The sequence below is a fragment of the Protopterus annectens genome, chromosome 10.part0 (assembly GCF_019279795.1).
Source record: "Protopterus annectens isolate FY-2018-M chromosome 10.part0, PAN1.0, whole genome shotgun sequence".
NCBI lineage: Eukaryota > Metazoa > Chordata > Ceratodontiformes > Protopteridae > Protopterus > Protopterus annectens.
In genome coordinates this window covers 163099470-163171558 of record NC_056744.1, presented here as the reverse complement: position 1 = coordinate 163171558, position 72089 = coordinate 163099470, and positions in this window count along the sequence as shown.

The window sequence follows — 72089 nt, the reverse complement described above, 5'->3', positions numbered from 1 at the left end:
AACGGGTGATATTTGTTGAAGTTCACACTCATCCACAAATGTGGTGGGCTGCAGAGGCCAACATATGGAATGCTCACACTGGGCATGCTCACACACTTTGATAAATGAGACATATGTCAGACAACATGCCATGGGAAGGCTGAACTGGGCATGCTCACACACTTAGGCCAAATCTCAGTTTAGCAGTTGGACACACATATCTGGTATTTTATGTGTTATTCCAGGAACCAACCACATTACAGCAGTCTGCCCAGTGCACACAGTTAAATGACTACAGAGACATACGTGATATAGTGGATCCCTCCCATATGCAAACATCTTCCACAGATGCACAAGTTGTTCATACAAACAGGGAATGCTATGGCAATAAAGATGTGCAAACAGTCTATCAGCAACAAATAATGTGCATTTGACAATTAAACATATGGGTGTAGAGGTCAACACTAGGCTGTTTGCCCTAGGGAATGACAGCTTAGCCAGAGTGTGCTTGGTGTCTGCCTCCCCACAGGATGCACATTCCCTTTCTAAACACCGATGATGTCAGCACCCTATAAGTACAGCAGGAGAAAAGAAACTTCCCAGTAATGTGAATAGCGCACTCTGCTAATGCGTCCGTCTCAAGTGTCATAACATAGTTAGGTAGAAGCTTGAATCCTGCAAATGCGCTGTGTGTGTGTGTGTGTGTGTGTGTGAGGAAAATGTCCCTTTTGGCAACTAGGAAAACACACTGCAGGATGCACATTCCCTTTCTAAACACCGATGATGTCAGCACCCTATAAGTACAGCAGGAGAAAAAAAACTTCCCAGTAATGCAATAAGCTCTGCTAATGCCCGTCTCAAGTGTCATAACATAGTTAGATAGGGGTTTGAATCCTGCGAATGGCAAGTGTGTGTGTTTGTCTGAGGGGGTTAGTGTGTGTGAGGGAAATGTCCCTTTTGGCAACTAGGAGAACAGACTACAGGATGCACATTCCCCTTTCTAAACACTGATGATGTCAGCACTCTATAAGTATAGCAGGAGAAAGGAAAATTCCCAGTAATGCGAATAGCGCGCTCTGCTAATGCGTCCATCTCAAGTGTCATAACATAGTTAGGTAGGGGTTTGAATCCTGCGAATGGCAAGTGTGTGTGTTTGTCTGAGGGGGTTAGTGTGTGAGAGAAATGTCCCTTTGGCAACTAGGAGAACAGACTACAGGATGCACATTCCCTTTCTAAACACTGATGATGTCAGCACTCTATAAGTATAGCAGGAGAAGAAACCTCCCAGTAATGCGAATAGCGCTCTGCTAATGCGTCCGTCTCAAGTGTCATAACATAGTTAGGTAGGGGTTTGAATCCTGCAAATGGCAAGTGTGTGTGTTTGTCTGAGGGGTTAGTGTGTGTGAGGGAAATGTCCCTTTTGGCAACTAGGAGAACAGACTACAGGATGCACATTCCCCTTTCTAAACACTGATGATGTCAGCACTCTATAAGTATAGCAGGAGAAAAACCTCCCAGTAATGCGAATAGTGCTCTGCTAATGCATGTCTCAAGTGTCATAACATAGTTAGGTAGGGGTTTGAATCCTGCAATGGCAAGTGTGTGTGTTTGTCTGAGGGGGTAAGTGTGTGAGAGGAAATGTCCCTTTGGCAACTAGGAGAACAGACTACAGGATGCACATTCCCCTTTCTAAACACTGATGATGTCAGCACTCTATAAGTATAGCAGGAGAAGAGCAACCTCCCAGTAATGTGAATAGTGCGCTCTGCTAATGCGTCCATCTCAAGTGCTATAACATAGTTAGGTAGGGGTTTGAATCTTGCGAATGGCAAGTGTGTGTGTTTGTCTGTGGAGGGTTAGTGTGTGTGAGGGAGATGTCCCTTTGGGCAACTAGGAGAACAGACTACAGGATGCACATTCCCCTTTCTAAACACTGATGATGTCAGCACCCTATAAGTACAGCAAGAGAAGGGAAACCTCCCACTAATGCGAATAGCATACTCTGCTAATGTGTCTGTCTCGAGTGTCATAAAATAGTCAGATAGGGGGTTGAATCATGCAATTGGCAAGTGTGTGTTTTTGGCTGAGGGGGGTTAGTGTGTGTGAGGACAATGTCCCTTTTGGCAACTAGGTGAACAGACTACAGGATGCACATTCCCCTTTCTAAACACTGTTCAGCTGAAGGCCATGGCTCTGGCACAAGTTGTCTGTTTCTATGATGCCCCTTTGGAAGATGCTTGTGTCGGCTGGAGAGTCGATTATGGTGGCCAGTTTGCAGTCATCTGCATATTTGGTCAGCCACAGTCCGTCCGTGTTGGCCTGTACCTCCAATAAATATATACCAAACAAGAGAGGTCCCAGGACTGAGCCTTGTGGGACACAACTCGTAACTGGTTTGGAGTCTGGCATGGCTCCAGCAATGCTAACCATGTGGGTTCTGTCCTTGAGCCACTGTGCAATCCATCTAGTGACATAGGGGCTTATATTTAAGCTGGTGAGCTTCTCTAGAATGCCCAAGTGGGGTATTGTTGTGAAGGCTTTTGCAAGGTCCAGGTAGGCTGTGTGAACCACCTTCCCTCGTCAATGGCCTTGGTGACTGTTTCAAAGAAATCAACCGGGTTAAACCTGGTAGTGCTGGTGTGCTCTCAGTAGCCCTGAACCAGGCATCTGTTACTGCACAGATATCGATGTTCTCCATGCCAAGGAGTGTTTTGGGTGCATGCATCTGGAGGTTTAGACTTCTGGCGTTGGGTAGCATTGCTCTTAGTTTCTTATCCCTTGTGATACCTATGAAGGTGGGTTTGTCATTTGAGCCCTGCCTAACATAGGCACTATGGGGTAGCAAGAGCCTTTGCCAATATCTGAAAGCCCAGGGGTGACAGGTGCAGGCCGTCCCTAGCAAAGCAGGTAGTTCAACAGAAGATGAATATGTGAAGGTGTAGTGCCTGTGATTAGTTAGCAGTAGCATATATGACTGCTCACGTGGACACATGCCAGGTAAGTCATATGCACTGTGTCACAGGCAATGTACATGTGAACAGGACAAACAGTGACATCCTGTCAAGTGGGACATGGACATACATATAGTAGGCTATGCAGATGGCACTAGGAGTCCACAGAAGCTCTATAACTATGCATTGCAGGTGTGATCAGTATTCCAGGGTAATTGCAAGCAAACATGCATGCAAACAAAGCTACAGTAAACAGGGCTGCATGTAGTCCATTGTACAACAAACAAGCTGTACCAGTTCCAGTAGGTAACACTGCAAATATGCAGGCACTATGCACATGTACATGGAAATACATGGGTCAGATGGCTAGGGTCCAGTCTCAGTGCACACAAGTGTACAGACCATGTACTGTCAGGATGTACAATAACTGGATAGAAACCCATGTGCTCATACCTGCAGTAATACACATGTCAAATAACAGACACTGAGCCTTCACTCAGTGGTTCCATACTTAGTAGGATGTATGCTCCTGGCCTGCCACCACAGTATCCCTGACATATATGGGGACTCTCCCTCCTGTGACAGTTAGTTATGTGTGTTGGGGCTGTCTAGCATGGTATGAGATGTGAGCATGCAGTGCTAGGGTGCTCCTGTGTGTCCTGTACCAGTCGTAGTACTGCACACATATCAACATCCTCAAACATCTGCATTGCAGAGTCTAGTGTGGGCAACATGCCACTTGCAATTTACATGTCCATCATTGTGTATTACTACATTCATTACCCTATCCCCTGTGCTACCTATGTATGTAGCCTTCTGTTGACATCATTACCACCAGTATGCCAACATGTGCAGATGATACACTATGGTACTTACCATGGGTGTAGACAACAGGACATGACAATCACACACTTACTGCATCAGGCATGCTGTGATATACCCACAATTAATTCAGCACACAGTACTGTTAACAACATGATACTATTACTACACATCTATGTGGTCACCCTGTGCATCAGCAACATGTTAACCTGTACCTGCACAGTTGTTACAGATTGCAGGAGGTGGCACAGTTTCATCATATGCACAGGGTGTGAACTTGGTATGCCTGAGTCAGCCACCGATACCACCAATTGACATGTATGTGTATGTGTGTTGGTGAGGGACAGCAGTAGAAGGTGGGGCAATGTTGATGCAGTGTGTGCGTGTATGCGGTAGCCCTAGGTGTTGTCAATTCGCATGTGTGTATGGATGCACACAGTTCCACCTCATGGCTGCCATATACTGGTGTTTGTGGACAGCCACAGACTGTACCTGCCAGGTCATACAGATCAGTGTCTCTGGCCACGGACACGGTACCTGTGCCTTGCAGGGTGCTACAGACCATATCCAGTACCAACCCAGACTGGGTACTGTCATCAGAAGCAGGTGTTCATTGACTGGACACAGATCCCTGTCGGGCCTGGCCAGAGCCACGTGCACGTGGTCTCCTGGGGCGGTCTGATGACAGCACAGACCCAGCATTGCTGGGGCTGCTGCTGGCACTACGGGGCGGCCGCGGCCCTGTTGTCATCTGCGACGACTGCTAGCTGCTGCTGTTGCTAGCATACGGCCACGTCGACGCCTCAACCGCCCACCATCGCCTGGCTCATGGACATGTAGTTGTGGAACCGGTCTAATATGTCCCCACAACGTCTGTCTATGACATCGGTGAAATCACGGATGGCAGCCGCAATGTCACGCATACTGTCAGTCATGGCTGTGCGACATGCTGTCAGCTCCCTCAGACCCTGTCTGGTGTACCGTTCCATACGTGACTGTGCCTGCATGACAGCCCGAAACATAGCTGAGGTTGTAAGACCTCTGTGGGCACGTCTGACAGGGGCAGTACGCCCACGGATGCTCCCACGAGAACCCCTGGACATCTGTCTGTGTGGTACCATCTCTGGGCCATGCCCATGGCTGCTGTGTGGGGAGGCATGTGCCACAGATACCACATTACCCTGGTCAATGCCCACTGTATGCTGTCCATCACCTAGGGACATTGGTGACAAAGGGTGTATTGGCAGGATAACTGTGCGCATTGATGGGGTCGACAGCTGTGTACTGTCAATCGGCTGACCAATGGCGGACCCTGGCATACTTTCCTGTGCCATTACACAGATGTCATCATTATCAGTACCCACGGCACCTGACTCAGGTTCCCTGCTACATGACACCAGAGCAGCAACAGAACCTGTGGGAGGGAAACAGGAAACACAGTTTACAATGTCTACACATTACCAGCGATGCACACATGCACAGGTGCACAAATGCACACATGCACATGCACACATGCACACATGCACAGGTGCACACATGCACACATGCACAGGTGCACACATGCACACATGCACAGGTGCACACATGCACACATGCACAGGTGCACACATGCACACATGCACAGGTGCACACATGTACAGGTGCACACATGCACACATGCACACATGCACACGTGCACACATGCACACATGCACACATGCACAGGTGCACACATGCACACATGCACACATGCACACATGCACAGGTGCACACATGCACACATGCACACATGCACACATGCACAGGTGCACAGGTGCACACATGCACACATGCACACATGCACACACATGCACACACATGCACAGGTGCACACATGCACACATGCACACATGCACAGGTGCACACATGCACACATGCACACATGCACACATGCACACATGCACACAGTTTCACACAATTGTACAGTACTCAGTATGCGTGATATCAACACACAGACACAGACACACCTACATGCATACAAAGAGCACTACTAAGTGAGCCAAATAGTACTATTACTATCAACACTATTACAGGAATTGTTAATACACACTCACCAGCATGGATAGGCTGCATTGCTGTTATACCAGAGGGTCCTGCAGACGTGAAGAAACTAATGTCAGTGGGCACAACTGTGCCATTGTTACTGAGTATGATACAGGTCAGTAGTACAACAGTCGCCTTTCACAGGTCAGCTGCTAATATTGAGGATATCACACTTGCACATTAAATACTATGGTGACAGCTACAAACCAAGGACACACCTCACACATGCATTAACTACCAGTGTACACAACAGTCAACTATACATATGGCATATTACCTGCACGTTCACTGTCTTGCTGCTGTGTGGCTCCAGCCTCCATCATAATGCATGTCTGCTGCTGTTGTTGTTGCTGGCGGACTGGAGCCACTACACTCATGAGTAGTCCCTCCAGTCTGGTGAGTGGGGGATGTGTAGCCACCCCACCACCTGTGGCGACCTGTTGCCTGTGGATATCCGATGCACGCTGATGGACATGTCTGATTAAATCACTGCAGTGATGTCGTACCTGCTCATATGTCCTATTATGCGTGCCTATGTTATTTACCCGATGGGCAAGGTCTTGCCACAGTGCAGCCCTCTCCTGCTGATTCTGGCTGGTGCGGAAAAGAGTATTGCATAATCCCGCACCAGGCTCTGGTGTATCTCCTCATCCTCAGCTGTGGAGTAGGTGGGATTCCGCGGGTGGGCCATGTACCTGAGAAAGAAAATAACCTGGTATCAGCAATATATGTCAGCAGAATTTGGCACACATACTACACATGCTACTCGACTGTTATGATACAACATATCTCACATATGTAGCATCTGTCTGTCTATTGGTGGATACACATGTAGATGGCCAGGTATCAGTGCTCAGCCAGCAACTGTGCAACAGTACCTGGCAGACTCCATACGACATACTACCAAACCCCAGCAGTCAGAACACTGATTCAGGTCAAGAGCACCTCCTCACTCTGGGGTTTTGTATCTAGGTACTGTATGGCCTACATCATCAACTACTGTGAGCTGACCACACACTGATTGCCCTGGATATACATATCCCACCTCCACCACCAGCACAAACGACTATAGTGCATAACATTACAGATACAAACTTTACACTTTGTAACAGTGACATGGTATCCTTTCAGCCCACTGGGCCAGTGGCAGATACAACCCACAATGCTGACCCCTACACAATTGCTTTCTACAGACATCTCCGAGAATGCATGGATCATGCAATCCCATATATGACCAAGACACTCTCCACAAAGGGACAGCATCCTGTCTGGTGGACCCCAGCCATAGACAGATTGTATTACAGAAGATGGAAGCTACTGCAAGACAGAGCATAATTCCATAAAGGGAGGGCATGTCTGAGCAGCACTAGTAAGGATCTATTTTCCATCATACAAAATACATGGGCAACTTTGAGAGGGAAATCAAGAGGGACACTACAGATAACCAGAAGGCCTTCTTCAGTTATGTTAGCAACCTGGTCAGGATCCATCCTCTATGCCCATAGGTAGTACACAACAACAAATATTTCACTGACACCACAGATATCGACAACATTGTGGCAGACAGGTTCAGTGCAGGTGTCACCCGCCCTCTCCCCAAAATAAGGCATAGTTATCCCAGCTGACTGTAACCTCCCTGTCATCACAGATGTCCAGGTGAGAGCCACCCTCAGGACAGCAGAATACACAACATGGATGGGACCTGATGGTATCCCCAGTTGCATGCTACATAAACTCTGACAGGAGCTAAACACACATATAGAAGTGCTATGTAACACTAGCCTGACTACAGGATATGTACCTGTACACTGGCGCACAGCAGCAGTGGTTCCACTCCACGAAGGAGGCACCTCAACATACCAATACAATACAACACAATACATTACATTACAATACAATACTATACAATATGCTATTGCCCCTGGGACTACAGCAGCATACTGTTCTGCTACCCTGACCATTGTGACACATGTGGTGTGATGGTACCTGCTGCTGTCACACAGTTACACAGGGTGACTCATATGGCATATTACCTATCTGACTAACATTCAGCAGGGGTATGTGTGACATGTACTCATGGGGAGTCTTGCTTCTTAACACTGTGTGGTTTATTGCAGGGTATGTCTTATCTGTGGGTAGGAACTCTTACCTCCACATGTGCACTCTATTGCAGTGGCACGGACGACACACAGCAGACATTTAGGTTGTGGATGGTGTGAGGTGTTACTATGGTTGTTGGACATCTGTCATGGGTGTGACTTACATATGTAAATCCGGGAGTGGTAACCTCTATGTGGGTAGCATATGTGTACTCTGTGGTGTTGTCAGTCACTGTGCATTGGTAATGTGTTTGAGTGCATTGTCACAGTGTTGTACATGTCACTGTGTCCTTCTCCATATCTGTAGCTGTCATGTGAGGTCCATACCATGGCATCCATTATGTGGTGTGGAGGGTACACCGACCTACATGTCCATAGCTGACACACCATGTCCGCTGACACATACCATGTGCAGGTATTCCAGGGATAGTGTGCCACTGTGAATATCATTGGGGCCACTATTGTACACATTTATGACCCTGTTCACCCCTGACACATGCAGTGGTGGGCAGCCAATCACATATCTGGTGGTTACTGGTGTAGGTGATCTGGAATGTGGTATGGTACTCGGTTTTGACACTGGTGTTCACTCCATGCCTTTGTCACCAGGCACCTGTTGCAATACATCTGTACACATGTGCCTCACTCAGAATTTATATACATCTCTCTCTCTCTCTATATATATATATATATATATATATATATATATATATATATATGTATATAGATATATATATATATATATATATATATATATATATATATATATATATATATATATATATGTCCGTATACATATACACATATATATATTGATGTACATATATTGCTATAGATGTGGAGGGGGGACACAGAGGGGGTGTGAGTGACAGAGGGGTGGGACAGGCTGTGTTGCAGGTCGTCATATACAGTCATACCTGTAGGTAGTCAGATCAGTCTGTCTATGTATATGTATCTACATATATCTATATCTGTATGTGTGCATTACATAGATATGTTTGTACAATATTCTATCTACATCTGTCTATGTATTCCTACATCTCTCTCTCTATGTATGTATACATATATGCATATCATATATATATATATATATATATATATATATATATATATATATATATATATATATATATACACACATACATATGTTGACATACATACGTATCCATATGTTAGACAGGTATATCAACATATTTGTCTACCATACTGTATACACACACTAACATACTGCTAAACATACATAACTGTGAAACCTACTTTGTACATGGCACTACAACCTACAATCAAACAACATTGATATGTGCACATAGATGCTCTCACATACAAATGTATGTACAGCCTTCACTGATAGTTGCTGTATGTCCCCTGCCCTTTACACATCTTCATATACATATGGATACAGACCAATGACACATATGGAGGGTTCACAGTATGTAGACCTTTATAGTATTACTTTACATTACCTGTGTTTGTCACAGCTGCTTGTGTTGCCATCTGGTTCTCTGTCCTGCTGCTCCACTTCCCAGTTGTCAGCTTTCAGGTAGCTGTTGCTGAACAATTTGTTTCTGTCTGCTTAATTGCAGTTTTCTCTGTCTCTGTCTCTGTCTCTCTCTCTCTCTCTCTCTCTGTCTGTCTCTCACGTCCTTCTCAGGGTGCAATGAAAGTATTGCATGTGTGGACATGGAGTACAGCATACTTTTGTAGGTATCTGCATATGCCCATGTGATGGCCTCTGCACCAATTGTTAGCCAGCATTTGCTAATTGCATGCAGCCAGTTGTGTACTGATTGCAGTTCTCACTGTGATTTCAGAACAGTGCTATAGAAGGTATGTGAGATAGGCGTAGCCCTTTCAGATTTTAAGGGCAGGGACCATGCTGTTATGCTGTGGACAATGTTCTGTGAGTGTAAAGGTTGGTATCTCTCTCATATTTCCAGGTGTGTTGTAGATTAACATTCCTCCATTCATTTCTCCAGTTTCCTGTACTAACTGTGTATGTACACTGACACCTACAACTACTACTACTGTTAATGTGTGTGTGTGTGTGTGTGTGTGTGTGTGTGTGTGTGTGTGTGCTTTCCTTTCACTTTTGCTTGCACTTTGTTGCTAAGGCTTCAATAGTTGCCCTTTACAGTCACTACTTGTATGCCTGCTAGGTGTCTTGACTGTAGTGTGCTGCTGTAGCTTTCCTATTTTCCATGTACATTCACACCTTGGAATGCTTGCTATATCTGCTAGGGTGTTACAGCATGCAGTGTGGTCTGGCCATGGTGTGGGCCTTGACATCTATTAGGGTATTTGAGTATGCTGCTGAGCAGGCCCCAGAGACTTTCAGGTTCATCTGTTATGTGCCTCATGGAATGGTACATATCAGTGGGGTACACCCATTAAAATGTCTGGTATGCTGCAGTTGTGACTGTGGGTTAGCATGAGCATATGTATTACTACACTTTTTCTGCCATGCAAGTGGTGAATACTTTCAGGACTCCATAGTTACCATTGCATGTGTTACACCTTTCTGCCTACTGTTTGTACATTTCACATGGGGTCTGTGGGGCATCCCTGTAAGTCATTCACTGTTGCTATGTCTAGGCTCTTAACTATTCAAATATGGTGGTGTCAGACCCATCATGTGTACAGATATTTGCAGGTTGTCCACATTTCTGCCTCATATTTTGGTCAATATCTCATGCACACCTTTTTCTGGCAAGTCACTCTGGGCTCAAGTCAGAATATGGTGACAAACATTCAAGTTTCAGACTGCATACCCTTCCAAACATCCCACAAAGTGCAGACCCTGTTACTCTCTGAACTGTCTGCGTTTGTTGTAACATTATTTGTAATGTGTCCCTGGTTTTGGGCCTTTGCTCCACATATTTTATTACTTGGTCCAGATGTGTTCCTGTAAGAGGTTGTGGGGTATGGGCAGTGCTTATCCTGCTGTGAGTATGTGTGTGTCTTGCAAGGTGCTATAGTGACATTATTACCTACTAGCTTCCAACTAGCATGGCTGTTTCTGTTCACACACTACTATTATGGAAATCCACTAGTTTTGATAGTAATTCTAAATGGCATGCTTTGTGTACTACACATCTATATTCCCTTTACATTCATTCCTACTATTACATGATATATTTATTTTAGCACAATGTTCTTGTATAAGAGTCATGGCTTAGTGGTAAGTCATGCAGACTACTGTTTCCAAGGTCCTGGGTTCGGGACTCACAGTGGGATTTTATTTTGCTTTTGAGCTGAGTACAGGACCTGTCAATCAAAGTGACTAAGGCACTTTTAAGCAGTTGTAACCGGGTTAGCGCTGGTTTGCGCGGAGCTCACGCATGCGCACTGGCGGTTAGCTCCGCGCACAAAAGCGCACACCTGATTACAACCACTTAAACGTGCTTACTCTTGCGCACACCCGCTATTTTCTTTGAAAGAAAAGAAAATGGGGAGACAGGAAAGTGGTGAAAAAGGGGTCACAAAGAGGGTAAGACAGTAGGGAAACAAGCTTGGGATGTGCAGGAGGGATGTAGGTAAGGCCCATAGCTGCCCATTTCTTCATCAGCAACAGCTGTGCATATGTATGTAATTTGGTGTGACATTTGAAACCTTCCACCCCTGAGAGAGGTGTCAGGACAACAATAATACTTGTTGTACAGCCAATTGTAATTGATAGGTTCCATGTCCAGTAGACATGTGTGCGGAATGGGCAGCTATGTATGGGGCGTAATTTTTGTGGGTACAGAGTGCCCTTTTTTTTTTTTTTTTTTCAGGTGAGAGTGGTATGTCAGGTGAAGGAAGTCGGTACAGCTGGGGAGGTAGGTTGGGTAGGTAAACAGACAAGACAAACAAGACGCATACAGGTGGTGTATGACACGTGTGGGGGTTACACAATTGACGGGATGGAGGTATGGATATCCAGAGCCCATGAGCCCACAGATGGCAACAGTGGAACTGATATCCCCACCCATAGGCAGTTGCCACTGTTCCTTCACTGCCCAGGATGGGGCTGTGCTGGGGGCTGTGTAGGCAGGGCAACAGGCATGCCCGTTAGTTGCGCCACCCATGCCTCGAGCTGGCGTAGGGGCTCGAGAACAGAGTCCCGAATCTCCCTACGCACCACAGTCCGGACGCTACGGAGGGTGAGTGGTGGTCCTCCTCCGGCCACACTTGCAGAGGGGGGGCGAGCCCCATCCCCTGCAGCGCTTCCACCCGCAGGTGGCACAGGGCCACCGGAGGAGGGTCCGGACTCGGCACTAGTGCCAGGTGCACTCGCCAGCTGAGGTGGGAGAGGTGGGTCCGCTGGAACCCGCCTTCCCTGTCGTACTATGTTTTGCATTATGTCATGACAGTTTGGGTTAGTGACATATAATACCATTCACAATTAGTTGTAACAGCATGCATTAGTATTCCCATTAACCAAACACCCAGATATTCACACCATTGAACAGCGTGCATAACACATGCATAATTTGAACAGAAATACACAGTCCAACAACATGCAGGGTTAATTGATGGCAACAGGCCATCAGGTGTGGATGTATGAACAGGGCAGATGCATCAACAGACATGCAAATATATATGACCCAACAGGACAAACGTCCAGGGGTGTTAATTGTGATTGCACATACCATTTTCACGTGGAATGGGTTATATGTGGTTATAGGGTGGGGTGAAGAAAGTAATATTAACAACTTCGAATAACAATACATATGCTGTACATTTCTAATAGCTACAGTTATATACACACTACTGTTCTAACTACAGTTTCCTATATGATAACTATTTCAACTTGGTGATAGGACTGTTAATGCAACATCAATATACATTTTATGGTTCTTCATACACATTCATATCTAGCTTTGTTCAGCTACATCAGGGCTACATTTGCTTTATATAGCTGTAGACAAGTGTGGATGTTTGGTATATCAGACAAACATCCTATCTGCATATTGCAGACTGAGAGCAACATATCCTGATTTTGGGATACACATTCCAGATGCAGCAACACTTTGAACAGATTTTGCTGTTTGGTTTTGAATCTCACATGCATTTCATTCTGTCTTGACTGCAGTATACTTTATTCAGGGTTATTACTACTGTATTGCTGGATTCATGGCACTTTCTCACACTCTCTCACTTGCTTTCATTTTACTATTCAGGATGGTACTTCTAGGCTTTATTGACATGTTTTAACAGTAGTTATTACAATCCTTTCCAGCAGTCTCACTTCTGTCATGTTTCAGTATTTCCACAGGGATATATTTCACACATGTGATTTCATCATCTTCTGCAGCTATACTTTTCAGCCTGCTGCAGGTTGTGTACTATTTTCTTACAGGCAGGGCATTTTATTTCAGAATATATGTCGGACAGTTTCATGTTTAGGTTAAACTTACAGGCTGAAAACTCTTGTAATCAAGCAATACTTGCATACACTTTCACACTGTTACTTGCAGATTTTATTCCTTACTGACTACACTGCACTCTTTTGCTGACTGTCATACTTTTATATTTCTTTACAGTTACTGGTAGTGGATTACTGACCTGCCTGGTGGCGCAACCGCACCAGCCTATTGCCATAGGCTCTGCGGTTCGCAGAACGGACACCTGCAGCTGTAATATAAATGAAGTAATATTGGAATACACATCTCCATAATATCAGCTAGTTTAATTTCTTACATACATAATTAAATGTTACTTACTCAGTAGTGGGCCGTTGGGTGTTTGCCGGGCCTGCTGGATCCAAAGATTCAGTTGGTGCTGCTTGCCTCTTCAGGTCCGCATGGTGGTGACGGACCTGCTCACCAGTCCTTGGAATCCCTGTGGCACTGGTGAGATCATGAGCCAACCGGTCCCACGCCTCAGCCCTGTATGCTCCCCAGAGGACCTGGCCCTGCATGAGTTGGGCCTCATGATTATGGACTAGGAGCCAGACCATGTACCTGGACTCCTCAACACCCCACCTCTGTGCTCGAAAGCGACTACCCTCTCCTACTCCTGTCATTCTGCCTGCAGGTCAGTTCTACAATCGTTTATGCTGTGTATTCCCGCCTATGGGGCTTATATAGTCCGTTTTCCCACACATATCTGTGATTGGCCATTTTGGAATTGTATCAACTTCAGTAAACCTGCATTGTCATGCTCTAGTTTGTATTCATTCCTATATATTAGCTATTATTGCATTTACAGGTACTGCTGTCATGGCTTAGTGGTTCTGTACCTTGACTATGGTGTATAGTATCCTGGGTTCGAACCTGGCCACTGCTTTTTATTTTTCATGACTGTCTAGACATGCTGAGGGGTGTGTCTGTGTAAAGGCAGTTTTGATACGGCTTGCTCAACGTTGCCCGTCGGTTAGCCCGTTTGCCCAGTGCGCAGCTCCACGCAAACAGGGTATGCTGCTTTAAGCCTCATTTGGCCATAGGCACGCATATTACGCTTAGCTCAGTTTGGGGCACATAGATTTAGCATGTTAAACCACTGCTCAGCTACGGGCACTCATTTTGCACCAGTTAAACCACTGCTCATCTACGGGCACATGTACTCACTCTGTTAAACTGTAGCTCAGCTATGGGCATATCTGGCATTTTTTCTTCTTTTGTTACCTCACATGTCTTCAATATAAATGGGCTATTTCATTACATTTTACATAACTTGTGGTTTTATGTGTACATATTTGTCAGGGACTTGTTTCCTGCTTATTTTGAAAAAAAAAAATTGGTGTTGTGGGGGCTCGAACCATGAATGCCTGCTCTGCAGCCAACATCTCTACCACTACGCTATTGCTTCCTGGCTTATTTTGCATATTTAGTTCTTATATGCTTTCCCACTGACTGCTAACTGTAGCTGCGCTACGGGCACGCCCGCGCAAACGAGCGCACTCATGGTTAAACATCTTTACAATTTAAAAAAAAATAACATGTTCATTTATATATATTTTATGTTCATAGTCTGTGGGGGCATGTGTTGTGTTGTGTTTATTCACATTTCCGTGGACTCTGTTGTGGGTGTTTACTTTGGGCACTTTTACACTTCTGGGGCGTGTCCGCTTGCAGGGCTCAGCCTACGGACACGCCCCCTACTGTCTTACACGGACCGTGTTAGACTTAGGTGTGATTCAGCATGCTCTCATGAATATGCAAAGCATGCTGACATCACTCCATTTAACTGCAGCCTCCGTGTAAGAGTTATAACTCTTACACGGAGGCTTCGTGAATCCTGGGGTATGTCTTTTATCAATTCCCCTTGTCGCTCAGTCATATTGTTAAGTTTGCTTTCTCTAAATAAGTCACCATGTATTAAATTTCTTCCGTTATAGATATGCCATGTTGGTTAAGTCTTCAAAATCTCATCTTCTAATATGAGCCTAATGAGCATTATTGGACTATTATAAAGTAATTCCAAAATTTAAAAATCCACAAGTCTGGCAAAAGACTCCATAGACAAGAGTTCTTAGATCAAAGTCATTCCCTTTTTTCTCAAAAATGTTTTTATTCATTTTATAAAACAATAATTTAACAATGTAAAAACAGCAATAGAACAAAATAAACTATAGCCAGTGTCCATAACAAAAACATTAGTATGTATGGGAAATATATTTAGTATTTTTCTAAAAGCTTAAACAATTTTTTACAAGCTATTAAATGGTGGGTTGTGTTATTTGTTCTCATTTTATATTAGCAATCTCAGTTTTGCAAGTGCTCTTAGCTAGATGAACAAATTCAATTTTAAAAACAGGAGTAGAATGAGATTTTCAATTTTCCTTCATATGGAAAAAATTGACCACAGTAAAAATATTTGTTGTTTAGGAAGGACATCTGGAACAGTAACACTGAAAAAAATAATAGAATCAGAAATTATACAGCTGTCATTCCATAAAGCTTTACAAAGATATCTAAAATCTACCCAAATGGAGAGATTACTTTACAATCCAGTCAACATCAAGACGTCCACATCTCCAACATTTTACTTCATCATTCTTATATATTATATCTGCTGGGGTGCCTTCTGTGTGGAGTCTGCATGTCCTCCCTGTGGTCACATGGGTTTCCTCCGGGTGCTCCGGTTTCCTCCCACATCCCAAAGACATGCTGTAGGTGGATCGGCCACTCTAAATTGGTCATAGGTGTGTGCGTGTGCCTTCTGTGGAAGGTTGGGCACCGGGCTGGCAACGCAACACTGTAAAACTCTACTGCCAATCATGAGCAGACAGGTGATCCACTGTGGCGACCCCTAACCGTGAAAAAGTCTAAAGAATAAGAATAAGAAGAAGATTCTTATATATTATATCTATTTAGTGAGGTGTTAGAAAACATCTGTGCAAGAATTTCCATATATATATTTGCTGATACAGGGAAGATGTGGATTCTTTCACACACTCTAAACAAAGTTTTTTATCCTTTGTTGAGAATTCTACTCTATATACTTCAGTAGAATAATTCCAAAAAGAAATATCCATTTTACCAAAATAATTTCTGAGGATTTTGTACATTATAGGTATGTAAGCAGTGTTCTTAAGTGTGCCATTAATAATGGTTGAGATGAAATCTAAGTTTCTGGTGTGTTCTTACTTTATGCCTCTAGTGATGGTACGAGCCTGGTATGTATGAATTCCTTACAGGTCTGGATGTCTAGACAATTACAATTCTGTAAACTATATCTAGCAATCAGGTAGTTTGCAGAATGTATTTTATTAAGTGAAAGAAACTGATTTCAATACAATAAATCACCCCTCTTAAACTCTAGCTTTTTCTGAATATCAATAGATATCAAGCACTCATTTGTGAAAGCAATTGGGAAAATTATTAATATGTTTTTGATCATTTGAGTAGAAAACATAAGCCTTTTGAACAATAAAAGAATCTGGTTTATAAGTGGTGTAAGAACAATTTTCAGTTTCTCACTTTGAATATATATTTTCAAGATCCTTATAAAGATGTTTCTGTATATTTGAAAATATGGTTCGAGCAATGTTTTATTGTTATTCAATAGTAACATTTCATGTATTAACTTCCAATACAATTTGCAAGAAGTATTATTCCAAAGTAACACTGCATTGATAAAAACAGAATTTAAGTAAACGTCAATATTTGGAAATCATATACCCCCATCCTCCCAGCTTGATGTGCACCAAAGTAGTGAAATTCTTGGGTTTTTTTTCAGGGTACCAGAGAAACTTGAGTAGAATATTATTTAATTTCTTTTTAATTTTTATGGGTAGGTAGTTTAAATAGTAGAGCATGTTTAGAATTGCAGGCGTGTCATATGTGTGTATCCAGAAGATTTGCAGCATAAAAACAAGTATGCATCCAAAGTACAGTATTATGCTAATAATACCATCACAGAGAAACATGCTATGAATAGCTCCTAGCCAGCTGACAACACCTACTAATCCCCCCTTCAAGGATGTACACATCACATAACATAACTGCAACTGTCCCCTATGAACATACTTCTTAACCACTTTTTACAAAAAATTTGGATGAAGCCAAAAATAATGGGGGGGACGACAAAGTCCCAAAATAGGGACAAATTTGATATATTGCTGTTATAAACTTGGAAGGTTACCAATGCAGCACACAAAAGTACCAAGTAGAGGTAGTCAAACCCAAAGCATGAAACACAATCCAAAGTGGAAGGACCAGCAGTTTATTTAGTAAATAATTGCAAATATTCACAAGGCATTTTCATCCACAAGACTTCTTCAGATGTAATAAAGAAAAGAAAAACTAGCAGTAGCATCCTTTATATCCCCCACAAGTCTCGTTAATTGTTTAATATTATGATAAATTGTCAATTGGAAACACCCAGATTTATGGAAATACTCCACTTTTGTAACCTTTATAGGTCTCTTTGCAAGCATGCCAATAGAAATGCAAATAAACAAATGAGCAAATTCACAACTAACAAATCTGTTTTAAAAACATTTTAAAAAACATGTATAATTATGTGTACAGCATTAGGTAAAATTAAATGAATAAAAGTTTAAAAGTAGATAAAAAAAAAGTAAAATGATAGAAGCCGGAAAAAATGCAAAACACATAAGTATTGTGGTGACCAGTTAAAATCTCAATGTTAAATAAAAGATAAATGAGCCCTATCTCAACATAACATGTATATATATATATATATATATATATATATATATATATATATATATATATACTTATAAGTATGCCTAAAATGTTTAAGTACAAAGGTATTTATGAGTATATATAAAGAAAGTATATTCAAGGGACCTGAAAAATGAATTTAGAAGAAATGTAAAAAAGTATGTATAAAGTGTGTAGTGCATCATGTAAACAGAGAAGTGTTCCCGAAATAAAATGGGACTCCTTATAATTTAGCTGCCCTCATTTTCAAGATGGGGGCAACAGAGATGTGTTCATTCAAACCAGGAGGCCTATTTGCTTCCAGTAGTAACTGCCAAAATACTTCTCTAACCTCTATTCTCCCAGGGACCCGCCCCTAACATCTTGGTGTACCATCTGTATTACAAAAATGCCCCATTTGGCCTTTGGACATGCAAGTGTATGTTTATAGATGGCGTTATTGCCGTCATGTGTTCTGATGGCATTCAGATGTTTGTAAATTCTTTTTTTCAATTTACGTTTAGTTTTTCCAATGTAGAACGCAGCACATTCTTTGCATAAGGCTAAATAAATCAAACCTTCACTATTACAATTGGAAAAACTACTACTTTTGACCAGATAGTCCCTCTCCATTACGTACACTGAATCCTGCTTCAGGATGTAAGAGCATTGGGCACAACGTCCACACTTGTATGTTCCTGGTTTTCTTCCATACAACAACTTGTGGTCTTTCTCCAATAACTCCTTAAGGTTTTCTTCCTTTTTTGTTTGTAAATTTTAATGGGTTCTTAAATAGTACCTCCAGTTCAGAATAACAACTAAACCTGTCCCAGTGTTGTGCAATGATGTTTCTAACCTTTGGTGTGTTCTGATTGTAAAACATAACATAATTACCCCCAAAAGGTTCCTTTCTTATCTAAATCTGAACAGCTTGGATTTTCATCGTTAGCACTATCCTTGTTGGCTAGCAAACTAACTTGCCCCATGTGCCCTTCCAACTTATCACGTTCCAAAGTGTCACTTCCCAAAATGGGGGTGAATTTAGAATTTCTACCAGCTCTTACCTCAGCCATAACATCCTCTATTAAATCCCTAGGGTATTTCCTAGCTAGGAACATATCCATCACTTTCTGGATTTCATGTTCATAGTCCACATCCCTAGAGGTCATCCTGCAACTACGAACAAATTGCCCCTTAACAATACTTCTTTTTTTGTGTATAGGGATGTGAACTAGTAAAATACAAACAGGAGTTGGAAAAAGGGTCTTTCCTGTAAACATTGGAGGTGAATTCTTGTGCAATACAATCCTTTCTGATGGTAAAATCTAAAGAATTAATCTCTTGATTTGAAATGTGATGGGTAAATCTTAAAAAATCTGTCGTCTGATTCAAATATTGAACAAATTCCATCACTTTTGTTTCACTACCCTTCCAAAAAATAAAAATATTGTCAAGGTAGCGCTTATAAAAAATCCAGTATTGTGCGTACTCTGATTGAAAGACAAATTGTTGTTCCCAAACCATAAGGACAATGTTGGCATAGGCAGGGGCACAACATACCCCCATAGCTACACCTTGTATCTGTTGGAAGAATTCACCTTCAAAGAATACAAAATGCTGTTCCAGAACCAGATCCGTAAGTTCCGTGTACAACAGGAAGGTGTTCTGGTCTAAATTCTTATCTTGGTTAATAGCTTCTTGAAACCATTCTGTACCTATGCTATGCAGAATGACATTGAATAAATCCTGTATGTCCAAAGTAGCAAAAATAAGCATATCTGAATACATTTTCATATCAATGCTCTTTAAGAAGTCCCAAGAATCCTTAAGTATCCTGTTGGCATTTACCGAAATATTTTTTAACTTAAGATCCAAGTACTTTGCCAAGGGGTACGTTTTTGATCCATTGGCAGCAGCAATGGGTCTCATGGGGGGATCCTCAACATTTTTGTGAACCTTAGGGATCCCAAATATGGCAGGTATTCTGGGCTTCTCCACACTAAGGTATCTGTGGGTTTCTCCACACTAAGGTATCTGTGGGTTTCATGATCAATTACTTGGTCATCTAACGTCTCTTTTAATACAAAATCAATTTTTCGATAGGCCAAGTTTATTTCATTCCTAGGTACTCTGATGTATCTTGATGTGTCATTTCACATATTTAAAATTTTGCTGGAATATACAATACTGTCCATAAGAACCACGCCTCCCCCCTTGTTTGGTTGCATTATCCTAAAGTATCTATTTTCCTGTAAGGATTTAATAATATCAAATTCCTCCTTACTTAAATTACATTTTCCATTCCACCCCATTGGGGTGTTACTTCTAATCTGCCTTTCTACCTGTAACTCAAAATTATTTAGCTGGGGGTGCATGGGTAGATTGAATATGCTGGGTCTCCTAACATCCAAACCCATGTTACCATTGTGCTGTCCTTGAAATAAAATTTCTAAGTTTTTCTTTCTTAAAAATGTCTTCAGGTCTATCAATGTGTCTACTATACTTGCCCTGTTTGAGGGAATGAACTTGAGACCTTTGGAAAATAAAGAAAAATGTTCCTTAGTGACTTCTTCTCCACTATAATTGTAGATGTTAAAATCATGAAGCCTATGACATGGTCCTTCCACTACAATATTCTCCGTAATTTCAATGTGTTCCTGTCCCCATTCACTGCTTACCTCCATTATTGTCTCCTGCTGTTTGGGGGACCCCTCTGAAAATATTTTTGTCCAAAGGCCAAATGGGGCATTTTTGTAATAGAGATGGTTCACCAAGATGTTAGGGGCGGGTCCCTGGGAGAATAAAGGTTAGAGAAGTATTTTGACAGTTACTACTGGAAGCAAATAGGCCTCCTGGTTTGAACGAACACATCTCTATTGCCCCCATCTTGAAAATGAGGACAGCTAAATTATAAAGAGTCCCATTTTATTTCGGGAACACTTCTCTGTTTACATGATGCACTACACACTTTATACATACTTTTTTACATTTCTTCTAAATTCATTTTTCAGGTCCCTTGAATATACTTTCTTTATATATACTCATAAATACCTTTGTACTTAAACATTTTAGGCATACTTATAAGTATATATATATATATATATATATATATATATATATATATATATATATATATATATATATATATATATATATATATATATATATATATATATATATATATATATATATATATATATATATGTTATGTTGAGATAGGGCTCATTTATTTTTTTTTAAGCTGGTCACCACAATACTTAAGTGTTTTACATTTTTGCAGGCTTCTTTCATTTTACTTTTTTTAATCTACTTTTAAACTTTTATTCATTTAATTTTACCTAATGTTGTACACATAAGTATACATGCTTTTTAGAATGTTTTTAAAACAGATTTGTTAGTTATGAATTTTCTCATTTGCATTTCTATTGGCATGCTTGCAAAGAGACCTGTAAAGGTTACAGAAAGTGGAGTATTTCCAGAAATCTGGGTGTTTCCAATTGTCAATTTATCATAATATTAAACAATTAAAGTGACTTGTGGGGGATATAAAGGATGCTACAGCTAGTTTTTTATTTTCTTTGTTGCATCTGAAGAAGTCTTGTGGACGAAAATGCCTTGTGAATATTTGCGTTTATGTACTAAATAAACTGCTGGTGCTTCCTCTTCAGATTGTGTTTCATGCTTTGGGTTTGACTACCTCTACTTGGTACCTTTGTGTGCTGCATTGGTTTCTTTGTCATTTTGGGTACCTGGCCTCTTGTGTTTTTTACGGAAACTTGGAAGTTTGTTAGAATAACAGGCTTTGAATTAGCATGGATTTTCTGAAGAATATCAAGTCTGAAACTGAAATGTTTGTCATTATTTAACAACTTTGTTGTCCTGGTGATTTCCCAGAAAACCACAAATTTTATGAGGAACAGAGAAAAAAGTATAAGGCAAAAATCTGGACATTCTGCGAAAATCTGTGCATTTGAGAGCTATGCCTATGACTATACTTCGAGACATACTTTATGATTATCCATTTCATGCAGAATGCCCCTGCTGTTTTCAGAATGCATAAAACTGAAGGTGGCCATCAGCACTGTAGAGATGTTAGCCCATCACAAGCAAAAGTATTGCAGTGACCTTACATGGATATTCAAAGTCCAGATCCTTCCTCAAGTGTATGTCATGATACATTCAATACATTGCAAGACAAAAACTGAGTGAATATGAAGTTACTGCATTGCACTGATGCTTCAATGAATGAGGGGCTATCATTTCCTCAGTTTTAGGTACTACATATTTGTAGACAAGCTGCATATATTTTATTAATCTATTTAATTGTTTGTACCTGTTAAATTGTACTCAGAGCTCTGACATGTCCATGACACCTGTAGTTGTGGTGAGGAATAATGGGTCATTAGCAGTCATATATTGACATTCTCTGCAACTGAGCCTTTACTAGACAATAGTACACAGTATTACCAGTCAGATGTAATATATTGATATATCTTGGCTGCTCGATCCCGAAGCCACATGTATGCTGGCTCCCTACAACATTTGGATAGGCATTCTGCACACGAGTATTAGTCATAAGACACCATGTACACATAATGATATTCATTTGCCTTGCATGTAATGTAATCTTATTATATAATACAGATAAACCATTAGCAGCAGCATGCAGATCCAGAGATGAGCAGCCATCTTCTGCACTGTGTAGCTGATTTTAGCTACATTGACTACAAACACACTCTGTGTTTTGTTTACAGCTTCATGCATAATCTACATTTTGGAGTACTTTCCAGATTGGAGTAGTTTTTTTTCTTTCTCAGTGGAACATCTATGCAATGCTTCCTTCTCTGACATCCTGAAAAGTGTTCCGCAATAAATTACCTAAAACAGACCTGCTGGCAGTCCTTGCTAGTATAATATGCTGCCTGCAGATGTGAACAGAAATAACAGTGTACTTTATCAGTATAATTTAGAAAAGGGAAGTCTTTATTAGTGTACATTTCTTATTTAACATGCTGTTAACTATCAAGCAGGTTATAATTTTTCCATTTTATACATATTTCTGCCTATCTGTAAACCTAATGGCACCCACTATTCAATTAGTAATGAATGTAGAATAAACTGAAAATGCTGGAAGGGATTGTGTGTTCCACTAAATTACGTTTACTGAAAGTTAGTTACATATAAAAAAAATCCTTTATCTTACTTGTGCATCCATGATATTTTGTTGTTTTTTTCCACCAAATTTGGTTTATCTTTATTATAGCTTCTCTATGAATCGATTCTTTCATTTTCTGTTAGCTTCTTGTATTTCTGTCAGTACTGTGGCATTCTTTCGAATCCTGAGGAACTGTCCCTTAGGAACAATCTTTGTAATAACAAGGGATGAAAACTGGCACTTTTTAAGGACATATTTTTTCAACTGTCTTTGATACATTTTTCTACACACATTTTTATATCTCTCTATAAACATTCTAAATAAGTATTTTCAAGCAGTTGAAACTGTTATCTTGGTTTAGATTTATTTTGAAGAGTTCAAGGCAGCTCCTAAGCTTGCTAAGAGAATCTGTATGACAATGCTAAGCAATAATTATCATTTCTATGTATTTATACACTACAAAAAACACAAACAAAAAGAAAACAATTCTTAATCACACTTCTACTCCAATAAGAGCAAATACAGATTGAAATAACTTTGAGTATAACAACATTCATGGCTGTGCCTTTGAACTGTGAATAACAGCTTCAATTAAACCAATATAATAAATGTTCTTTCTATAAGACAAATAATAATTCCATTTGTTATATGCATGCTGTATATATGTGATGTTATATATTCACTTATTTTTATAACTTTAATTTTAATTTAATTGTTAAGGCATGTTTGAGTGCTGTTATTATTACTGCATACAGAGCTTTTATGCTATAGTTGAGGCCTAGCATGGACTATTTTTAGCAATTTGCTTAAAACACGTCATGCTACAGTACCAGGATGTTACCTATTCAAACTCTGACTGCATTCCTCTGAGGTGCAGAGTATGAGAAATATATATAATTTTCAGTAAACAGCTAACCAACTTAATTCCTACTTTACAGTGTCAGGTATCAGGTAGAGAAAAGCTCCACTTTTTTAATCATAGTACACTTTATTAAGTAATGAAATAAATAAAATCATTGATAAATAATAATTTATTATTTATTTATTGACATTTAATTACTAGGAAAATTTGACTGGGTAGGAGACCATTTTCAGTGGAGGCCCAGTGAGAAGAGCTGCAAAGTATTACTAAACATTTTAAGAATAATAATTTTAAAATCTTCAGAAATAATAAAAAAAAATGACAGTTTAAATAATTAAACCAAAGCAGACATAATATGAAAACATTGGTTAAGAATACATACGAGTTATATGAAGATGATTTAATATTTGGATACATTTTATCCATTTTATAAAAGAATTAAAGGTAAGTTACTATAATACAAACAAGAAATGCAATACGAAACGAGAGAAAAGTGGGTTTATGGTATATTTAGAAAGCCAGGGGCGACATATTAATAGAAGTAAGTAAGTGAGTGAAAAAAGGAGAGTGAGGAGGTGTAATGCATGACTAGATACTTACTCACATTTATGGATATAGTTTATCACAGGTTCATAGGTTCATACTAGGCTATCTGCCCTAGGGCATTTATAAGCCTAGCCAGAATGTGTTTGGCTTTTGCCACCCATTTTAAATTTATTTTGCTATGCCCTTTTTCGAGGTTAGTATACTGTGCCTCTGTCTAACAGTGACACAGAAGTGATACCCAGGGTAAACCTACGATCTCCCATCCACTCATCAAGATTCCTCTTGAAGAGAGTCAATGAGGGACTCTGCCTAACCTGGACTGGGATTTTATTCCAGAGTGAAGGGAGCCTCTGGGTTATGAATCTGTCCCTCCAGCATGTCCTATTTATTTCAGTGCTGAGGTTCAAGTCTCTCGAGCGCATAGCTCGATGGGATTTGGATTTTCTGAGGTGCAGCATGTCCATTAATTCTGGGTTGGACATGGCTTTATACGTCAGGCACAGATCGCCTCTGAACAGGCAGTATGCCACTGAGTAGAGCTGGAGTTTCTTTAACCGGGCAGCATATGGCATCTGTTTGAGCCCTTTGATCCTCTTGGTGAGGTACTTTCCAGTTGCTGCAGGTGTCTGGTAAGGTACATCCCAAAAGGGCATTGTACTCAATTATGGGCCTGATGAGGGATGAATAAAGAGGCACGATGACCTCCCCTGATCTAGATGTGAATCCCTTCATGATTAGGTGGGCTATATAAAATGTTTTTCTAACCACTTTGGCCACGTGGTTGTCAAATGAGAGATTGCTATCAACTTGGGTCCCCAGGTCCCTAATTACTTCTTCTGTACTTAATGGATTACCACCTATGTGGTAATTTGTGGGCACTTTGTTTTTGCCAAAGGGGATGACTATACACTTTTTGGCATTTAGCTTGAGGCCATGGCTCTGGCACCAGTTGTCTGTTGTATCCTGTTGTTGAGCAAGAACAGAGCCAGCTTTTGACTAGGAAGCCATTCCGCAATAGTTTAGAAGGATGGGAGGGAGGGTACTGACCTAATGGTTACAGGTAAGGAGTTCCAGGTCTTAGCAACATGGTACGAGTACAGACAATGCCCAGCTGATTTGACAGACCTGTGGGCAGACAGGAGTTTTTGCTACTGTAAAGATTAATCCGTTAATAAACAATACAATGCAGCTGTTAATCCCAAACAGACAGTGAAAGATTCTGGATGCAAACATATTTTATTGAGGCATATTAGTACTGGAATCTTACAACATATTGAAGGATTCAGCTGAATCCACAGATGCAATTCCTTTTATATCTTAAATTTAGAAAAAAGAAATATTACTTCATACAAAGTTCAAAGCTTTCTCACCTTCGGATTTCACATAAACGTACTTCTAAGGATGTAGGGAGTAACCAGATAAAAGTTATACATACAGGAGTGCTTTGCTTTTGACAGGTTAATGTGTTCCTTTTCAGCAGACCTAACTTTCTCTCAAGGCTAAATGATTACAAGAAACATTTGCCATCCAGTTACTAAGCAATAATGAATTCTAACAATGTAAAGCTGTTCTTTTTAGCTATTATGTGAAATACATATATGAAACTGTTGCAGTACTTTAAGCTAGCTGTGTATAAATATCAGTACCACACACTATTAAAATACTCCAAGAGTGATTCCACCACAGGAAATCCAGCTTGGCATGATTCCAACCTTTCAATTTATAACTTAATTGGCACATTATTGAAACCCAAATATCTGGTACTACTTTCTAACACTGAAAAACTAAGGTAATAAGCATAACAGTTACATTTCCTATCCATTCCGTAAGAATAAGTAAACTTCCTAACCTATTTTCCCAAATACCAATAAATAAAACTTAAGTCACAGTGATGAGGTAATGTCAGCTAAGCCATGGCCATTATAGTGTTATTTGCCTCAAACCAAACAGGTTTTACCCTCGAATATTCCCAAAATCAGTGAAAATATTCCTCTTTCTCTAAGACAGCACACTAACTCTATGCATCCCTAGGTTTCCCCCTACAGGAAAGCACCACTTTAAGATTTGTAATTGACTTTAATACACTAATTTAGCCAAATATGCCTTACCAAATACCTGTAGACCTTTTATGCGCTATAATTTATTACTGTGTCCATGGGATAATTCGGCATGTTGCTCCATTCACCAGACAGTTCTGTTGTGGCCTTATGGGTAAAACAGCTGGTCATATCCCACTTGATGTGCTTATGCCTTCATTCCACACACACACACACACACACACACACACACACACACACACACACACACACACACACACACACACACACACACACACACACACACACACACACACACACACACACACACACACACACACACACACACACACACACACACACACACACACACACACACACACACACACACACTTGTATTTTCATATTTTTTATGTTTTCTCCCTCTGTCCTTTTCTATATAGCTAATTACTTTCTTTACAAAGGTATTCTTACTTTATTTGCAAAGCCCTTTTCTCTCAGATCTCTTCTCATGTATTTACTCCATCTATAGCAAAGCTCTAGAACCCACATAGCTCACTTAATCTGCATATTATTATCTTAGCTACCTGATTTCAATTTGCAATTAGTCTAAATTTTGACATATTCATGCCATGTCTTTGTTTTCTATCATTTTCCTGCTCTCTCTTCTATGTGAATGACATCTTCTTCTTTCGGCTGCTCCTGTTAGGGGTCGCCACAGCGGATCATCTGTTTCCATTTCTTCCTGTTCTCTGCATCTTGCTGTGTCATACCAACCACCTACATGTCCTCTCTCACCACATCCATAAACCTTATCTTAGGCCTTCCTCTTTTCCTCTTACCTGGCAACTTCATCCTTAGCATCTTTTTGTTAACATACACTGCATCCCTCCTCAGCACATGTCCAAAATAACGTAATCTTGCCTCTCTGGCTTTGTCTCCAAACCTTCCAGCCTGGGATGACCCTCTAATATACTTATTCCTAATCCTCTCCACCCTTTTCATACCCAGTACAAATCTTAATATCTTTAATTCTGCCACTTCCAGCTCTGACTCCTGCCTTTTTGTCAGTGCCACTGTCTCCAACCCATATAACATAGCTGGTCTCACTACCCTCTTGTAGACCTTCCCTTTCACTCTTACTGATACTCATCTGTCACAAATCACTCCTGACACTGTTCTCCACCCACTCCATCCTGCCTGTACTCTCTTCTTTACCTCTCTTCCACACTCACCATTACTCTGAACTACTGATCCCAAGTATTTAAACTCATCCACCTTCGCCACCTCTACTCCCTGCATCTTCACCATTCCTCTAGCCTCCCTCTCATTCACACACATATATTCTGTCTTAGTCCTGCTGACCTTCATTCCTTTTCTCTCTAGAGCATATCTCCACCTCTACAGGGTCTCTTCCACCTGTTCCCTACTCTCACTACAGATCACAATGTCATCTGCAAACATAATAGTCCACGGGGACTCCTGTCTGATCTCGTCTGTCAACCTGTCCACCCAACCCTGTCAACCCAGCCACTGTGGATACACAAACCAGTGGATTTCTTTGTGCTGGATCCAAGCCCAGATAAATGGGGTGAGTTGCATCAGGAAGGGCATCCAGCATAAAATTTTGCCAAATCATACATGCAGACAACACACTCTTGTCCTGTTGCCATTGCAAATGAATTTGGGAACATCTTTTGTTCATCAAAATATATAAGGGCAGTTGCATCAAATCTCTATTCATATTGCTCAGCCCAAACCATTTTATATGGAATATATCTCTGTCATCTACTTTCATGTGTTCATATTAAACTCACTTGTTAATAGTCTTTCTGAAATGACCCCATTGCATGGCTGAGCTGTTCATATCAGGAGCTGTCCTTTCTTTCTCAGTGACTACAGTACCTTTGCTATTACATTCTTGATGTGTTTCTACAAACAGCTCTTTTCTTCCTTCCTGTTAACGTGACAAATTCCAGGCCCTAATAGAATACGACTGCCTTTCTCTGTAACTACTGTTCAGGTTCCTTAAAATCTCTCCTACTCAGACGGCTAGAATGTATCATAGTACTTGCTTAACGTGGTACATAAAGTGACTGCGGGATACTTTGTGATAAATGACATGGATTCAGACCTGGCATTTGTACCACAACTGATCTGCTTTCTCTTGAAACCTCATATGCATCCTGTTCATTGGCTTTTGAAATGGGCAGCCTCTGTCCAAGAATCTTATTCAGCCTGCAGCTGCTGCTGGGATTCCTAGTTCTAAGAATCCATCAGTTCATTGGCATCTATACTGACCACAACATCTAAAGGTATTCATCTTTCTTTTTCTTTTCTGGTATGCCACCTAGACCTGTATTAACCTGTCTGCTGTTTGCAATTTAATTGCTTCTCTTACTTGTACTTTTTCTGCCTTGAAGTCATGTTTTGTGCTGAATTAGCACTATTTATCTCAGATCAATCTACAAGAAGTAGGATCCACTGTTTTGATGAATTTGTCACACACCTTCAACTACTTTCATCAAAAACTAGTTAGAATGAACTATTTTTAAAGACATGTATGCTGACATCTGTGTCATCTGTGTCAAATGTGAAGGAGCCCAACAGCAAGGATGTTTATGAATTTAAATGGAGGGTCACTACATTAAACTATCCCTTAACTTAAGTAGCTTGACCTTGTGAAGAAGTCTGTCCTTACTTTTGTAAAACATACCAAATACCTTAGCATTGTCACAAAGTTTATCCCTACCTTTTCAGAACATACTGATTTAGCTTACGTACCTTAGACATGTAACAATGTTTGTCCTCACTGTTGCTCAATATACTGATCACATTCAAGATAAACTTCTTGTCCATTTTAAAAGTGCATACATGGTATCCCACTTCCTACCAAAGTTTACTGGATGTGCACTTCCAGAGAGGCCTGTACACTATATGTGCTGCCCACATGCTTACTACTATTTATCTGAATGACTGTCATCTTCCTTCCCTAACAAATGCTGGATCCAGTTGATGAATCAAATGCAATTACTATGAAAGTCAGTTTGGTGGTGGAATTAAGCTGAAACAGCTTTCACCAACACTAGAGTTCTTCCTTTTTCCACTGTTGTAACACATCAGAGTAGGCATACATAATTTCAGGGATGTGAGTGTTTCCAATTATAGGGGTACATGGAGGCTTGTTTGTTGCAAAAAGTTATTTACAATGTTTGGCAAAAGTTGTTTCAGCATAATTTTTTGCCGAACTGAGTTTCTGTGTAATTGTGTTCAGTTGATCGACATGAAATCACAAGTACAGTGCATATATACTTTGTTCTTCTGTTCATCACAAATCCAGATCTACTGTGCCACACATTGGTTATCTGATAATGTTGTTTAATTTCTTCTCTCCTCCTCTTCTTTTATATTCTTTTTTTTTTCTTCCAGCCTGCTGACCAATGATTGTTTTCTCTGTGTACCTATTTGTTTCCTGCTTCAGAATATAGAGTATGTAGGAGGTGAGAGATTGCAGACAGGTGATGTCAGCCATATAGCCAGTAGGGAAGGTTACTATATCCCATAACACCCTGTGAAACTGATGGAAATAGCCCCATTACAGACTTCCAAAACATGGACACAACTGTGATTAACTAAGCCCAATTACCACATTGTCAACAAGAGAGTCCACTGTGACATATAGCTTCTTATAGAGGTCAGAAGAGCAACTAGCTTGGCTGCCTAGCTCCCATAATTTTGGGTTACCTAGGATCAGTCACTAACTCCCACCTTCTCTGGCCAGGTCCTCCAGTCCCAGGGCTGCTAATCAGTCCTAGGTCTTATGGGTCAGAATCAGAGATTCCTTCTTCTGCATCATAAAACAAAACCTTTTACTATTTCATATATAACATAACCTTCCTTCATTATAAAGGTTGTCTACTTTGAACTCTCTCTTTTCTTTTTTCCAGCCTTCTAGAACACTATTGGTTGTTCTTTAATCTTCCTATCAGCTTAAAAATTATAGTAAATGGTAGCATGTATTTCTCTACCATTCACTCCAAACAATGGAATGAGCTAGCCTATGACTTCCATTCTCCTCCGCCAAACTAAGAAACACCGTTAAAATGTTGAATATAAAGGTGATTCAGGGACAATACTTTACTTTTCTGTAAGCAGCATAGTAACCTCTGGTACACTTCATTTTGTTTACTATGTTATAATAAAAGGTTCATCACACTACATTATGGGACCTGCAGTAAAGTATTTAAACAGTTCTTTTACATAAATTATTTTACCCATTGATGTCTACTCATTAGTTGTGTTAAATGTAACACTGCTACAATGTAGCTGTCATTTTTGTAATTTATTTTCATTAGAAATACTAAATTATATATGTGTTCCTGGATTTGAGTGTCACAGTGGCACAGCAGTCGGTGTTGTCACCTCACATCAAAAGGGTCTCCCATCTGATTATTGGCTAGCATGCCTTCTGTGTGGAATCTGCATGTCCTATCTTTGTTTGCGTGGGTTTCCTCCAAATGTTCCAGTTTCCTCCCACATTCCAAAGACATGCAGTAAGTGGTTTGGACACTCTAAATTGGTCATAAGACTAAGTGTGCGTGAAAGTGTGTGGCATGTAGGAACTACTGAGGCAGGGCTAGCCATCTGGTGGAGTAAATCTTGGCTCTAGATGATTGTCACTGTTGAAACTGATACCCTGTCCCAATGTGAAAAAATGTGAAAAGGGGTTCTGGATGGATATATTTTCTTGGATTTAAAAATGCAGAATGTTTATGCATTACGTTAGATGTATAGAATTTATAATTGTTTTCTTATAATAACATGGATTTGTTCACTGTACTATGGAATTGCTTACTGTTGCCATACTCACTCCCTGGGATTCATTAACAATCGTATAGGCTTCACCCTAAGCCTATGCGATTTAAGTGTGTTAGTGCAATGAGTAATAGCGCTGTTGAAGTATGCATGTTGCTCATCATGCCTACACATTTCCAAGCACTTTTTCATGGCACCAATAGTATTTGCAGCCATGGAAAGGTGCTTGCAAGCACAAGTGCAGAATGCAAACAAAACAGCTTGCCTGCAGACAAACCTAATATATGAGCACATATTGTAGCCCAGAAATATTAAGGGCAAGTACAGTGAAATAATTCTGAAAGAGGATAAGCGAAATGGTGGAATTGTATACAAATAGCATTAGTTGTACTGCAGAAGTAATTCAGAAGGAAGAGGAAATGGGGAAGTATACTCATATAATGCAGGTAAATGTGCTGGAATGTCAAAGAAACATATGAATCCTGACATTTTGATGTAATGATAATTTATATCAGTGAAAATACATGACTAATGCACATAAATAAAAATGGACAGTCTAATAAAAGATGTGAAAGCGATATAAAGCTACAGTGTAACAAAGGTGAGTTAATGTGAAATATATGTTAATAAAATGTTTAGTTGACATAACAGTTAACAGGGACAGAGATAAGTTATGGGGTGAATGCATGAATATCAGTTATTGCATGGGGTATGTATATACAGGAAATCTGTGTATGCAAGCTGGTCCTGTATTTTCCACCTTAGTATGTATGCACAAGAGCAAATGAACCTTACAGCCATCACATTGTGCACATCAGAAATGGACTTGCTTTTACAAATAAATGTTATTGGCACCCGTATGGAATGGCTTTATCAACTATAAACATGTAATCGACAAGAAAGTGTTGTTTAGTTATGCAAATGCTAAATGGTAATATAATAACAGTTAACATAAATAAGTCACAAATGACACACAGATTGGATAATGTCATGATTTCTTGTTTTCCATTAGTAATTTGCACACATGTCAGACATCATTATACTATGTATGCTGACATGGAATTACAGGGAACAGTAACATAACAGAAATCCAACAGCACTAACACACAAGAAAGTGTCATAACAGAGGACCACTCACACTTTCTGATGGTCTGGCAGCATGCCATACAGTAAGAAACATTTTATGGAAGCCCTCATCTGCTGTTAAGCTGTACAGTGTGAGGAAAACAATTGGAGTGATAAAGAAATATTTGGATGAAGACATGCAATACAGAGCATAATTATTTTGGAAATAGATAATACCTGTGAGCAATGAATGGCATAATATACATTCGCATCATGTCATTTTCAAACCCATGCCAAGGCAGATAATAGAGAGAGATGCAAACCAGCCATAGACACCACAGAAATATGCATATTGGTTGTGTCATGAAGAATACCCTTGAAGGGTTTACAGCACTTTCTTATCATGAGGTGTATGGATGCCCCAGCTTATACGACAATAGCATGAAAAAGGTGGCCCTCTGACTGTGACATAACTATTGTCTGTGCCTCTCCTGTCTGACACAGTTGTCTATGATACTACACACTCTACAGACTACTCTATTGACTGCATGTGCCACAGGAGATAGCAATGGAGTCTGTCACAAATAACAGAAATTAATGTGTGCCATAAGAAAAGAGTTATGAATATAAAAAGGAGCTACACATGTTACCCTCCACACAACAGTGAGCAGTACAAATATCAATACTTTTCCATCATATAGTACACACACTGTCCCAGAACTGAACCACCGCATACAATACAAGCCAGTACTCAATTGCGCATGACACAAGAGCACTAATAGCATGGCATGGCATCAGTAACCATTTCACTGTCATGCAGTCACAACTGTGATTGTATATAATTGTTTAACAGAAACATGGATACAAATAACTAGATACAATGGTGTTTGTGTAACATCAGTGCATTCATATAATATTGCCCTTTTCAAGACTTGAGCAGCAAGCTATGTATCTCTACCGACTAATGACATGTGGATGAATGACAAGCATCACAGTGGAAGTCTTATCCCAAGTGTGACACTTCACCAGTGCTAACTTATTACATCATATATATGTGTCATAGACAATCTCTTTAAGATAAAAGGGATGGTGGAGGCCTCTCTCACTGTAAATGGACACCTTATAACTGTGATGGATGCCATTCATGCATTACAGTATATTCCCACACAACATTAACAGTCACTGACTGTGGATGTTGAACACCTGAAAATTGGACTACAGAAAATCCATGATATTGTACAGAATGAATATGCCACAGTAGAATTTCACTACAATTGTGAGATATGTCTGCATCTCAAGGCATTCCATCATGTTACTACAGCAAGGGATATGTATGCCTGCAATTGCTTCACTAAGGCAACAACATACAGAATGCCATCTCATTCCCTTGTGCCAGAGGAGAACACTTACTACATATGTTATATAAGGAAACTGTAATTACATGTCATCACTATTTTGAATAAAAGCAATGTTATATGAGAAATTATCATAGCTTTTTGAAAGAGGAATCAATATCAATATGTGCACCCAGTAGATGTGCCTGACAACAGTGATAGAGACATGTACAGTCTGTACAATAAGACTGATGCAATGTAGTCTGAGATGTAATGGATGGATTTCAAATAAATACCCAAGATCACAAGCTAAACATCATTGTTGAATCACAAGTGCCACAAGACCATGTTGAGGTACAAATGAGACAGTGCATGGTTGAATGAATGACATCACCAGTGTTTAGTAGCTGGATGATTATCCTAAGAAGTGGTCAAAGGGCAGAAAAATACTGTACAGCTACACATCATATATGTATTTGAAGAGTTGTATACACAGTATGGAGGTGAAAGACACACTCACAGATAGCCTCAATCATCTATGTAGTTATACAATATACAAAGCATAGTATCAAAGTCACACACCATAGAAAAAGTCACACTACAACTGTAAGATGCTGCAGTTATTGTGACATTATGTAATTATCCCTGGGGATGCTAGTATGTGCAAATGTAACACTGTGCCACTTCAAATACATATCATAAGTACAGATGTACATAAAGGTGGTTGTGAGGTAGCTAACTGTATATGACAGTAATCATAATCATGCTATTTAAGCAAGCATGGACTTGAACTACCTACATATTTAGTTAAACAATCTATGCAGCACATTATCAGCTGCTAGCAACACAGGAGAATCATGAGTACAAGTGAGGCATACAGCAAATATGAAGGGGCTGTTAATGTTACCACTGGAAATGTGTGTAAACCACAGGCACAGACACACACACACACACACACACTTATAGAAGTTGATCACTGCTGTATTTGAACCTCCTACCCAATTATTTACACATTCTAGAGTATAGTGTAAGAAATGCAAGCACCTCAGGAGAATTCTGATTTTTAAAGTGCGAGAGTGCACTTTAGAAAGAATGGCCACATTAATATGTTGCACAGAAGATGTAGTTTTGAAAGGTGGGATAAGTGGATGGTGGAGCCATCTAGCCATTTAAAATGTTTTTCCAGAGTAGAGTTGACTGAGCACAGCTGTGCTAGAAGACATGCTTACCTGACTCTATACACCCCTCTGCACACTCACACACACACACACACACACACACACACACACACACACACACACACATGATTCCCACATTGAGTTTTGTACCTCCTACCCATCTAGTTATACAATGTATAGAGCACAGTATTAGTTGTAAGTACCACAGGAGAAGTCTAATGCTTAGGGGGAGGGAGTGCAGTTTTAAGAGGAAGATCTCAACACTGTGTTGCAGACAGGATGTTTCTGTTAAAAGTGGGATAAAGGAACTGTGTCTAAAGTGAAATAATATACCCTCTGGGAAGTGGATACATAATAAAGCATTACACACAAACACACAAGTTTCCCAAATTGAGCATTGAACCGCCTATCGATTTACACAGTCTATATAGTACAATACAGGTCACAAGGACCACAGGAGATGTTTGACTCTTAAGGGGAAAGAATGCATGTTTGACATGATGCCCTCATCTGTGTGTTGCAGAGTGGATGTTTCTGTTAAAAGTTGGATAAGGGAGTTTTGTGTAAAGTTAAATGAGCTCATCTGAGAGGAAGTAGACACATTACAAAGTGTTGCACACACAAGTGTGACCAAGTATGTTATTGCAGGTGGAAACATGGTTTATGGAAACAGTTTTGAATCAAAGACATTTATTTGATGACACAGCATTGGTGTTAATAGCTGGACAGTTGGTGACAGGAATAAACAGTATAGACAAAACAGCACATTAGTGTGTATTTCATTTGCACATATATGAGCTGTGTTACTGTTTTATTTATCAGCATAATTATTCAGGCAAGATCTGGGCTTCTCAACAGGGAGCAGGCAGATTAATATAGCAACAAAATCGAGTGTGCTAAGGAAAGGTGCAGTCAGCATTACAGCCACAGGAGTCACATGAAACATTCTATAACTTTTGCAACCATCTGGATTCAAACCTTTAGAGCAATATATGAAAAACATAAATATCTGTGTATTGTCAAAGCACACCACATAGGACATCAGATTGTAAAAAATGAGAATGTATGTACTCATCTTTAATACCCTTTTGAAAACTGTAATCTGTACATACAAGTCTTCAGCTTGTTGAAAACTATATTAAACTGACTAAACATAGCTAACCACAGTGGTGCAAAGTACACTAGAGTAATGTGGCCAAAGACAAACAGACCACAAAATATTGCCCTAAGCTGTGTACCTCCATTTAACTATAGTTGCATGTGGTGCCCAGTGCCAGACACTGCACAAATGCAGAGGTGGAAGAATAATGAGGCAGGGACAAATAGCTTTTAAAAGAAGAAGAATGGTGAATCAAAACAATATGTAACCAACAGGTGCACATAAAATGTAGCCAACAGATACACATAAAATCGTGTAACAAAAACAGTGATTAACACTTAGCTAATGACTTGATTAGAACCCTTGAAATTAGTCAGAAATCTGTCTATGCACATGAGCATTACCTCATCATGCCACAAAGGAATCATTACATCACACCATTTAAATATCACAATTGAAGGACAGAGACAACTCACTGAAGCAGCTGGGGTGAACAGAGAGAGAGAGAGAGAGAGAGACAGAGAAAAATACCAGCAATATGTTTTGTGGTACATGTAGGAATATCTGTATGGTGTGTTACTCTTACTTATTAAATCATCTTTCATCTGTCATGCTCTGTACAATAAAATGCTTGCTATAGGGAGAAATAAAGTGTAGGAGAAGGCAGGTTTGTACTAAGCTAACTGCCCTTGCGAGCCATTTTAAGCCTAGCCAACTACCCCTTGTGAGACTCAAACCCTGCACCTTGTGTTTATAAGGCAAACATCTTAACCATTAGGCCATCCTCCCAACCCTTAGGGCAGTAAACTTGATGACATAAGCAGAACAAGTATGGCTTGATAAGTCTCCCAGTTAGGGCTGCATTGTTTTAGTAAATGATGTCTTGCTGCACTATTCAAATGGGATGTTAATGAAATGCTTTATATGGACAGAAATACATAATTTTGCAGTTAAATATATGATATAAATATGAAATGTCAAGAAGTAATACTTTGAATTACAGCTGTAATTGAACTTGTGGCACTATGCAAAAACATTAGTCTACAAAAAGGGTAATTATCTCAACTTGCTACATAGGAGCACCTGGATTATTACATTCATCAGCATATGAACTATTGCAGTAACTGTTTTATAGTAATGCCTTTGTTTGCCTTTACTCTGTATTCCAATAGCACAGCAGATATGAGCATATTTGCATGAAAGTAACGTGACCACTGATGCTGAAATTGAAATCTTCAACCTTTGCAATAAGAAGTTAAACAGTGTTCACCATCTCTCAGCACTGTTGCACCATGCTTACCTCCACACAAATGGTGAATGCATAAAGTGAAGGTTTTTCCATAGTCATTTCTGGGCATGTTTGTTGTGTGTCCATCTATTTTTTGACTACATTGAATGTGTGATAAAGGGGTGGATAGTATAATGGTGAAAATAGGGTTGGCAACAGAGGGTAGAACACATGGGAAAGCATCCTGGAATTTGCAGGAGGGTAATGGGAGAGCACCATATCTATCCACTTCTTCAAAAGATAAATGTGCAGTTGTGCACACATTTTCATGACTTTGCATATTTACCACACCATAGATGAGTGACTGCAATAGAATAATGTGTGGGCATTGTATCAAATCAAGTGTGTCAAGATGACTTGGGGAGAAGTGGAGAGCTATGCATGAGGTGTATTTTCTTTAATGTGGAACAGGTGCCAATTTTATTTATTTATTTATTTGTTTTTAATTGAGAGAGAGAGAGAGGAATGCTGTGGATGGTGCTCAGGAATGAGAGAGTGTGGTAAGTAGGGTAGGTTAGGAAACGTGCAGATATACAAGATATACAAAATGGATGGAGATGGAAACAAAATGTTGGGGGATAAAATGATTGGGGAAAGGCATGGGTGTTGTACCTACATCCAGATTGAGAACAGTGAGAATCTAGTCCTCACTGTCAGAACTGTCATCACTGTTTCATGTATTAGCTGCCACGGACAGTGTCAGATGTGGCATTGTTTTTTCAATCTGGTGCAGGAACATTTCAATCCTGCTGATATGTACACCAAGGCTCCTTTCCATGATAGCCTCCACCAGCCCTGTCAGCTTCTGCCTGGTGACAAAATCACCACTTACACTGCTAATGCTCCTGGAGGGTACCAATGCACTTTCAGCCAAGACAAAGCTACCTGACGCAGGTGGAGTAGGTAGGGCAGGGCTTATGAAGTCAATGCTGACAGGTTGTTTACCCAAAATGCTGGGTGCTTGTGCTGCCATCTGTTGAGGTATTGAAGGCTGAGAGCAGTTGTCAGTCTACCTCTATGTGCTGTTAGTCATTTTGTTTTCAGCAGCAAGGTGTGCAAACAGCAGAATGTTAATGAATTCTAAACCAGACCAATTGGGTGAGGGGTAAAAAAAAAGATATATCAATGGCATGTCATATTAATTTATGTTTCAGTACATTTTTTGGCAATACATAAACAAGTATGATAATTTATTATTGTACACCTTTGTCACATCCATATATGATGTAAAGGTATTAATGAGTCCTAAAATAAACAAATCTCCCTTCTAGGATATAAGAAAGAGCAGCCTGTATTTTCCTGTGATGGATAGGATATACACATTCAAATTTAATAATTGCAATTACTGTATTTGAATTGTTACAGACATATTATTGCTGTTAATATTTTAGAAGTGCTGTCCTGTAATAAACACTACTTGCTGTTTCTGGGTATCAAACACACACAGTTAAGCTGTTGCCCTCATTGCCTAATGCAAGCATCAAGAATAATTGGGACAGGCGTGCATGCCTGATATCAAGGCTGAGGTATGCCTGCTCAAGAAGCTATTTATTTATTTATTGCAGTTGGTTTACCAGGATAGTCCATTGGGCCAAAATGAACCCGTTTTCAATGCAGCTCCAAAAGCTCCAAAACAATCTAGGTACAGCAGGTTATTAATGATATTTATACAAATATAAAAGATTCAAGCAAATAATTTCAAATCGTACAGCAAACATTAGAAATAATACAGACTTGTGATGAAACTTACAGATGATACAGATTAACAAAAGGAATATTGCAAAGTAATAATGAAAGTCAATACATATTAGGAAGCATAATCTTAAGAGGTGCAGTCTAGTACATTCTTTGCAAATACCATAGGAATAATAACATGTGTGCTAGGGAAAAATAATAAGAAAAGGTGCTGGAGTAAATGGGAAAGAAGGAAGATAGAAATAGCCAGTGTTAGTTATGTGGGGTGGGAGCAAGAGCATTCCCACTGGGATACTAGATGTGAATGAAGAGATCTTTTGAAAATAAAATGGTTAGAGGTGGTGTGAATGGACAGTGGTAGGGAGTTCCAGAGGCGAGCTAGGCCGTAGGATAGAAAGTTTTTGCCTGGGGGATGAGTTGGTTTGTACACTTCTAATAGATTTTGATTGTTTGACCTTAATACTCTATCAGGTAGGTGCATTTTAAAGGCAGAAGAAAGGGAGGGACAGAGGGAGGGGTTGAGAATGAGCTTGTGGGCAAGAGTTAGTTGAGTGTAGGTGAGATGATTGGGTAGTTCTAGCCAGTTTAGTTTTTGGAGAGAGGAACAGTGGTGGGTGGATGACTTATGGCTGGTAGCAAATTTGGCGATTTTGTTGTAGCATGAGGAAAGTTGCTTTTTAGAGAGGACTGTAATTAGTTAGGAGTGGAGCTCCATAGAGAAGGGACGTGATAAGAAAGGAAGTAGAGAGAGTGATTTTAGTGGCAGGTGTAAGGTAGTGATTTTGTCGGTAGAGCATACCTAGTTTTTGACGTTTTTTTTTTTTTGATATTTAGTTGTAGGTGGGAGTTGAATTTGAGCTGGCTATCAATTTGGACCCCAAGTAACTTGGTCTCTGACACCAGTTCCAGAGGTGAGTTATTTTGACTAGTAATCGAGAATGTGTTTATATCGAAAGAAGTGACTTTAGAGGGGGTAAATACCATTAATTTGGTTTTAGAAGCATTGAGTGCTAGATGATTTCTTTTCATCCATTGCTCTGTGGTTGAAAAAGTATCTTGTGTAAGTTTTAGGAGTGTGGGGATAGATGTGGCAGAGCAGGTAATAGTTGAATCATCTGCATATTTGATGATGTTTGAGATTGGGTTAGATTTGCGGAAATCATTTATAAATATATTGAAGAGAAGGGGACCCAGTATGGAGCCTTGGGGAACTCCGGTAGGGGTATTAAGAAATGAGGTGGCCTTTTTCCATTTTACTGTTTGATATCTATTGGATAAGTAGCTGGAGAACCAATTCAAAGAGGAGGGAGATAGGTTAAGTTTTGAGAGTTTAGTTAAAAGCAGGCTGTGTGAGATAGTGTCAAAGGCCTTAGAGAGGTCAAGTAGTAGGGTAGAAACAATTAGGCCAGAGTCACGGGCTTTATTTACAGTTTCAAGGAAGGAGAGGAGGGCTGTCATAGTGCTATGATTTGGTCTGAATCCATGTTGTGTGGGAGTTAGAAGGTGATTATCTAAGAGATGTGGTAGGAGTTGAAGTTGGACACACTTTTCTAGGAATTTAGAAATGGGAGACAGGATAGCTATGGGACGGAAATTAGTAACATTGTTACTGTTGCCACCTTTATGTAAGGGTATGATGAAGGCCTGTTTCCAGATTTGGGGTACTATACATTCTTGGATAGAGCGGTTGATTAAAATGCTAATGGGGTAGGCAATTGCTTCAGCAGCTATGCTAAGAAAGTAAGAAGGGATGTTAGCAGGAGCGTTAGTGCATGGCTTCAATTTCAGAAGGAGTTTCTTTATAGTAGAAGTGGGTATAGGTTTTAATGAGAATAGAGGGGAGTGGGAAGAGGGGGTATTAGGGGGTGATGAAGATGGTGAGAAAGTTAGAGTAGAAGAAGAGGTAGAGGATAGAGAATTAATAGATGGGAATGAGGAAGTAGTAGCAGTGCAGGGTAGAGTGTTGGTAGGGGAGGGTGGGGGGGTATTGGGGAATGTGGTGGTGTTAGAGAATGAAGAGGTTAATTTGGAAATAGATTCAATAAAAAAAGAGTTAAATTGTGTAGCTAAGTCTAATTCAGGAGCATCAGGGTCTAGGGTGGGGGTGTCTGGTTTGCTGGGGTTAAGGAGAGTAGAGATACCTTTCCAGAATTTCTGAGGGTTTGTTTTATTATTGTTTTGGAGTATAGAGAAGTAATTTTGTCAATCTGAGATGATGAGCTTTTTTACTTTATTTCGAAGTGCTTTGTATTCATTATGGAGTAGGGGGTCCTGTTTTTCTGGTAGTGTGCCCATACTTTATCTCTATGCCGCATGGTTGCTAGTGTATTTTTGGTAAGCCAAGGGGCAGATTTAATTTTTATTCTCTTTGTCCTTAAGGGAGCATGGGAGTCTAGTAGTTTTAAGAATTTTGAGTTGAAACAGGCAACTGCATTGTCTAGAGATAATGTTTTTAGACAATTCCAGTTTATTGCTTTTAGCAAATTTGAGAAGGTTGTTGGATTAAAGTTTTTTTGGTTACGGATAGTAATATAATTATGGGTACGATGTAGGATTGAGGGAAGTCGGTGAGTGAAGATGGGTATGTGGTCACTAAGGGGATCGGGAAGAGTGCCACTGTTAGAGAAATAGTGAGGATGGGAGACTAGAATCCAGTCCAGAATACTGCCGCTAGAGAGGTTTTTTGAGGGGTGAGTTACAGAGTTGATTAGCTGTGAAAAATTATAGAGGTTGATGTTAAGAGAGTTTGTCGGAGACTGAATGGAGGCCCAGTTAATATTCATGTCTCCTAAGATTATGGTTTCATTGCTAATGATATTGGAGAGCCAGGAAAGGATATGTTCAAGTGTAGAAATATTATCCCCTGGGGGGATATAGAGGGAATCTAGACATATGTATTTGTGTTTGTTAACTTGGAGTAGAGTGAGGAGTAGTTCAGCATTGTTAAAGTGTGGAATAGGTTTGTTATAGGGAGTAACTAACAAGGAGGATGAGTATAGGAGAGCTACTCCTCCACCTTTTTTGTGGGACCTGTCTTCTCTTATGATAGAATAGTTTGGTGGAATTATTTCAGAGTCTTTTATATGGGGTTTTAACCAAGTTTCAGAGATGGATAGGATGTCAGGTTTATTATGTATGAGCCAGGCATGGAGGTTTGGGACTTTGTTTACTATACTTTGGGAGTTTAAAGAAGTAAGTAATATGGTTGCGGTGGGGGGGCCTGGGTTGGGATGGATATCACCTGATAATAGAGTGGTAGCCAGATGAAGGATTGAGTCAGAGAGGTAATTGGACAGTTTAGTAAAAAGATTAGGTTTTATTGTGATTCTGAAAGATTTACTAGTTGTTATGGGGGTAGAATATGTTTGAGAGGTGATAAGTTTGTATGGGAAAAGTAGGAGGTTTTCTATAGGATATAGATGGGGAGAAATACGAGAGTGTACATGTGAGAGAGGGGAGTTAAGATGGTTGGTAACATGGAAGGATTGTGAATGGTAGGAAGTAATGGGTTGGGAGAAGTAGTGAAGATAGGATAAATTAAGAAGTAGTAGTAGTAAAAAGGAGATGGAAGAGGGTTTTGAGAGCATGTTGAAATAGGGTTACTTAGAGGAGCAATGTTGTTGTTGAATTATATATGTATATAAGAGACAATTATGTATAGAGGAGCTGGTATGTACCTAAATAGTAGTGTGGGAGTGGAGAGTTATGTTAGGATTGGAGGGGGTGTGGTTTGGGAGTGGGTGTCAGAGAGAGAGATGGAAACCTATTGGCTAGGTGGGATATTCTTGGAGAGGTGAATGAAGTTTAAATCTGGGTGGGAAAAAGGAATGGGTGTTTCCAGAGTATAGGAGACTGATTGGTGTAAAATGGCAGTGGGTGTGGTTTCAGGAGGGATAAAGGTAGAGGTGCTGGGGGGGCGGGTGAGATTTGGGGGCAGGGTAGGGGAGCGGAGTGAGCCCGAAGGGCGAACGGAGCGGGTAGAAACCAGAAGGGCAGGAGAAGATCGAGAACCTATCAATGGAGGGTTGTTTGCAGAAGGGTAAGCAGCAGAAGGGTAAGTAGAGGGGACCTGGATGTAGTAGGTAGAGTGAGCTATAAGTTGTTAGGAGAGAGAGTGAGAAAAAGAAATGTTAGAACTTAGAGAGAATACAAGAAGTGAGTGAATTGAAGTCTATATTAGTGGGGAGAGGATGCTATCTAGTGGACAAATACTGAAGTGCACTTAGCCCACCAGGGCAATCTCTGGGCTAAAGTGGACTGAAGGGAGAAGGAAGCTAGTGTAACTCAGGGAACTAGATGAGGGGGGAAGAACAGAGAGACAGAACTAAGAGGAGTTTAGGCTGCTGGCTTTCCTGGCAGGGAGCGTACTAAATTATCTAGCAGGGTTTAAGAAGTACAGTAGTTTAAGGTTTAGCAGCAGATGCATGTACTTCCTTATATTCTTCTGGGAGACTCTGGAGCTAGTGACTGAGGGACTCAAAATAGCTATCTGGCTTGAATTTGGACCTTAGTTATACTTACCACATGCCTGATATTATTACACAGTATGAGCAGATTGCAACCAGATTATTACAGAATTCCTAGCATTTTCAATCCTCCACTACATAATTTATTGTATACCTTCGAGAAAGTATGTGAATTAGATTGCAGATATTATAATACATGGAATAAGACAACAATTATAGAAAATAATCTAACTAGTTATGAACAGGAATGTATTAAATGTCTGAAACAGTTCAAGGTCAGAATTATGAAACCTGACAAGGGGGCGGCTTAGTATTTATGGACTCAATTGATTATGAGAATAAAATCAAAGCACTGTTAACATCTGATTCATATACAAAATCTTCGATTAATGAATACAATCAAGCTAATCAGAGAATTAAAATATATCTTAACGATTTATTCATCGAAGGTCGAATTGATGTGAACATGTTTAATTACATGAATATGCCAGCACCTATAGCACCTACGATATTTGGAGTCCCTAAAATTCATAAGAGTTTGAATAACCCCCCCCTTAGACCAATTGTCGATGGTAGAAACTCAGCAACCTATGCATGTGCAAAGGTAATTGATTTGTTACTTAAAAAATATGTATCTAAGGAAGCAGGAATATGTAAGAACTCATGGTCATTTTTGGAGAAAATGAATGAAATAGAATTCGATGATAAATATAATTTTCTTACAATTGATGTAAGAGATTTATATACCTCAATACCACAGGATCTGGGGATTGAGTGGGTGTCCCTTAATCTTAGGAAAAAGGGTGCCCCATTAACGGAAATATCATTGATAGAAGAATTACTGGACATTGTATTATCACATAATTACATTTACTTTAAAAATAATTTTTACCACCAAATAAAAGGAGTGGCAATGGGGTCCCTGTGTGGCTCTAGTTTTGCCAATTTGGTAATGAATTATTGGGAATATAATTACATTTTCAATGTAGAGCATATAAAATCCCAGATAGCATATTTTACCCAATTTCTGGATGACATTTTTATTCTGTTTAAAGGTGATAAGGACCAAGCCAAAATTATGGTAGATTATTTTAATCAGACCACTGAATTTCTGGAATTTACATACAATTTTCATGAAAAGGAAATAGCATATTTAGACATCTTACTGATTAAAAATAATGCTGAAAAGAAATTTGAGGCAAGAATTTATAGAAAACCTTCGTATTCTAACACATTTCTTCATTTCTCAAGCGCGCACCCTTTCCGGCAGAAAAAGTCGGTGGTTAAAAGACAGCTTGTAAGGGCAGCACACATGACAACCAGAGAGGATGATTTTATATCTGAATGTAATTTGATAAGACAAATGTTCACTAGGAGAGCATATCCTGATGCTCTCTTAGATGAAATCATAACTGAAGTGGTGGATAAAAGAAATGGAGGAATGTATAAACCTATTTTGGGTCAAAATGGAAGGGATTACAATCTAATATAAATGAAAATTAATCCTAGTCCAGAAACAACAAATCAAATATTTAATGGTGATAACAACTTTAATAATACTAATGCTAATTTTGTTATCACGTTTAATATGGACTTTAAATATATTAGGAATATAGTATGTAAAAACTGGAATATCATTACACAAGATAAGGATCTATTAGAAAAATTAGAACCAACTCCAAAATTGGTATTGAAAAGAGATAGGAATTTTAAAAATTTGTTTGAGAATGTCCAAAACATATATATTAAATATAAAGGCATGCAACAGTGTTTTGGATGCCCTTATTGTAAGTATATTCAAGTAGGATCATCAATAGTTATGGACAATAGGAGAGTACTGTATAGTAAAGGAAAATACAATTGTAATTCTAAAATGGTCGTTTATCTAGCTAAATGCCAATATTGTCCCAAATATTATACTGGCAAAACAAAACAGAGATTGAGGGACAGAATATATGACCACTTATACAGTATTAAAAAAATGAGCCAGGACAATGCATTAGCTAAACACATTCAAGAATGTCCTGGACATGAATTTAAGTTTTGGTTCTTAGAACAGGTCCCACAAAATATGAGGGGAGGACCAACCAAATTGGAACTTGATAAATTAGAATTAGTATGGCAAATACGATTATATGCATATAATGACCCAGGTTTGAATGATATGTGTTCAATTATGCCTATATTAAAAATGAAAAGTTTATGTAGGTAATCTACAGAATTAGATGAATGTGTGTTAATAAGGTAGATTATATTATCATATCATCTAAGGTATGCTTCTGCTGCTAAAGTATCACTGTTTTAATTTTGTCTTATTTTATTATATAAAATGTTTAAATATTAATATTTATTAGTATATTGTATATATGTTTAGTGTATTAACAATGCCAAGAGTTCAGCTATCTACAATAATTATTATGACTTGCATTTTAGATAACACATAATTTAAAAATATCTGGTTTTATTGTTTTTAAAAGACAATATAGCTTTAATTTTTGTAAATGAGTACCACCTGATTAACTTGAATTAGTATTTAAATGATGGTAAATGCTGAATATTCCATCTGAAGAAGTTCATGGATTTTATTTGAACGAAAAGCGCTTTATGGAATAAAGGTTGTAACACACAGCGAAAGTTGCCAGTGGTCTGTTTGGTGGAAGAATGCCAGCTACACAAGAGACAGCCTTGGGCAAGCTATTTCAAGCCACAGCCTTATAATTTGACCTGTATAATCCCCTGCAGCAACCTACAGCTATAGTGTTTCACAATGGGTGCCACAGAAATCCTGGCCTCCTCAATCGCCCCCACCTTGATGCTCTAAATTTAGCACCATCTTCATCATTACCAGTCATGTCTGCAGAAGTCAAACAATATATGTTTGAACTGGTGCCCAGTTCAGCTTTCACATGTAACAGATTGTGTAAATAATGATGCACAGCCATGTCAGCTGCATCTGCATAATAGAAGGAATACGGATTCTTTGGCAGAGATATTAGCTCTACTTACATCAGCTAGCACTAAAGGTGTAAAACATGGCATTGAGATTTACCATGTGTGATGATCAACCTATTTACACATGTTCCAGTGTTGAACAATGAAATGCTTAATAGCTTGGCTTGGAATCCTTGTTGTTTGGAAGGATAAATATAATTAATTGTGGCATATTTTGATGTGGGGTTTGCACACTGTTAAAATTGTGTTGTACCAGCTAAGAATCAAACTCATGGGGTAAAGAATGCAAAAAATTGAAACTTAGCTGATTAATTCCCACTGCCACAGTATAACTTTCCTTTAAACATGGCAACATGAGATATTCTAATTTCAGACTGAGTGTGTGTGTGTGTGTGTGTGTGTGTGTGTGTGTGTGTGTGTGTGTGTGTGTGTGTGTGTGTGTGTGTGTGTGTGTGAGTGACTTTAAGTAGTCCTGGGAATGCTTTCTTATATAAATGGCAATGCAATGCAATGCTGCCAGGCTGGTTTGTGCTACATAGGGCAATCTAAACTAATTTTTCATTTTTTTCCTTAGGCAGTGAACTAAGTTCACATGCTACTGAGCAGAGCATAAATGAAAAATGCATTAGAAAAATATATATGAGAGAAAATAAAGTTGAAAGTAAAATTAATTCAATAAATAGGTATAAGTAGCAATGACCAGAGCAAGATGTGCATTGAAGTGACACATTCCTCCTTCTTACATCTACTTCCATCAGAAATGTACTTTGTGGAACACATTATCAGAATTGTAATTAATGACAAATGATGTGAAAGTAGATAGACAACAGTTCACTTGCTGATAGCAATACTGAGAATAGCAGAGTTTTTATAAGACAGTGATAAAATAAATGCATGTAAATATGTATTCATACTACCCACTGTAAAATGAGTAAATAACTGTATTCAAACCCTGCATTACCTCTCTTATTTCTCTCAATTGAATTCAATTATACATTGTGCCACAAGGATAGTTATCTGAGATATGGAATTTAGTCACTCTATACTGTTCAGAGTGCCAACAAAAACACACTGTTGCCAGGTGTGTTTGCACTATGTAAGGCAGCCTAAACTGTATTTTCACATTTTTCCCTCATTAGTGAACTCTATTTCTGCACTGTCACACAGCACACAAATGCAGATTACAAAACGTAAAATACACACTGAGAATAATTGAAATATGATATGTAACCAGGATTTGAACACTGCATCATCTGTCTTATTTCTCTCAATTTACTTAATTCATACCCTGTGCCACAGAGTTGGAACTCTGTCATGTGCATTATCTTAATATTGTATGTGTACAGTGGTATCCTAACTACTGCCTACTCATCCCAACATTTACTGGCAAATGAATATGGACAACATTCAGAACATGCTTTTGTTGCACTTTCAATGTGTCTTAATACAATGTCACATTTTGAGTACATGTAAACACCTTTTATCCTTGGTAATATATATGTCATTTTTCCTGGCAAATATGGGAAATGAGCCTCTCCAGAGTACTGAGGAAAGGTGTATTTGGATATAATGAAAATGGATACACCTCCACCTTTCATTCTTTCATGCTCATTTTGGGGTCTGAACATGTGAAAGGCATTGTAGCCTTGTTTGGCTGTGATTTTCTCCTTGGCCTTGAACCAAGTCTTAGTGACTGCACAGACATCAACATCTTCTTAGTAAGGAGTGCTTCCAGAGGTGCAATTTACTGTTCAGGCTCTTATCATTAAGCAGCATGACCTTGAGTTTGTCTCTAGTGGATTTTTTATGACAGGAGTTTTGTTGTTTTGACAAAAAAGGCACTATGGGGAGGCAAGCATCTTTGCCAGTATCTGAAAGCCTTGAAGAGACATGAAGACCATTTCTGGCAAAGCATCATGGTTTGTTGCCCATGTCTTCCCTGGCTGACAAATACTGGATCCCCTTGGAATGACACCAGAAGCTAAGCCAATTGTTCAAATCAATCATTTTTTGTCTGTACTGTGGCATCATTCTAGGTGAAGGTAGACTGCTGCTTAGGGCTAGGGTCATACCTGCTTTGCACACATAATCTGAGAGTTTTATCATGTCTCTCTTCATATAGTCCAGAGAGGGACATCTCAAGTCATTCACTCCAACATGTACTATGACAGAGTCATAATGGTAATTTTTGCTGAGTAACATAAGAATTCTTTCTGATGAAGTTTCCTGCATGGGAAATGAAAGTGCTAAATCAAATTATATTGTACTTCAATAAATCTTTAAAAACAGTATTGTTTTTGTGGACTGAACAGTCTTTGACAGAGAATGACTATTTATTTAACTGACACACAGCATTGGTTTTGTGGGACTGCCTTTATTGGATCCTGCTTACGGAGAATTATTTGTGCTACTAGTTTTTTTTCGTTTCTCCGTTTTCCATTCAATTTGGTTAATTTTTGCTTAGTGACATGAGTGCATATGTAACTTGACAGATCATGGCACATGACAGGCAGCTGACCATGACCGCCTCCTTGTCCAACCTGCTGAAGAAGACATCAGTGTGTCTCACTATTGAGTCACCTATGACCAGAACATTTGGTTTTGAGGTGTTTTGCCTTGGAAGCTTAATTGCTGAGACACTGATATGCATGTTATTATGTGTAATAGTGGATTGTCTTCCTGTACCAGTATGTGTGGGTTGTTTGCACTTGGGACATCCGGGGTCTTTTGCTAGGCTCTTGATGAATACCTCCACATATGTGGGTTTATGTGTCTTGTCTTTATCTTGTGTAAAAAGAGAGGTATGTGTGTTGACAACCTGTTTGATGTCTTGTTTATTATTATGTGAGAGGACTGATTCAAGTTTGATGGTATGATGACATCTCTCACATACTGTATTTATTTGTTTTGGAGCAAGTGGTTGTCATTATACATGAGGCAACTGATACATTGCTTCAGGTGTCCATAGCTGGCTGTTGAAATGGTTCATAGGTTCATATGTTCATAAGATGATACTAGGCTATTGGCCCGGAGGCCCTTATAAGCCGAGCCAAGAATTTTGCCCATGTTCCCTCAAAGTCAGCACTTGTTTCCCCTGTCCAGCAGGGACAAAGGTGGGATCCTAGGGGTGTATTAAATGTTTCCTATCCAGTTGTCCAGGTTCCTCTTAAAGAGGGCTAGAGAGGTACTCTGCTTGACATGGAGAAGGAGTCTATTTCACAGATGGGATAGTCTTTGGGATGCAAATCTATTCCACCAAGAAGTTCTATTAATGTCACAGACCAGGTTTAGGCCTTGCATGTGGGTTGCACAAGTGGAGTTTGACTTACGGATTTGAATCAACTCCAACAAGACTGGGTCTGAGATGACCTTGTATGCCAAACACAGGTCACCTCTGAACAGTCTGTATGAGACTGAGTAGAAGGACAGGTCTTATAACCTATCTGTACAAGGTAAGTATTTGAGACCCTGGATTTTCCTGGTCAGGAACCTCTGTGATCTCTCCAGATACTGCATGTACTTGGCAAGGTACATGCTGAAGAGGGCATTGAACATGATAATAAGTCTGATAAGGGAGGAGTACAGGGATGTTATGACCTCCTTGTTTTTTGATGAAATACCCTTATTTATGAGGTGGGCCATGTAGAAAGCCATGGGAAACTGACAGTCCATAGTAGCAGGTAATTCCAAAATACTAGTTTGTGAGAGGGCAAATTAAATCAGCTATTGCTTTGTGATTAACAAGGGGACTTAATTCTGTAGAATATCAGGGATGAAAAGTGGAGCAAGTCTGCTCAGTGCTCATCTGAGTTTCCTGAGGAGTATCAGCAAAGCATGAAAGGATTTCACTGACTGAAGTCTAGGGAAAATGTATTTCTAGGTGTTTGTGTCTTTACAAGGAACTTCTAACCCTTGCTGCAAGCCATTAGCAGGTAATAATTCCCAGTGCTGATCCTTGTTGTGCTAAGGCATCTGTATGCAATTGTGTAGCTCCATACACCATGTTTGCCTTACCTGCTCTTGGTACAGACTATGGTATTCAGGAATGCTAATGATTTAACACCTCTTTTTCATACTCACAGTTGTCTAAGAGCCTACTCTTCTCTATATAAAGGTAATTGTGTAGCTACTGACATTGTATTGTAGCAGGGAGACTGTTTGGATTCAGAGACCTGAGAATGCTAATTCTTCACATTTTTGGAGATTTATCTACTTTATAAATGGCTTTCCTATCAAGGTATGCTGCTATTTCTTACAGAATGCTTTTAATTTAACATTATCATAAATTGCCATGCACAATACAAGCCATTTTTTTATCTGTCTTCTTTTTCTTTATCCTTTACTATTGGCATGGCCCATGTATAAAAGTTATTTGTCTGCATTACAAAGTTTGGTAAAGAATGCAACTTGACATATACTTTGTAGGTTTTATCTTCCTGGAATATAAACAGTTATTTCAAAAGAGTGTAGTGTAATTTCGTAGAATGGTCAGGTATGTTTACATGTGCAGCCCAAAGAATGTATTAAGGTTGTGATATACACTTGGCTACCCTCCACATCAGTGGAGATGGCACTGTAATTGTTTTCTCCATTTCTACTTGTACAATGTAAACTAGTATTGTTAATGCTGTGATATATTACATAGCTGCACAGCTGTTATCTGCATTACAAGAACTGTTATATTTGTTGTTATTTTACTAATATATATATATATATATATATATATATATATATATATATATATATTTTTTTTTTTTTTTTTTTTTTTTTTTTTTGCAGGGGTGGCTATCTTAACTTGTGTGTAGTCACAGGGAGCATTACCATTCAAATTGTTGTGGGCATGATGGATGCATACATTCATAAATAACCAAGTTCACAGCCATCCTGTCTGTATATTGTAAATTTGATTTTGTGTCTCTTTTCTGTTTCATCCCATACAGGGAAATGGTACCCAAGAAGAAATCAGTACCATGCAAGCTACTATTCACTGATACAGAAAATGACGTCTTTATCCAGGCCTTAAGTTACTATGGAGCTTTTCTCTTAAGGAAAGGTAGAGGTGACCAGTCTGCTTGAGACAGGTATGGCAGCAGGTGGTCAATGACATCAATGCTGTTGGAGGTCACAGGAGATGTTACTCCCAAATATGACACAGGGCAAGGATATGATAACCTCTGCCTGATGTAGGCTGGAGGAACAGAGGGCTACCAGAGGTGGGCATGTATCCTAACCACTACTAACTAAAACAGAAGAGTTTCTGTCCTCTGTCAGAGATCCAGATAGCTCAGCAGAAGGTTCTCACAGAATCTGTGATGTTGGTGCTGATGTGAACAACAGACTGAGAGTATCTCAAGAAGAAGTTGCAGGGGGGCTATCTTAACTTGTGTGTAGTCATAGGGAGCATTACCATTTAATGCTTAACTACCTCACTTCATCTCAACTTTAAATACACATACAACTGACTTAGACCTAGTTTCCACTCGCTACCACATATACTACTCACTCAGTCTCCTCTCTTATGCCTCTATCTTCCCCTTCAGACAAGCATGTTCCAACAGAACTTGTGAAGAGGTAGACCAATTACTAAATGTCATGCATTCTGACATGTGTGACTCCCTGAATCATATGGGTGACTCCTTATACATGATGAATGACACACTGGATTGACCAGTGATAGAACATCTTCTGGGGGAGGGAGGAATCCACTTAGCCAGAGAGGCACTACATCTTCTGGTATTAGCAGATGTGGCTATACCAGATCCCCGTCTTGTAATGACACTATTTCCAATGCTCCATCAGTGATTGCAGTGTCCATACCCTGATTTAGTAGGCTACAGGGTCATGGTCCTGGATATAGTCATGAGGAGAACTCATCCAGCAGACATTACTCACATTCATGCAGCACCCTGACTTCTAGCCAAGGCTATGGAAGTAGTTCTGCAACTCCCAGCAGAGATTGTCATGGTTGGGCACGACAAAGCTGAACTGTCTACTCTACCTTGCATGGCTCACACCTGTCTGAGATGCCAGGATGTAGGGCTAGTACAGTGCTTGATTGTGCTCATGCAGACACACACACATTGAAAAGAATCACTTGCCCATACGTTACACACATGCAAGCTATACAAACACTACTGTTGAGTGCTATACATCTGTTGTTACTAGCCTTCCTCTGCCCCCCAACCACCCTGTGCAAATGATGATCACTGAGCCCTGCCCTTTGCACATGTATTTGTCACTTAAGATTGCACAGATGTCTGAAGCATACAGTGGATAGCTAATGCTTGTTTACTCACAAGCTTGCATTTATCAATATGTATTGCAGAAGAAAGGTTTTTGATTTCTTGTTCCTACTCATTTGAGAAAAATGGCTTATATAATTGCTGAACCTCATTGTATTTCAGTTAGTATTGTAAGAAAAGCAGTCAAGTCAGTAGGTACTTCAGTCCTGCTTCCTGATATACTTGTGCAAATGAGGGTATAATTGACCCGTTCCATGTTTTATGAACAGTGTTCAAGTGAAATGCTTGATACACAACACTGGGTAGAATAGGTAACAGTATATTGCAAACATCAGAAGTATGAGCTATTACTGTTATCATTGTACACTTCAGACAAATGTTCTGCTTATGGTCATATACATATTTCCATATTAGAGTATTATGTTATGTAATATTTTCATTTTTTTACAGTCTACACTTACCTCATCATTATTGCAGGGCCTTGGGGGTTGTCCCTCTCTGAAGCTATTACAACACAGCCAATGGTTAAGTAAAGGTTGCGGAGTTTGGAAGGCAACAGCTGTCTTATTTTTATGTGCATGAGATCTTAGGTTTTGACCTATGTAGTGAGTATGCATGCTGTCCTTTGCCTCAGAGCCAAAACCAGCGCATACTGTGCATGCCTTCATCTGCCAGCACCAGCTGCAGCTGGTGGTTCTCCCTCAGACTCCTCATTTATATTTACTGCTGCTGGCCCTGCCTGTTGTCCCTGAAACTGTGGTCCTTCCTTGCTGTCCTTGTTGAAGCTGTTTCCTGAAAATTATATTGTGTGGCATGGTGTAGATTGTAACTATTTCTGCAGAGATTCCTGAGTTGTACTGCTGTACACCTCCTGATGTGTCTGGACACTGGAAATGTGATTTGAGCAATCCAAACTCATGTTCTATGATATTCCTAGTTTGAACATGGGCCTCATTATATCCTTGCTCAGTGAGATTGTGTGGGATTTTCATGGCTGTCATGAGCCACTGGTCCAGTGCATAACTTGCATCCCCCCCCACTAGATGGCCTTGAGGATTGTCACTCCTCGCCATCCTGGTGTACAGCTCAGAAGTGCTCCATATGTATGAGTCTTTGAAACTGCATGGGTTACCTGCACTGGCCTTGTAGAAGATATCTTGGGCATTATAGACAACCTGACAGTTTGTAGAGTAGTAACCTTTTCTATTGATGTAACTCCTTCCCTGTTGACTGACTGGGGCTTTTATTTTTATGTGGATGCAATCTATGACCCCCCAGCGCTTCAGCAAAATGTGCTACCACATAACATTCCTGCAAGGTGGAAACAGATGTGATCCCTTGCATATTCTATCATTGTTTTCAAAAACAGATGTAATATTCTAGAGACTGATGCCTGTGACACTCTTAATATATCTCCTGTGATCTCTGGAAAGTACCAGTAGCTAGTATACATAATGCTACATGACCCTTTATTTCCACTGGGATGGGTTCTCCACAATTTACATGGGGCCTGAGGTGGTGGCAAGAGAGGTTTCATCATTCCTCCAATGTTTCCCTGTCCACAATGTATCATTCAGTTATTTCTGTGTCATGCAGTTCATAATAAGTCATACAGGGTCAAAACACCCTTCTTCTTCTTGCCTGAGGTCTAGCAGCAGCAGCACCTTGCTTTAAAGCTTGTTGCACAAACATCGTAATGATAGCAGCAACAACCCCTAACATGTTTTTTTCTCTAAATGTAATCTTGCCTGTATTCCAAAGAGATATGGAGTTCAGGGACAATAGCTACACTGAGTGTACATGATTGCTTTATAGCTTAGTGAATACCTCTGCTATGCTTGATTGTTTAATTAGCATGTACTTCGGCTCATTATGCTTTCATTAAGATATTCTGCCACTTCCCAGCCATTTAATGAATACCAAATAGTGTGCTACCATGGTGGCAGTGCACCATGCCACCAACCCAATTAGAACACTTAGTGTAGCAGTTAATGAATCCAACCCACTGTTTTCTTGACAACCTGTATTACTTAACCATGGTATGAAATTGGAACTGCATTCTAGGAGCTGATTTAACAGGAAACAAAGATTATATTTTGTTTGAAGATCTATCTAACCTTTTTTGTTTTTAAACACCTTTATTAAATTACCACTTAAGACATAGGCATACTTACAAAAATAGGAAAGAAAACAAATCATTTTAAAATTTTTCATGCATAGACATTGGCACACATACAATAATAGAAGAAGGAACAATAGAAAAGAAGATTAGTAATGGAGAAGTTAAAAAAAATAGAAACTGAGGTTATGGAGTATCTGCGAAGTGAAAGATTCTGTGTAGAAAATGCAACTCACAAAGCACCATGGCAGGATAGAGCAATGGACTTCCAAATTAAGGGTGTCTGTATCATGTTATTGAAAGTTTACTTAATCGAATCAATAAAGGTCGAACTTTATTGATCGATTAAGTAAAACATCGAATAACGTAAAAAAAAAAAAAAACAAATTAAAAAAAAAAACTAAATGGCATAGGAAGGGGGGCAAGCCCCCCTACTCCCCCCACACCCCCTACTTAAATTTACCAACTCCGAGACCGCACTACATTGAGGTAAATGGAAATCTTGCGAGGAAAACCAACTGAAATGAAACGTTACTGTGCTATCTTCTCACGCAAAAATGAGGAAACACAGTACGTGATGACCACAGTAAACATTTATTAAATACAACCAAAAAAATAGCAAAATGCAAACAAGAAGCAAGAGTTTAGCGCTTTCACCTATCCATAGTAGGCTTCTTCAGAACTGCTTCATTAAAATAAATGCCATTTTAAATAAACTTTTAGGCGCGAAACTGGGCTATCATAACAACTGTTATTTAAAGTGCTAGTGTACTATTTAATGAATTAAACTACTTTAAAATGTCTTAAGCCAATGTTGAGTTAAAACCACACAAAACTCCACATAACTTCTGTTTGAACATGCCCAAAAGTTTATTTAAAATGGCGTTTATTTTAATGAAGCAGTTCTGAAGAAGCCTACTATGGATAGGTGAAAGCGCTAAACTCTTGCTTCTTGTTTGCATTTTGCTATTTTTTTGGTTGTATTTAATAAATGTTTACTGTGGTCGTCACGTACTGTGTTTCCTCATTTTTGCATGAGAAGATAGCACAGTAACGTTTCATTTTAAATGGAAATCTTCCCTTACAGAGATTATCATTTACTTGCACGATGTTCTTCACTTTCGATATTGTCGTGCCGACAATATCAGACTCGATATTGTCAGTTTACGACAATGTGAAGTAGACCCAATTAAGGAAAAACCAGTGGAACAGGAAGCAGCATGTCACTCGCCATATGAAGATATTTTGGAGCCTTCCAAAGGAAACCAGTATAAACTTTCACCTGAAGCTGGACAGCAAGGGAAGGAACAGAAAACTGTGGCATCTCTGATGCATTCAATGTTGAGGAGTGATAGGCCAGTGAGTTCCCATATGACAGAGCAACGGATGACACAGGATGAAACTGAAGAGAATGTGCCATAGGAACATTCTATAGCACTTTCTATATAATGCCTGAAGGAAATGGAGAACACAAAATGTGCCCTCAATTTAAAACAAATGAGCTAAGAGAAGAGTTGTTTGATTTAATAGAGGTAGATAGACATAGTAAAGTCAATGAAAGAATAGAGTGCAGAAGATTAACAAAACCCAAAAAAAATCAGAATTTGATAAAACCACAGATAGAACCCACAGTGTGAAAGTAGTGGACTCCAAGTCAGACTGCCGACCAGTCATGAGTGGGGTCCCACAGGGATCTGTCCTGGGTCCTGTCCTGTTTGGCATCTATTTCTCAGAAGTCCAGGCCAACACAGAGGGACTCTGGCTGAACAAGTTCACAGGCAACTACAAGCTGGACGCTATTATTAACTCCTCAAGTGATGTAGACATCCTACAGAAAGGCCTCACTGAGACCAACGACTGGTGTCAAAACCATGGCCTTAAGCTTAATGCCAAAAAATGCGTCATCATCCCCTTTGGGAAAAACTCATTTCCCACTAATTGCCACATCGATGGGAGTCCAATGAACACTGAAGATATTATAAGAGATCTGGGGACACAGGTTGACAGCAACCTCTCCTTCAACCACCAGATTGTCACTGTGGTCAGAAAGTCCTTCTGTGTGGCACATCTCATTATCAAGGGTTTTGCATCCAGGAATAAAGAAGTATTCATCTCTCTCTACTCTTCCCTCATTAGGCCAATCATTGAGTATAATGCCCCATTTGGCATGTACCTCATTAGACACATACAATAGCTGGAAAGGCCACAGAAGCACCTCACAAAGGGGATCCTAGGCCTTAAACACATCTCCTACATGGACGGACTCAAAAAACTCCAGCTATTCTATGTCGCATATCATCTACTAAGAGGTGATCTCTGCTTGACTTACAAAGCCATGTCTGACCTAGCTCTGTTAGAAATGCTGCATCTAAAGAAATCCCATTTCCTTCACACCACATGCTCCAGAGACCTCAACCTCATTACCACAATCAACAGAACATGCTGGAGGGACAGGTTCATAACCCAGAGACCGCCCATGCTCTGGAATAGACTTCCCATACATGTCAAGCAGAGCACCTCACTGGCCCTCTTCTAGAAATCATGATGAGTAGATGGGAAATAGAAAGTTCACCCCGGGGATCACTCCAGTGACTCTACTTGATAGAGGCACTGGGAAATAAGGTCAGGCGGCACGATGCCAGGGCACTTCTATGGGCTAGGCTTGTAAAGGCTCCAGGGCTATTAGCCTAGTGCACACCTATGAACCTATGAACCTATGAACACAGTAATTATGACTGTCCATAGAGATCCATGTGATATAACAAAAGTAAACAGGATATATTACTGTGCAGCTAAATTAATAACAGATAAAATTCTGCCACAAGAACATGGAGTAGTAAAGGAAAGAAAGGGGTAAAACTGAATACCATCATGGAAGTATCGAATAGAGAAAACTATAGAGTAATTAAGAGAAGAAATGTCACTGTTAGAAGAGTATAGAAGAGGGAGCAGATCAACAAATATACTCAGAAAGATAGAAGTGATAAAATAAATGCTCAGTGTTATAACGGATCAAGATTTATCATGCACTATCGCAAATAATAAACTAAAAATAGCACAGGCAGAAAAACTTAGAAGATACACAGATAAATATAAAGGAAATGTACAAAATAAGCAATTTATTGATGATCCAAAGACGCTTTATAGAGAATGGGAAAACAAGGTAAAAGGAATTGAAAGACCACCAAAAAAGAAGAACTAGATACATTTTGGAGAAGTATTTTTGAAGACCCTGTGGAACATAACAAAGATGCTAAATGGAGAGAAGAAGTAAAAGAAAGAATAAGAAGTTCAAATGTACAGGATATGAAATAGGATGAAGTAACAGCCAGGTAGATACTGAAACAAAGTTAAGAAAAGCCTCTAATTGGAAAGCCCCAGGCCCAGATGCAGTACCTAACTTCTGGTTAAAAGTATTAACATCTTTGCAGAAAGATTTTGCCATGAGTAAGAACTGTTTATATGTGCACCCCAAACAGACACCAACCTGGCTAATCAATAGGAAAAACAATGCTCCTACTTAAGAGTGAACTTGCAAGTTATCCTAAAAATTATAGATCAATAATTTGCCTTCCAATGATGTATAAACCATACACCGAAATTGATTCCAACAGAGTTTATAATCATTTAGAAGAAAACTAAGTCATGGCACTAGAATAAAAGAGGAATAAAAGAAAGTCATATGGACAAAGGATAATTTGTTGTTAAATAAAGTCATAATAGAGAACTGTAAAAAGGGAAAGAATTTAAGTATGGCATGGATTGACTACAAAAGAAGCATTTGACAGTATCTCACATTCATGGAGAAAAGAGTGTTTAAAAATGTATAAGATACACCCTACAGTGATTAATTACATCACAATGACCATGAAACAGTGGCAAGCCACTTTGCAATTAAGCCATGATAAAGGATAAATTATTATCCCAGGGATAAAATTTCAAAGGGGGATATTATAGGGTGACTCCCTGTCACCGTTGCTATTCTGTCTTGGACATAACCCATTAAGCTGTCCACTTAATCGATTAAGTCATGGATATAATTTGGCTCCCAGAAAGCAACAAAGTGCAAAGACATCTCATCTTTCCCTTGTCAATGATTTAAAACTGTATAGCTCATCAGATGAGCAACTGAAAGTACAACTGCAAGTAGTAAAAACATTTTCAGATGATATAAGAATGTCATTTGGTCTTGATAAATGTGCAAAAGCAACCTTTAAAGCAGGAAAGCTGTACCAACAAGAAAACATCAGTTTGGGACAAGACTGTGATATAAAAGAACTTGAGCAAGAGGGAGTATATAAATATTTAGGAATTGATGAAAGATCAACAATAAGACATGAACAAATGCAAATAAAACTTGAGAATATTTTACAAGACTTAAATTAATACTAAAAACAGCATTGACATCTAGGAACAAAATTCAAGCTATAAACCAATTTGCACTTCCTGTCCTAACTTACAGGTTTGGAGTGATTGATTGGTCCTAAAATGTGTTGGATAGATTAGATAGGAAAACAAGAAGGATGCTTCATGTTCACCGCATGATTTATAAAAATCAGTGCATACCAAGATTATATATTCCCCATTCTGAAGAAGGTATGGGCCTCTGAAATTGATTACATGTATAGAGCTGCAATTGATGGACTGCACGTATATCTGTTGACTTCACAAGACCCAAATGTAGTGAAAGTTTTGAAACATGAGGAGAATAAATGTAAGATGTCTTACCTCCTAAGTCTAGCAGAAGCATATTAGCATCAAGCAGGAATGAAAATCAAACCAAAAGTAGGTAAAAATCAGGCAGCAACTGAATGTGACAAAAAACAAAAAGAATATAAGGTGAAGGATAAGATGAAAAGGCAAGGAATGTGGAAAATGCATAAATATAGTTGCAAGTATAGAAAACTCCTGGAAGAACCTCATGTTTATCAGGATTGAATGCAGGAATGGTTAAGGAGAGGTAAATTCAAACCAAAGGATGAAAGGTGAAAATTGTCTGCCCAAGATAGTCGGCTACATACATGTTGGTTAAGTCCATTGAACATGTGAGAGAAACAGACAAATGTAGGTTTTGTAAAACAGAACTGGAAACAGTCGCACACCTTGTTGCTGGATGTGATATACTATTGGCAGAAGGACTGTATACTGAAGGGCACAATAATGTGGTGAGACTTTTTGCACAGGGGATTGTGCAAACATAATAATATTGAAGTAGCTGAAAAACAGTGGAAATATGAACCACAAAGCATCATAGAAAATTATGAAGTCTACATCACATGGGATCACCCATTCCCAACAGTTCAAAAGACAGATGAAAGAAAACCAGATATAGTGGACCATGAAAAGAAAACAAAAGTTGCATTGATCATTGAAATTGCTACACCCAGTTGCTACAGTGTCTTGCATACAGAGAGACACAAAGTCATAAAATATCAGGATTTGCAGGCAAAAATAAGGGCAATGAGGAAGATAGATATCCAGACAGTTCCAATAGAAGTAAGAACAACTAGTCTTATAAAAAAGATACAGTTGCATTACCAATGCATGTAACTCCATAAGAATTGCAGAAGGAGTCATTACTGGGCACACTGCAGGTGCTGTGAAGAGCACATCTGGTTGACATCAAAGACTGAAACAATAGTAGTTTCATGAACTTTAATCATACTTTGCCTCATGAATGGGGTCCATTTCTGTCATGGTATTAGAAACACAAAAGATTTGGAGAAATTAAAAAAATAGAAAAGTAAACAAATCATATTAACATTTGTTATACTCAGGGGCATACTGAATCAGAGTTTCTGTTGTCCTTTGCTTTCTGCTTGCCTGGGACAGTTATTCTGTCTTTGGAAATTCTAATTTGTGGAGAAATATAAATCCTGGGCTTTATTTTCATTCTAGGGCTTCAGTCAACTAATATAAGTATTTGGAAATAATATTAACAAATGTAGCTAGAATTTTTTTTCTTCTGTCATCAGTTTATCCATATTAAGTATGCTATTTCCAAGTTTTGCCATGCAGCTGCATATGTGTCTTGTATGTTTCATCCAATGTTTTCTTTTTTAATAAAGAATTTTCATTTGTTCATTCATAAAAACTTATGACTGATACCATACTTTGCTTTTTCTTCTTTCAGCTGCTCCCATTAGGGGTTGCCACAGCAGATCAACTGTTTCCATTTCTTCCTGTCCTCTGCATCTTGCTCTGTCACACCAACCACCTGCATGTCCTCTCTCACCACATCCATAAACCTTATCTTAGGCCTCCCTCTTTTCCTGTTACCTGCAGCTTCATCCTTAGCATCTTTTTCCCAATATACTCTGCATCCCTCCTCAGCACATGTCCAAACCAATGTAATCTTGCCTCTCTGGCCTTGTCTCCAAACCTTCCAACCTGGGCTGACCCTCTAATATACTTATTCCTAATCCTGTCCATCCTCATCACACCCAGCGCAAATCTTAACATCTTCAACTCTACCACGTCAAGCTCTGACTCCTACCTTTTTGTCAATGCCACTGTCTCCAATCCATATAACATAGCTGGTCTCACTACCCTCTTATAGACCTTCCCTTTTACTCTTACTGGTACTCATCTGCCACAAATCACTCCTGACACTCTTCTCCACCCACTACTATGATACCATACTTTGCTAATGAATGATATTACCTGCAGTGGAGGGACTGTTGGCATCCAATGTTTTTGAAAGAAAACTGCTTGGCTAGCAACTGTTATAATTTAATATTACTTGCCTCATTGAAAGAGTGTTCCATAGCTATGATCTTGGAATGAGATTAGTAACCTGATCAAAGGCAGAATGTATCATGAATACAGGAAACTGTCACTCTCACTGAAGAGTTATCAATAGTACATCATGGGAAGCAATGCAACAGTTTCTGTATGGGAAAATAGTTTGGATAATTATCAGTTACTCTTGGTGAGACTGCTCCAGAAGGCACTGGGCTCAGACAGAGCTGAGTGAAACCCAGGGGAGTCAGTGACCATAAATCTGTTTAACAGGTAGTTGTACAAAGCTTATTTTGGGTGTGACAGATGTCACTCATAACTAAAGCCAGTAGTGCACACTGTGGATCAGTCTGTTTAAGTAAAAAGTAGTAAATAAAATAGAAATTAATAAAGGTAACAACAGGTTTTACAGATACATTCTGTTTTAAAGTTTCAGGCCATGCACACTATGTAGACATCCCATGCCGTAAATCCACCTTTAATTTATAATGGTATTTTTATCACACTCTGAGTAAACACCCCATGCCCTAAATCCAGTTTTAAGTTATTAATGGCATTTGATATCAAATGATACATAAACACCCCAGTCCCTAAATCCACCTTTAATTTATTAATGGTATTTGATGTCACACACTACATAAACACCCTGTGCCCTAAATCTACCATTAAGTTACTAATGGCATTTTATGTCACACACTGTGTAAACACTCCATGTACTTCATCCAACTTCCAATTCATAGTGGTCTTTTATGTCACATGCTAAGCAATAAAATCCCTAGTCTTCAGACTTCATTTTTCTCTTTACATATTCCAGGTCATCTTTTCAGAGGTCTACCGACTTCTTGTATGATTAGCTCCTTTACTGGTTTGACATTTTATTGCCATTTGAACCCCTCCCCATCTTATTTGAGTATGAGATGTTTGGTTTTTATTTCTTCTCTCCTATGAATTTATTTACCAGGGTCACCCTCCTTTTGCCATTTTTTTTTAGAGATTGTAATGCAGTTGTGATCAGTATGGGAGTAATCTGATGAATTTCAACATTTTTTTAAATCTTTTGAGTAATACCTAGGTTCTGAGCATAACTGAAACAAATTGCTGGGAGAGCATTTTCTAATCTATGGAGAAGAACATTAATGGCAACAGCACATCTGAGTATGCAGGTAAGAGATTTTATAGGCAACCTTAAATGTCTGAGGACATTTTGAGACTAAAATTCACTGTGGGGAAGGAATGATAGAGAGGGAATTAGGTTAAGTCCTAAATATTTTTTGAAGCAAAACAACAGGGTGGTGGTATCCAGGTTGGGTGGGGGAGGGGTGCTGGGGCATCAGTGATAGTTGTTACAGGGCTTTTTTCAGTGTCATAGGTTCATAGGTTCATAGGTTCATACTAGGCTATCTGCCCGAGGGCATTTACAAGCCTAGCCCATAGTTTTGTGGCTTACGCCACCCCTTTAGTATGGGGAACTATACCCATTATTTTGCTGTGCTTCTGTTGAGCAGTGACACTGAGGTAATCCCTGGGGTATATCTGCGATCTCCCATCCATTGGTCAAGATTTCTCTTGAACAAGGCCAGCGAGGTGCTCTGCCTCACATATACCGGGATTTTATTCCACAGCATAGGGAGTCTTTGGGTGATGAATCTATCCCTCCAGCACGTCCTATTAATAGCCGTGTCGAGGTTTAAGTCTCGCGCCCTTGTGACTCTGACAGATCTAGATTTTTTGAGGTGAAGCATATTCATCAAATCTGGGTTTGACATGGCCTTGTATGTTAGGCAAAGGTCACCTCTGAGCAAGCGGTGCGACTGAATAGAGCTGGAGTTCTTTCAGTCGGGCAGCATAGGGCAGATGTTTGAGACCCTTTATCCTTTTGGTGAGGAACTTTTGTGGCCTCTCCAGCTGCTGCAAGTGTCGGGTCAGATACATTCGAATGGGGCATTGTACTCAATCATTGGTCTGATGAGTGATGAGTATAGGAGACTATGACCTCCTTGATCTAGATGAGAATCCCTTCATGATAAGGTGGGCAATGTAGAAGGTCTTCCTAACTACTTTAGCTACATGGGTATCGAATGACAGACTACTATCAACCTGGGTCCCCAGGTCCCTGATAACTTCTTCTGTGCTCAGTGGATTGCCACCTATTTGGTAGCTAGGGTAACCTTGTTTTTCGAAGGGTATGACTATGCATTTTTGGCATTTAACTTTAGGCCATGGCTCTGGCACCAGTTATCCGTTTCTGTGAGACCCTTCTGAAGGATATCTGTGTCAGATGTGTTTTCTACTATGGCCCAGTTTGCAGTCATCTGCAAACTTTGTCAGCCATAACCCTCCTGTGTTTGCTTGTACTTCGGAAAAGTAGATGCCAAACAAGAGTGGGCCCAGGAATGAGCCCTGTGGTACACCACTTGTGACAGGCTTTGAGTCTGACATGGCGCCAGCAACTCTGACCCTGTGGGTTCTGTCACTCAGCCAGTTTGCAACCCATCTTGTGATGTATGGGTTAACATTTAAGCTGATGAGTTTTTCAATGATACCCGAGTGGGGTATTGTATCGAAGGCCTTCGCCAGATCGAGGTAGGCTGTATGGACTGCCTTTCCCTCATCAATGGCTTTGGTGACTGTTTCAAAAAGTCAACCAAGTTTAGAAGGCATGATCTGCCTTTGACAAAGCCAAACTGGGATGGATCCAAAGTCTGCAAATTCCTATGTCTTTATTTATGAGGTCCATTATGATCCTCTCCATGGCTTTGCAGATAAGGCTTGTCAAGCTAATGGGCGGTAATTTCCAGGGTCGGTGGAGGCACCGCCTTTGTGAAGTGGGACCACAGTTGCAGTGCGCCACTGCCTGGGTACGTATCCAGAGGTAACACTATGATTAAACAGCTGTCCTAGCTGTGGGTTTAATTCCTCGTTGAGTTCGTGGAGCACACAGCCGGGGACACCATCAGGTCCCATGGATGCTGTGTTTTTGCTTTGGAGAGAGCAGTTCTCACTTGGGCGTTGGAGATGTTTGGGGGCTGCAATCGCTGGTATAGATATCTCTCCTTTTGGGGAGGGGAGAAGTTTGCACTGAACCTGTCAGCCAGTATGTTGGCAATGTCTGTAGGATCAGTAATCTTCACATCATTTTGAACTAGTTCTGAGCATATCTGGGAGTTTCCTCCCAGGTTTCTAACATAGCTAAAGAAGGCCTTATGATTGTCTTTTGAGTCTTTAGCTATTTTTCTCTCAAAATTTGCTTTGGATGATTTTATGAGAGCTCTTAGTTTTTACTTATAGTGATCAAGGGTGTCTTACCTTTTAAGGATTTTGCTCTATCTTGTAGTAGCTTCCTCCTTTTGTTGTAGAGTTTGTTTATGGCTGGGGTCCACCAGACTGGACGCTTGCCTTTGGTACAAAGAGTCTTTGTTTTGCTTGGGATTGCCTTATCCATGCAGTCCTGCAGGTGCTGGTAGAAGGCATTTGTAAGTGATTCAGCGGCTTGAGTACTGTTTTCTGCCGGCTCGGGGGCCTTAAAGGAGACCACACTAGTCTTTAGAAGTGTGAAGTCGGCTTCGAGAAGTTCTTTACTGTGGTCTTTTTATTTCAGGTGGGGTGGGATGAGGACCTCCAGCGAGATTAGTTTGTGATCTGATCTCACCAGTGAGGGTATACTTCGGTGTTGAACATTGTGCTCCCATGTTCGTGATGATGAGATCAAGTATGTTTTCTCCTCTTGTGGGGATGGTGACTAGTTGTTCCATGGCATTTGAGTTTATGAATTCCAGGAACTTTTGGGCTAGGGTGTTTGGGCTTGAGTAGTGTTCCCAGTCTATATTAGGGTAATTGAAGTCACCTAGTATGATGGTGTTTGGTGATACATTTATCCCCTCTAGTGTTTTCAGGAAGGCCATGTGAGGTTCCTGAGTTTGTGAGGGTGGCCTGTAACATGCTACAATTTGTAGAGCAGTCTTGCCTATGGTTAATTGCACCTGGATGGTCTCCGATGCATCGTGCGTTGCCACCAGTCTTGAGGTGTGGGTGTCTTTGATGAATATGGATACCCCACCTCCTTTCTTGGTATTGTCCGGATTTTGGGGCCGGAACGCATGATAAGAGGTAAAACCTGATAGTGCTGGGGTGCTCTCAGGAGCCTTGAACCAGGTATGTCAGAAAGCATAACTGATTTTCTTGGTGTTCAGGGTTAATTATGTGAAATTAGCCAGATTCACAATGTTTGAAGTCATTTTTAGGGACTGATTAATATTATTGAATGAGGGGGACAGTCCTATGAAACAGCAATATCACTGGCATAAGGCAGGCAGCTGAAATTCCATACATTCAAAGGGAGGTAATTTATAAAACTGGAAGAGAAAAGGGGTACAAGGATGGACCCCGGAGAAGCTGTCTTTTCTTCCACATTTGGCCAGCCATTTTGTACAGCAGCCATTATTCATGTCTATCCCCGGGATTCATGAACCTTGCGCCAGGCGCCAGCATAGCGTCGGTGTTATAACGCCAAATATGGCTGCTTAGCGATTCAGGTATGAATGAATTTCACGTGCACTACCGGCGTGCGCCGGACTGTCCCCGCCCCCGGCGTAGGTATGCAAAACACACTGTGTGCGGTATTGCACCATGCAAATGAGGGCAAATATCGATCCACGGCGGCGAAGCGTAGCGTAAGGGCACGGCAATGTAAACCAAAAAAAACGGTTTACATTTACCCAAACATACCGGAGGTGTAACGGAAGGCTGTCAAAGTCAGGTATCATATAGGTGCAATATGCCAATGTGGAAAGGCACCGAGAATGTCCAAAGAAAATATGCACAAAATGTAAAAAATGACATAAATGGCACGTATGTAGAAAGAACAGCAGACCCCCGGGATATGTGCACAGAAGTTGCAAAGCAATGAAATAATATGACAATGTCCTAAAAGAGCAGTAGAACACAAATCAGCTGCACAGCCGCCACACACCATAGTATGTATGTAAAGCTGCAACCCCAGCGCAATGGTTGTCAAGGAGTGGTGGCGGTGTCCCGTGCCGTAAACATGTATTAGTAGTCAATTCCATGCAAATGAGGCAGATAATAGTGAATCGCAAAACGGCGCGCGTAAGGATGGAGCAAACGGCGTGGCGGTACTACACCGAGGAGTGGCCTACACGAGATACATGTCAACCACAGAGGGTGTGCCACTGTAGGAGGAAGGATATTGGAGGTCAGCAAATCTGGGCTGTACAATGCACATCACAGCATCAGGACTGGCGTGTTAGGAAATAGATGCGCTGAGAGTACAGAATGCGCGTACAAATGCATGTGCACGAGGATGACTCGTTCCTAAACCAGTCATGTGACGGCCTCACCGGCAACAACCATGGATATAGGAAGGTAATGCGGAGAATACGAGGAAATGCGATAGCAGTGTAAATGGATCCGTAATGAGCAATTAACACCAATCAATGCAGGAAGGGCAAACGCCGGCAGCTGATAACTCTGCATGCAGACTCCTGCATAACGGGAAAGGGCAGGCATATGAGTGCAAAGATAGTAGGGGATGTAGTAGAAATGCAAAGAGCAAAGAACCGAAATAGCACAGCCAAGTACAGAGGTAGCATAACTGCGGCTGCAGATAAAATGCATCATATGCCATGTGCCTGCAGGATGCAGTAATGTAAGATGCCAGGCGAAGGCAATGCAGGCAACTGTAATGTAACACTACAGGCAGTACCGTTGCAGTTGCAAGCGTAAAATCACGGAAATAATCCGTGGATACGGCCGCACAGACACACCCAATGACATCACCGGGTATACAGCACAACAGTATTAAATGTGAATGCACACAACACACAGCGAGATTTCCCAAACGCCGCACCGTAGGGTGTAAACAGACGGGAACTTTTAATATGTATATGCTGGGTGCCGCGGCCGTGATGCATAGGTATGTGGCAGAGACAGACGGAGTTGCGGAGGGTGGTGCCGACAACTACCGTAGGCCTCACAGGAGAAGGAGAGTGTTCAGACCAAGGGTGACCTACCAGGGGCTGCGAGACCTGGAGATAGTAGAGCGCTACAGGGTGGACAGGGACACGTTACAGCAAATAGTGGGGCTGTGCCGGCCGCGCCTGAGAACAAGAGACAACAGAGGGGAGCCCATCCCAGTGGACACAAAGGTATGTGTGAGCTTGCGAATACTGGCTACAGGTACCTTTCAAAGGCCAACCGGGGACATAATGGCCATCTCACAGGCATCAGCATCCAGGGTACTACACCAGTTCCTGGATGCCATGTTACCACATGCCCAAGAGCACATAAATTTCCCCACATCTCAGGAGGAGTTGGCTAGCAATATGCGCCGCTTCCACCGTGTGGCACAATACCCGGAGGTCCTGGGTGCGAAAGACTGTACGCACATAGAAATTGAGTCACCACCTGGGGAGCAGGGTAGAGGCCACATAAACCGCAAGGGATATCCCTCCATCAATTGCCAGGTCGTGTGCAATGCGCAGGGCATTATTATGGATGTGTGTGCTGGCAGCCCTGGAAGCTACCACGACTCCCATATCTGGCATGCCTCACAGCTGTATCAGGTATTCGCCAGGGGGACATCACATAAGGTCACCTTGTGGGGGATGCTGGCTACGCACTGGAGCCGTGGTTGATGACACCCATCAGAAATGCACACACACACATGCAAGAACGCCATAATGAGGCACACGCACAAACGAGAATAATCATAGAGCGTGTGTTCGGTATGTTGAAATCACGGTTCCGGTGCTTGGATACATCCGGTGGAGCCTTGCAGTACTCTCCAGGCACAAGTGCCCACATATTCATAGTATGTTGTATGCTACACAATATGATTCTGCGGAAAAAGCTGCTGCAGGGACATAATGCCGGAGGGCCACCAAGCCCGCCACAACTGCCAGGGCAAGCACAGGCACAGGGCGTTCAGCGCCATGGACACACTGAGCCAGCCCCAGTAGGTAGACAGAGGCGTACCCAATATGCCTACACCCTGGCAAAGAGGGAACGATAGCACATACGCTGACAGTGTAGGCCCCATGGACTGACACCTCCTGACCTGCACACACAGTAAAATGGACGCCACACAAACTTGTCCGCCCGTAATGTGTACCGTATGTGCGGACGTATGTGTGACTCCAACAAAGGCACCGCCCAAACACTGCACACCCAATAGCCAGCAGAGCATGGAACGCCAACACCTCAACGCACGCCGGTTCGACAGCACACGGCGTAGCCGTATGCTGCCACTATCGCCGCAAGTCGACCACATATGTACTCATGTGCATACACAGATACGGAAATACATATCAGTACACATGTAGAAATATATGTACGCATACACAGATATAAAGTACAATAGGGTAATATGGAACCCAGGGATGCAAGTTCACAGATAAGTAAGACGCGAAATCACCACATAGTAAACATAGTGACCGACAACCCGCTCATCCTGGAGGGTGGGCAGGGCAGGTAACGCCAGCCATGGAAATGTTAACCTGCATCAATAAATATCCACGTGTCGGGATGGTCACCAGTCCACGGTACAGTAACGGGATATGTGTAGGGTTACCACCTGTCCCACGTTGTGAGGGACAGTCCCCCTTTGGGCAGTTGTGTCCTGCAAAAACATTGACAAAATGGCAAATGTCCTGAGATTGTAGGACAAAACTATTTCCCATAATTTCTATATTAGTTGCATAAAACAGTTATTTTGTAGAAGAAACATCTAAATATGATAATAAACAGAATAAGCAACTGTAATGCTACAGGTTTGTATTCTGTCAAAAAAGTGAATTGCTGTCCTTTGTACTGGCCGTGGGTATGTGTTTGCATGCAAAATCTGACGTTTCTACAGAAAATGTCCCACTTTGGGTATTTGAAAAGGTGGCAACCCTAGATATAAAGCGTGTCATATCCATAGGATATGAGTGCGGAGATACACGCCGCCACCGGCGATGCGCCAACGTAGGTATTGTGTTCAACCGTCGGTGCGAAGCGGAAAGCATACCAGTGAAGTGTACGACATTATGAGGAACGTGCCTCATTTGGGGTGTAAAACAGTTCATGTTCCTCGCAGTTCCTCCAAGTTCCATTCATAGTGGTCTTTATGTCACATGCTAAGCAATAAAATCCCTAGTCTTCAGACTTCATTTTTCTCTTTACATATTCCAGGTCATCTTTTCAGAGGTCTACCGACTTTGTATGATTAGCTCCTTTACTGGTTTGACATTTTATTGCCATTTGAACCCCTCCCCATCTTATTTGAGTATGAGATGTTTGGTTTTATTTCTTCTCTCCTATGAATTTATTTACCAGGGTCACCCTCCTTTTGCCATTTTTTTAGAGATTGTAATGCAGTTGTGATCAGTATGGGAGTAATCTGATGAATTTCAACATTTTTAAATCTTTTGAGTAATACCTAGGTTCTGAGCATAACTGAAACAAATTGCTGGGAGAGCATTTTCTAATCTATGGAGAAGAACATTAATGGCAACAGCACATCTGAGTATGCAGGTAGAGATTTTATAGGCAACCTTAAATGTCTGAGGACATTTTGAGACTAAAATTCACTGTGGGGAAGGAATGATAGAGAGGGAATTAGGTTAAGTCCTAAATATTTTGAAGCAAAACAACAGGGTGGTGGTATCCAGGTTGGGTGGGGAGGGGTGCTGGGGCATCAGTGATAGTTGTTACAGGGCTTTTTTCAGTGTCATAGGTTCATAGGTTCATAGGTTCATACTAGGCTATCTGCCCGAGGGCATTTACAAGCCTAGCTCCATAGTATTGTGGCTTACGCCACCCCTTTAGTATGGGGAACTATACCCATTATTTTGCTGTGCTTCTGTTGAGCAGTGACACTGAGGTAATCCCTGGGGTATATCTGCGATCTCCCATCCATTGGTCAAGATTTCTCTTGAACAAGGCCAGCGAGGTGCTCTGCCTCACATATACCGATTTTATTCCACAGCATAGGGAGTCTTTGGGTGATGAATCTATCCCTCCAGCACGCCCTATTAATAGCCGTGTCGAGGTTTAAGTCTCCGCCTCTTGTGACTCTGACAGATCTAGATTTTTGAGGTGAAGCATATTCATCAAATCTGGGTTTGACATGGCCTTGTATGTTAGGCAAAGGTCACCTCTGAGCAAGCCGTGTTTACTGAATAGAGCTGGAGTTCTTTCAGTCGGGCAGCATAGGACAGATGTTTGAGACCCTTTATCCTTTTGGTGAGGAACTTTGTGGCCTCCAGCTGCTGCAAGTGTCGGGTCAGATACATTCCTAATGGGGCATTGTACTCAATCATTGGTCTGATGAGTGATGAGTATAGGAGACTATGACCTCCTTGATCTAGATGAGAATCCCTTCATGATAAGGTGGGCAATGTAGAAGGTCTTCCTAACTACTTTAGCTACATGGGTGTCGAATGACAGACTACTATCAACCTGGGTCCCCAGGTCCCTGATAACTTCTTCTGTGCTCAGTGGATTGCCACCTATTTGGTAGCTAGGGTAACCTTGTTTTTTCCAAGGGTATGACTATGCATTTTTGGCATTTAACTTTAGGCCATGGCTCTGGCACCAGTTATCCGCTTCTGTGAGACCCTTCTGAAGGATATCTGTGTCAGATGTGTTTTCTACTATGGCTTCAGTTTGCAGTCATCTGCAAACTTTGTCAGCCATAACCCTCCTGTGTTTGCTTGTACTTGGAAAAGTAGATGCCAAACAAGAGTGGGCCCAGGACTGAGCCCTGTGGTACACCACTTGTGACAGGCTTTGAGTCTGACATGGCGCCAGCAACTCTGACCCTGTGGGTTCTGTCACTCAGCCAGTTTGCAACCCATCTTGTGATGTATGGGTTAACATTTAAGCTGATGAGTTTTTCAATGATACCCGAAAGTGGGGTATTGTATCGAAGGCCTTCGCCAGATCGAGGTAGGCTGTATGGACTGCCTTTCCTCATCAATGGCTTTGGTGACTGTTTCAAAAAGTCAACCAAGTTTAGAAGGCATGATCTGCCTTTGACAAAGCCAAACTGGGATGGATCCAAAGTCTGCAAATTCCCTATGTCTTTATTTATGAGGTCCATTATGATCCTCCATGGCTTTGCAGATAAGGCTTGTCAAGCTAATGGGCCGGTAATTTCCAGGGTCGGTGGAGGCACCGCCTTTGTGAAGTGGGACCACAGTTGCAGTGCGCCACCCCTGGGTAATGTATCCAGAGGTAAGACTATGATTAAACAGCTGTCCTAGCTGTGGGTTTAATTCCTCGCTGAGTTCGTGGAGCACACAGCCGGGACACCATCAGGTCCCATGGATGCTGTGTTTTTGCTTTGAGAGAGCAGTTCTCACTTGGGCGCTGGAGATGTTTGGGGGCTGCAATCGCTGGTATAGATATCTCCTTTGGGGGAGGGGAGAAGTTTGCACTGAACCTGTCAGCCAGTATGTTGGCAATGTCTGTAGGATCAGTAATCTTCA